At 52.8% G+C, this 69,914-nt stretch overlaps 1 protein-coding gene across 4 annotated transcripts; it reads left to right on the top strand.

Moving 5' to 3' along the window:
- Positions 1–29,689: 29,689 nt before the first annotated feature.
- FLT4 (fms related receptor tyrosine kinase 4) lies at positions 29,690–68,990 on the top strand. 4 transcript variants are annotated; one of them, XM_036013807.1, is made up of 30 exons: positions 29,690–29,798; positions 43,340–43,436; positions 44,005–44,258; positions 44,456–44,568; positions 44,690–44,852; positions 45,034–45,173; positions 45,459–45,627; positions 45,934–46,051; positions 48,341–48,495; positions 48,584–48,746; positions 50,047–50,170; positions 51,177–51,285; positions 52,181–52,543; positions 52,741–52,887; positions 52,991–53,122; positions 53,274–53,380; positions 53,626–53,761; positions 54,209–54,313; positions 54,661–54,774; positions 54,945–55,033; positions 55,157–55,307; positions 55,767–55,861; positions 56,244–56,366; positions 56,537–56,648; positions 57,650–57,749; positions 58,031–58,136; positions 58,620–58,774; positions 59,750–59,870; positions 62,755–62,840; positions 67,589–68,990. In XM_036013807.1, the coding sequence occupies exons 1-30, from the start codon at positions 29,732–29,734 to the stop codon at positions 67,782–67,784; spliced, it is 4,110 nt and encodes a 1,369-aa protein (XP_035869700.1). In that variant the 5' UTR covers positions 29,690–29,731; the 3' UTR covers positions 67,785–68,990. The 4 variants fall into 4 exon arrangements, with proteins under 4 accessions (XP_035869700.1, XP_035869699.1, XP_035869698.1 ...); XM_036013806.1 differs by having other exon boundaries at positions 50,044–50,170; positions 67,592–68,990; XM_036013805.1 differs by having other exon boundaries at positions 50,044–50,170.
- The last annotated feature ends 924 nt before the right edge of the window (positions 68,991–69,914 follow it).

The raw sequence follows: 69,914 nt of genomic DNA, 5'->3' as shown, positions 1-69,914 counted from the left end.
GAGAGAGAGAGAGAGAGAGAGAGAGAGGGAGAGAGAGAGATCATCCTCGTCACTTAATAATTCCTTTAATTGTCTCTCTCTACTCACACCCAGAACCATGCCTTCAAAAGTTAACCACTTATAAACTTTACTTTCCACAAAACATGGAAACACAGTTTGGTCGAGTTCTTGGCCACTTTATAACAAGGCCCGCCTTTCCTCCAGTTTCCAATAACGTGTTCCTCATGTGTCTCTGAGACTTCCCCAGACACGCCTTTAAACTTCATCTTTCTACCAACACTCTGTTCGTGCCAATTAAATATCTCTGTGTGTGTTGCAATAAAAACTTTCTCCACAGCTTTCTTTTCTTTCTGAGCCTTCACAAGAGTCACCTTTAATGTCCATGTTTAGTCTCTTCAAGGAGAGTCTCTCCAAGCTTTTCTAACATGAACCTCAAGACTCTTCGAGCCTCTACCCATCACTCAGTTCCAAAGCCACTTACACACACTTAGGTATTTGTTACACCGCTTCCCAGTATCAAAATCTTTTTGGCAAGGGCTTCCATAACAAAGGGCCACTGATTGGGGGTTTAACCCATAGAAATTTCTTGTCACACAATTCTGAAAGCTGGATGTGTGAGGTCAAGGTGTCAGCAGGGTTGATTTCTACTGAGGTCTTTCTTCTTTGCTTGGAGATAGCTTTCTTTTCCCTGTGTCTTCAGGTGGTCTTTAATTTTTAAAAAAGATTTTATTTATTTATTTTTAGAGAGAGGGGAAGGAAAGGAGAAAGAGAGGAAGAGAAACATTAACGTGTGGTTGCCTCCTGTGCACCCCCTCCTGGGGACCTGGCCCACAACCCAGGCATGGGTTGCTATTGTGAACAATACTGCTATGAGCATTCATGTACAAGTCTTTCCAGGGACACATTTTTTGGAAGGTACTGTAAAGTAGTATAGTAAATCTACGTTTAACATTTCAAAAAAACAACTGTTGTCTCAAAGTGGTAGCTGCATTTTAAATCCCCATGGGCAGTGCATGAGCACCTCCATTTCTTCCAGTCTCCCCCACAGCTCACTGTCTGCCTCTGTGTACAGCCCTGTTGGTGGGTGAGAAGTGGCATTTCATTGTGGTTTTAATTTGCATTTCCCTGATGAGTAAGGACGTTGAGTATATTTTCATGACATGACTGGCCATTAAAATTTCTTCTTTGAAATGTCAATTCTATTATTTTGTCCATTTTTAAAGCTTATTTTATTAATTATGCTATTACAGTTGTCCCATTCTTTTTCTCTCCCCTTTGCCCCCCTCCACACAGTACCCCCATTCCCTCCAGCATTCCCCCCTTAGTTCATGTCCATGAGACATTCAAATAAGTTCTTTAGCTTCTCTATTTCCTATATCATTCTTAACATCCCTGTCTATTTTGTATCTACCTATTATGCTTCTTAATCCCTGAAAATTTCCCCCCATTGTCTCCCCTCCCCCTCCCCACTGATAACCCTCCATGTGTTCTCCATTTCTGTGATTCTGTTCCTGTTCTAGTTGTTTGTGTAGTTTGCCTTTGTTTTGTTTTTAGGCTTGGTTGTTAATAGTTGTGAGTTTATTGTCATCTTACATTTCACAGTTATGATCTTCTTTTTCTTAGATAAGTCCCTTTAACATTTCATATAATAAGGGCTTTGTGATGATGAACTCCTTTAACTTGACCTTATCTGGAAAGCACTTTATCCACCCTTCCATTCTAAATGGTAGCTTTACTGGATAGAGTAATCTTGGATGTAGGTCCCTGCCTTTCATGACTTTGAACACTTCTTTCCAGCCCCTTCTTGCCTGCAAGATCTCTTGAGAAATCAGCTGACAGTCCTATGGGACCTCCTTTGTAGGTAACTGTCCCCTTTTCTTTTACTGCTTTTAAGATTCTCTCCTTATCTTTAATCTTGAGTGATGTAATTATGATGCACCTTGTGTGCTTCCTTGGGTCCAACTTCTTTGGAACTCTCTGAGCTTCCTGGACTTCCTGGAAGTCTATTTCTTTTGCCAGATTGGGGAAATTCTTCATTATGTTTTCAAATAAGTCTTCAATTTCTTGGTCTTCCTCTTCACCTTCTGGCACCCCTATGATTTGGATGTTGAAATGTTTAAAGATTTCCTGGAAGTTCCTAAGCCTCTCCTCATTTTTTTTTTTAATTCTTGTTTCTTCATTCTGTTCTGTTTGAATGTTTCTTTCTTCCTTCTGCTCCAAATCATTGATTTGAGTCCAGGTTTCTTTCCTGTCACTGTTGGTTCCCTGCACATTTTCCTTTATTTCACTTAGCATAGCCTTCATTTTTTCCCTCTATCTTGAGACAATATTCAACAAATTCTGTGAGCTTCCTAATTACTGGTGTTTTGAACTGTGCATCTGATAGGCTGACTATCTCTTCATCGCTTAGTTGTATTTTTTCTGGACCTTTGATCTGTTCTTTCATTTGGGCCATATATTTTTTTTTGTATCACCATGCCTGTTATGTAGTAAGAGGTGGAGCCTTAGGTGTTCACCAGGGTGAGACAACCCATGTCACTGTGTTGTGGTGTTGTCAGTAAGGGAGGGGTCCAAGAGGGAACAGTGTTGCTTGCTCAGCTCTCCGCTGGCTTTCGGTCACTACCCCCACTACCCACAAGCACATTGGGCCCTTGTGGTGCTGATTCTCCAGTGGGTGGGTTTGAGTACATTCTAGGACCCTGTGGGTCTCTCCAAAGAACTCTCCTGTGAGGCTGGGAATTTCTTCCACCCTTGCAACCCCACAGGTGTTTTCAGTTAGAGGTTTTGAGGCTTTATTTACCTGTGCTGGAACCCTGGATTGTGCGGCCTGTCACGCTCCCCAGTTGTTCCTCCCAGTTTATCTACATGCAAATGTAGGACCGCCCACTCTGCCAGCCGCCACCTGGCCTGCCCTGGTCCTCCTTCAACTGCCACCTTGCTGGGAGTTCTCTCCACTCTGGCTGCCCATCTCCGCCCCTCCTACTGGTCTGGATGAATGTTTGTTCTTTAACTCCTTGGTTGTTGGACTTCCATACAGTTTGATTTTCTGTGATTTCTAGTTGTTTTTCATTTTTAAGTTTGTTGTTGTCCTTTTTGTTGTGCAAGGAGGCACAGTGTGTCTACCTATGCCTCCATCTTGGCCAGAAGTCTCAACATTTTAAAATACTATTGATATTTATTTCTTACAGGTAGACTTAGATTTTTCATTTCTTTTGGAATTAGTTTTGGTAATTTGTATCTTTCTAGGAATTTTCCATTTCATCTTAGGAGTCTAATTTGTTGACATAAAGTTGTTGATAGTACTCTCTTAAAATCCTTTTAATTTTTGTGAAGTTGGTAATGATATCCCCCCTTTCATTTCTGATTTTATTAATTTGTGGATTCTTGGTTTTCTTGGTTAAGTCAGCTAAATATTTGTCAATTTTTTAAATGGTTCAAATAACTAACTTTTAGTTTTATTAATTTTCTCTACTTTCTGTTTCCTATTTAATTTAGTCACTCTATAAACCTTATCATTCTCTTCCTTCTGCTTACATTGAATTTAGTTTCCCTTTTTTTTTCTTTAGGATTTCAGTTTAGGTTAGAGATTTGAGATCTTCTTTTCTAATATATGTGTTTCAAGCTATAAGTTTCCATCTAAACATGTTTTATCTGCATTCTATAAATTTGGTTGGTTGTGTTTTTTATTTAGTTCAGCTCAACATCTTAATTTCTAATTTCCTTTGTGATATCTTCTCTTACTCATTGGTTATCTGAAACTGTTATTTAACTTTCACACAACCATAGATTTCCCAAGTTTCCTTTTTTGTTGATTCTATACATTTAATTAATTATTTTTAACTCATGATAATTGTTTTACAGTATGACATATTTTCTATCATGGAGATTGTTCCTTGTACACGTGAGAAGAATGCGCATTCTGGTGTTATCGGGTAGAATGTTTGATAGATGTCATTTAGGTGTAGATTGTAGTTTTGTTCAAATCTTCTACATTCTTGCTGATTTTCTGTCTAGTTGTCCTGTCCATTATTGGGAGTAGAGCACTGAAGGTTCCAACTGTCATTGTTGCATTGTCTCCCTTCGATGTGCTCTGTTTTGCTTCTGTTACATTACGGTTCTATTGTTAGGTTTATATATATTTATAATTGTTGTATCTCTTGATTAGCTGTGACTTTAACCATTATAAATTCTCCTTGTCTCCAGGCCACACTTGCTGCACACATGTTGTTGGAAACAGGTCCAAGACCTCTCTTCATCCTTCCAGTTACATGCACGATGCAGGGCCCTCCCTCAGAGATGCCTTGAGCTTGTCACTCTGGCATTTCCCTTGGCTCTTGCTTGTCTATTCTCCATGGGCCAAGCAGCTCAGCAGAGTGGTGGACACCGGCTTCTCTGCAGTACCCTAGTGACTCCTGGGCAACCCCCAAGCAAATAAGACACTAAGAACCTCTTCTTCAACCAAGGCCCAATACTGGAGATACCAAATCCCCACAAGGGCCTGGCCCCACTGCACTTCTACTCAGATCCCTTTTCTTCTTCCTATCTGTGACACACAAGTTGTTTCCAGGGGAAAGGGGTCTTACACCATAGCTACTTCCCTAATGTGTGGCTAAATTTTATAAACTCAGTGGTCTGAGTCCTCCACACTTAGGGTTTTCTGAAGTTCAACCCAAAATCTCTTCCTGGCACTTGCAAATCAAAAGCCCTCTAGTTTCTGGCTATTTTCTCCACTCTGTGCTTTAAAACATTTCATCTGAAAGTCAAAACAGAGTCATTACTTGCTGATCCCTCTGTTTCCTGTCTTTCAGCGAACTGCTCTGGGCATGTACATGCAGTGATCGCAGGTTCTGAGAGCACAAATGACAAGGTCTTCACACTGTCACTTGTACAAAATTGTCTTGGCTGAAGGAAGACATGACACCATCTTATAAGGAAGGGAAGAAGAAATCAACTTCAGTTCTTAACAGGATAAGTGGCACAGTCACATTATAAATGTGGGTGAACATGGGGCAATAGTTGCCATTTTACAGTCTACCACATTCATAGACTAGGAAAAATGTAATAATAAAAAACACTGAACCCAACTTGACCTAAGGATTCAATGCAACCCAAATCAAATTTTCAGCAAGTTATTTTGTGGGTATGGACAAACTGATTCTAAAGTTTAGGTGGAAAGGCAAAAAACCCAGAATCACCCAACTGAATATTGAAGGAGAACAACAAAGTCAGTGGTCTGACAACAGCTGACTTCAGGATTTTCTAGCCCTGGTTGGGTGGTTCAGTTGGTTGGAGCATCATCCCATTCACCAAAAGGTCGTAGGTTTGATGCCCAGTCAAGACACATACCTAGGTTGTGGGTTTGACCCCTGGTTGGGGTGCATACAAGAGGCAACTAGTTGATGTTTCCCTCTCACATCTCTCTCTCTCTTTCTCTCTCTCTCTCTCTCTTCCTCTCTCTGAAAAATCAATAAACATATCCTCAGGTTAGGATTAAAAAATGACTTTCTGTAAAGCTACAGTAATCAAGACAGGGTGGTATTGGCAAAATAAGAGACAAATATGATCAATGGAACTGTATAGAGAGCCCAGGAATAGACCCACATAAATATAGTCAACTGATCTTTGACAGAGGTGTTCAGGCAATACAATGGAAAATGTCTTTCCATCAAATGGTGCTGGAATAACTGGACCTCCACATGCAAAAATAAAAATAAACCTAGACACAGAACTTACACCCTTCACAAAAGTTAACTCAAAATGGATTGTACCTGGCTGGCATAGCTCAGTGGATTGAGCTCGGGCTGGGAACCAAAGTGTCCCAGGTTTGATTCCCAGCCAGGGTACATGCCTGGGTTGCAAGGCCATAACCCCCAGCAACCGCACATTGGTGTTTCTCTCTCTCTCTCTCTCTATCTCCCTCCCTTCCCTCTCTAAAAATAAATAAATAAAAAATCTTTAAAAAAAATGGATTGTAGATCTAAATATATAATGCAAAACTATAAAGAAAGTAAAATAGGAGAAAACTTAGATGATCCTGAGTATGGAAATGACTTCTTAGATACAGCACCAAAGGCACAATTCATAAAACAAATAATTAGCCTTAATTCAAATTAAAAACTTGTGCTCTGTGAAAAACAATGTCAAAAGAACAATAAGACAAGTCACAGATTGACAGAAAATATTTGCAAAAGTCATATCATAAATGACTGTTGACCAAAATACACAAAGAACACTTTAAACTCAAACATAAGAAAGCAACAATTTCTAAAAGGGCAAAGGACCTGAACAGATAACTGACAAAAAAAGACATGCACATAGTAAATAAGCATAGGAAAAGGTACTCTTAATCATATTTCATCAGGGAAATGCAAACTGAAACAATAAGGAACAACTATACACCAATTAATTGGCCAAAATCTGTAATGCTGACAACAGCAAATAGTGGAGCGGATGTGGAGCAATAGGGAGTCTCATTCCTGCTGGTGGGAATAAAAAGTCATACAGCCATTCTGGAAGTCAGTTTGGTGGTTTCTTATAAAGTAAGCACACATTTACCATAGGATCCAACAAAGCTGAAAACTTATGTCTTCACAAAAACCTACACACAGATGCTTATAACAACTTGTCATAATTATAACACTATTTGAAGTTGCCCCAAACTGGAAGTAACCAAGATGCCCTTCACTACGGGAATGGGTACATAAACTGTGGTCTAGCCAGACAGTTGAATATTCTTCAGCACTAAAAAGAAATGAGCTATCAAGTTATGAAAAGACACAAAGGAACCTAGAATGCATATTACTAAGTGGAAGAAGCCAAGAAGAAAAGACTAAATACTGCAGAATTCTAGCTATTTCCAGACTGTGGAAAAGGCAAAACTGTGGAGACAGTGGAAAGACCCATGGTTGCCAGGGGCTCAGGGGGAGGAAAGAAGGAATAAAGCCATGGAGCACAGAGGGTTTTCAGGGCAGTGAAGACACTCTGTATGACTCTATAGCAATGGGCACATGTCATTACACATTTGTCTGGACTTGTAGAAGGTGCAACTCCAAGAGTGAACCCTGGTGTAAACCAGGGACTCTGGGCGACCACAACGCGTCAGTTCGTCTTCAATGAACACACGCACCGTCTGCCGAGGGAAGCTGCCAGCGGAGGAAGCTGTGCACGGGTGGCAGCAGGCATCGAGGAGAAGCCTCTGCGTCTTCTGCTCAGTTTTGCTGTGAGCCTAAAACCACTCAATAAAATCTATGAAGAAAAAAAGACTAACTCATGAAAAGTAATAAAGAAGAAACAAATTAACAACAAAAAGAGGAGAAAACAGCAATATGGTAGCCAGAACCCCAAATATCTTCCTAATTACATTAAATGTAAAATGGACTAAATCAAAGATTGTCAGTTTGGTTTCTTATGCTGTTTACTAGAGACATTTTAAATATAAGGGAAGAGCTATGTGGTCAGTTGTGCTATATATAATGCTTGTTTTGAATATTTGGATTTTATCCAACACAATTAACATATTAGAGAAAAATTTCAGTATAACATGGATTTTGCATTTGCTGATGGTGACTTCATTTGCAAGAGGCACCAGTCTGTACAGAAAATTGTGCCCAGTTCCAGATGATTAGTTGTGTAGCAGTGTACCACAAGCACCAATGCACACCCCCAACACCCGCCAGCTCCCTTATTGTCCCATGGGTGTGTGTGTGATGGACCACACCCATCCATTTCTGGTATTTTCTGTCCCATCCAGTTTCACATCATCTCCCTTCTGCCGCTTAACCATGAATCAGAAGCTGCAGTTTTTCCAGCAATCACTTCCACAATCGACCTTTATGCCATATTTATTGTAGTTCTTATGTATTTCTTAACCATTTAACACGTGCAAAGCTATGCCACTAATTCATATGCCACACAATTCATCTACTTGAAGTGTACAGTTTAATGGTTCTTGTGTATTCAGACAGTTGTTCAGTCAACACCACAATCAATTCCAGAACGTTTCATCACTTTGAAAAGAAACCTCATGCTCTTTAGCTCTTCCTGCCCTGTGCTCTCAGGGTCCCCAGCTCCGAGCAACCGCTGATGCACTTTCTGTTGCTGTATGTTTGCTGCTACTGACCACCTCATGTAAATGGAGCCAAATGATAATATTCTTTTGTGACTGGCTTCTTTTACTTAACATGTTTCAAATACATCATGTGTAGCATATGTTAGAACTTCATTTCCTTTCTCAGCAGAATAATGTTCCATTGAAGGATAAAGCACATTTTACTTACATACATTCACCAGTTGGTGTCAATTTTGGTTGTTTCCACCTTTGAACTATTCTGAATAATGTTGCCATGAACATTTGTATACACATTTTTCCCCATTTCTCTTGGAGATATATATATGTATATATGAATTGCTGGGTAAAAGAGTAAAAAGTTAACCATAGGCTAAGTGATATTGCTTTTTTTTTTTTTTTTTGAGGAATTGTCAGACTGTTTCCAGAGAAGCTGCCCCACCTAGCATTCCCACCAGCAGTGTATGATGATTCCAGTTTTTCCATTTCCTCACCAGTTCTCGTTATTTCCTATTGTTTTCATAATGGACATCCTAGTATGCATGATCGCAATTTTGATTTGCATTACCATAATGGCTAGTGACATTGATTTTATAAAATTCTGACCCAACGATATGTTTATTGATTTCAGAGAGAGAGAGGAAAGGAGAGAGAGAGGTGAGCACTGATGTGAGAGAAAAACATCAATTGGTTGCCTCCCTTGTGCGCCCCAAACAGGGATTGAATCTGCAGCCTTGGTCTGTGCCCTGACCTAGGGTTGAACCCACAACTTTTTGGTGTGCAGAACAATGCTCCAAACAACCAAACCACCCATCCAGGGCAATGCTGATGTTCTTAATAGCCATTTGCAGCTTTTCTTTGGAGAAGTGTCTGTTTAGATCCTTTGCCCATACTTAATCGCACTATTTGTCTTTTTATTTTTGAGTTTTTAATACATTCTAAATATCAGTACCTTATCAGATATATGATTTGCAAATATTTTCTCACATTTTGTGTGCTCTTTTCACTTTCTTGACAGCAACTTCTGATGCATGAAACATCTCGATTTCGACACAGTCTAGTTTATCCAGGTTCTTCTGTTGCTTGTGTTGTTGGTGTCATATCTGAGAATCCACTGCTGAATCCAAAGTTACAAAGATTTACCCTTTTGTTTTTTTAAATCCTCACCTGAAGATCTGTTCTTTGGTTTTAGAGAGAGAGGAAGGGAGGGGAAGAAAGAGAGACAGAGAGAGAGAGAGAGAGAGAAACATTGATATGAGAGAGAAATATTGATCAGTTGCCTCCCACAAGCACCCTGACTGGGACCAAACCTGCAACCCTTTGGTGCACAGGACAACACTCCAACCCACTGAGCCACCCAGCCAGGGCTGCTCTTGTGTTTTATTCTAAGAGTTTTATAGTTTTGAGTCTTTCATTTAGATCTTGATACATTTTGAGTTAAATTCTGTATATAGTGTAAAGTGTCCAACTTCATTTTCCAGCATGTGGCTATCTGAGTACCATTTGGTGAGAAACTATTTCTTCACCCACAAGGGCTGAGTGCCCTTATAAAAACAATCAACCAGGGAAGAGATCAAGATAGCAACATAGTAGGTGAACCTTGCTCACAACTCCTCCCAAAACCACATTGGAAATTAAATTACAACTGCAACATGGAAAAATCACCCTGAATTACCAACTAAAGACTATCTGAAGAGACTTTTAACCAAGGACTGGTGGAGGAGGCCATCTCGAGGCCAGGAGGGAGGGCAGAGACTCGAAAGGGGCTGGCGTCGCTCCCCCTGGCACCAGACCCAGACAGAGCTTACAGATGGACATCTCAGCTGTGGGAGGCTCCCCTGAGAGGTGTGAAGCATGGACCCCACACCAAGCTCCAGGCCTGTGGTGCCAGAGCTGAACAAGGGAGCCCACATAGCAACCAGCTATAATAGCCAGTGGGATTTCTGTCTGCTAAGGAGAGGGTGGCTTTGTCTCCAGAGGGTCCTTTTAAAGGACCAGTACACAAAATTTTTACTGATGCCCTGGCTGGCATAGCTCAGTGGACTGAGCATGGGCTGGAAACCAAAGTGTCCCAGGTTCGATTCCCAGCCAGGGTACATGCCTCAGTTGCAGGCCATAACCCCCAGTAACCGCACATTGATGTTTCTCTCTCTTTCTCTCTCTCTTTCTCTCTCTCTCTCTCTCTCTGTCTCTCTCTCTGTCTCTCCCCCCCTTCCCTCTCTAAAAATAAATAAATAAAATCTTTTAAAAAAATTTTACTGACAGTCACGGACCCTGGGTTTCTGCGGAGGGAGGGTGCTGTGGACTGGGGTTGTCTGAAGAGATTCAGAGATGAATAACTTTGGGGAGAAACATGGGGGATCAGCCACCAGAATCCATGTACTGAGTCACCCTCCCATACTGCAGAAGCCATTTTTCTTGGGAGAAGCAATACCCTCCAAGTGGCATTAGCCTTAGGGAAAAGCAATTACTCCCTCAGGAATCTCACTCACCCCACCCTCTGCAATCCCACTCACCTCACCGTGCACTTTAAACATAGAAGCCTCAGCAACCTCAGGGAGGGCTAGATACTTGGCTCTCAGGCGGCTGTCCTCTCCCCACCTTTTCTGTGAACCTGCCTGGTGCTTCCCCCTCACAAGAGATCCAATGGAAACACTCTCCTGGCCTCCAGCACACCCAACCTCTGGGCTCCAGAGGCCCACCTGCCTGACTATTAGGGGCCCAGCCCTGATAACGTCAAGGAAAAAGTCCAGGACAGACTCACTCAAGTAAATCTAGGGCAGGGGAACACACCCACCATCTTCCCTGAGGTCTGAATGTCCCCTCCCCATCACGGGAGACCAAATAACCCCACCCAACCTCCCCCGCCCCTGCCCTGATTCCACCAGAGGCCCTTCATGAGGGAGCCTTTTCAGTGACTAAGCCTGACAGCCCGCCAGCAGGTGGGGGCAGGAAGAGGCAGATCCTGGAATGCCTTGGGACTTCTGCTGACCTGCCCTTAGGCCCTGGAATGCAGCCTTGGCCTTCCCCTGGACAGCCAAGCACAGCAGAGGCAGCCACAAAATGTGGATCACATGAAGCATCAAACAGGTTGCCAACAGCCTGGACAGCATCTGACATTGGCTTACACCCATGAAACTCCCCAGAGGCCTGGACCCAACACGCCAGGTGGGCAGCTCCAAACAACATCAGAGCGGGATCCACCAAGCTTCACCAGCAGCACATCCAAAGGGAGGTCACAGCAGGCACTAAACTCTGCTCAGGCAAACTCCACTTCTTCCTTTTCCTTTTTGTTCTTTTCTACTTTCCCTGTTTCTTTTGTATATCTTCTCTTTCCTTGCCTTCTAGTTGTTTCTTTTATTATTCTTTTCCCCCAGTTTTCTTTTCCTATTCTTTGTGTTTTTCCTTTGTTTCTTTCATATTCTTTTATTCTCTTCTTTTTTCTTCTCATATTTCTTTTTCTTTTATTATCCTTTTCTTATTTTTTTATTTTCTTATTCTTTTCGTTGTTGGTGGTGGTGTTGTGGTTTGTGTATGTCTTCTTTTGTTCTGTCTGGTCTGGTTTGGTCAGCCCCTGTACAATGGCTTACATGACGTAGCTGCAGTTTAGCCTCAGAGTCGGACAGCCTAAGGGTCAGTCCTATGCACAAATGGGCCACAGCAATCAAGACCTAGTTACAGCACGAAGATCCAAGGTACCCACACAAGGGACATTCTTGGAGCATCCAGTTCAGGAGGTCAAGGTGACTGGACTGCACCCCTGGGCCAACCCATGCAGACTGAGAGTCATAGCAGTTCTATCTAATACACAGAAACAACTACAAAGAGGCAGCTAAAATGGGGAGACAAAAAATAAGCCCCAAATGAAAGAATGAATCTCCAGAAAAAGGACTAATTGAAATGGAGGCAAGCAATTTATCAGATATAGAGTTCAAACTAATGGTCATAAGAGTTCTAAAGGAACTTAGTAAGAACTACAAGGAAGTTAGTGGGAACTACAACAGCATAAAAAGGACATAAAGCTATAAATAAGAACCAGTCAGAAATGAAGAATACCATGTCTGACATCAAGAACACATGGGAAGGAATGAAAAGTAGGTTGGATGAAGCAGGGAATAAAATCAGCAACTTGGGATACAGGGGAGAAAAACACACCCAGTCAAAGCAGCAAAAAGAAAAAGGAGTTTAAAAGAATGAAGTCAGTATACGGCAAGTTTGGGACAACATGAAACATAACAGCATTCACATCATAGAGGTACCAGAAAGAGAAGAAAAAGAGGAAGGGAAAGACAACCCGTTTGAAGAAATAATGACAAAACAAATTCCCTAACCTGGTAGAAGAAAAAGTCACACAAATTCAGGAAGCACAAACAGTCCCAGTCGAGATGAAACCAAAGGGAGAACCTTTAAGGCAGCAAGAGAGAGACAGTTACAGACAAGAGAGTTCCCATAAGGCTGTCATCCGATTTCTCAACAGAAACACTTCAGGACAGAAGAGATTGGTATGAAGTCTTCCAAGTAATGAAAAACAAGGACCTCAAACCAAGACTACTTGATCCAACAAGGCTGTCTTTTAAAATTGAAGACAAAATAAAGAACTTCCTAAACACACCCCCCACAAAAAAAAGGTTAAAGGAGTTCATTACAACCAAACCAACATTGCAAGAAATGTTAAAGGGACTGCTTTAAAAAGAAGAGAGAGGGAGGGAGGGAGGGGACATTAGTATAAAGAAAAATGGCAATAAATAAGGACATATTAATAATAACCTTAAATGTAAATAGGTTAAATGTGCCAATCAAAAGACATAGGGTAGCTGAATTGATAAGAAAACATGACCCATGTATAAGCTGCCTCCAGGAGCTAAAGGTTCACACAAGCAGAAAGTGAAAAGATGGAAAAAAATATTCCAGGCAAATGGAAATAAACAACAAAAAATCTGAGGTAGCAATACTTATATTGGACAAAATAGACTTCACACAAAGGCCATAGCAAAACAAAAAAGATTACTACATAATACTAAAGGGATTAATACAAGAGAATAAAACCCTGGTAAATATCTGCGCACCCAACATAGAAGCACCTAAATATACAACCCTTGGTGGAGCCATGGCTAGTGTGGCTCAGTGGATTGAGCACCAGCCTGTGAACCAAAGGGTCATGGGTTTGATTCCCAGTCAGGGCACATGCCTGCGCTGCAGGTCAGGTACCCAGTAGGGGGCACTCAAAGGGCAAACACACATTGAAGTTTCTCTACCTGCCTTTCTCCCTTCCCTCCCCTCTGTCTAAAAATAAATCCTTTTTAAAAGGATAAATAAAATCCTTTTAAAAACTTTAAGGAAGAGATCAATAGCAATACAGTCATAGCAGAGGACTTTAACACCATACTGTCATCACTGAATAGAATTACAGACAAAAAATCAACAAGGCAATAGCCACCTCAAATGATACACTAGAGTATATGAATTTAATTTGATATTTACAGAACATTTCATCTCAAAGCAGCAGAATATACATTCTTCTCAAGTGCATATGAAACATTCTCAAAGACAGACCACATGCTAGGACACAAAACAAGTCTTAATAAATTCAAGATTGAAATCATATCAAGCATCTTCTCTGACTACAATGATTTAAAATTAGAAATGAACTACAATAAAAAACTGAAAAATATTCAAACACAGAGAAGCTAAATAACATGTTATTAAGCAATGAATGGATTAACAGTGAGATCAAGGAAGAAATAAAAAAAGTACCTGAAAACAAATAAAAATGAACACACAACAACCCAAAGTCTATGGGACACAGTGAAAGCAGTCCTGAGGGGGAAGTCCATACCATTACGGTCCTGCCTCAAGAAGCAAGAAAAACCTCAACTAAACAATCTAACTCTACACCTAAAAGAACTAGAACAACCAACAACAAACAAAGCTCAGAGTTAGTAGAAGGAAGGAAATAATAAAGATCAGAGTGGAAATAAATGACATAGAGACAAAAAAATACGAAAGGTCAATGAGATCAAGAGCTAGTACTTTGAAAAGATAAACAAGGTTGATAAACTGTTAACCAGATTCATCAAGGAAAAAAAAGAGAGTACTCAAATAAATAAAATCGGAAATGAAGGAGAAGTAACAACTGACACCACAGAAATACAAAGGATTGTAAGAAAATATTCTGAACAAATATATGCCAACAAATTGGACAACCTGGGTGAAACGGACAAATTTTCAGAAACATACAATCTTCAGAAACTGAATCAGGAAGAATAAGAAAACCTGGATAGACCAATAACAACTAATGAAATTGAAGCAGTAAAAAAAACAAACAAAAAAAACCCCCCAAAACTCCCAGCAGACAATAGTCCTGGACCAGATGGCTTCACAGGAAAATTTTACCAAACACTCAGAGAAGAACTAACACCAATTCTTCTCCAAATACTCTAAAAATTTTAAGAGGCTGGAAGACTTGCAGGCTCTTTTTATGAGGCCAGCATTATCTTAATTCAAAAACCAGATAACACTACAAAGAAATAAAATTATAGGCCAATATTCCTGATGAACTTATATGCTAAAACCCTCAGCAAAATATTAGCAAAAAGGATCCAGAAACATATTTAAAAGATCATACACTATGACTAAGTGGGATTTATTCCAGGGATGCAAGGTTGGTACAATATCTGTAAATCAATGAATGTGATACATTACATAAATGAATTGAAATATAAAAATCTCACAACCATATCAATAGATGCAGAAAAAGCACTTGATAAAATCCAGTGGTGTCATTTATGATAAAAAGTCTCAGAAATGTGGGAATAGAGGAATCATACCTCAACATAATAAAGTTCATATGTGGAAAAACCTACAGCCAACATCATACTCATTGGTCAGAAACAAAAAGTGTTTCCCTTAAGATCAGGAAAAAGACAGGGATGTCTGCTTTTACTGCTTTATTCACCATATACTGGAAGTCCTAACCACAGCAATCAGACAAGAAGAAGAAATAAAAGGCATCCAAATTGGAAAGGAGAAAGTAAAACTATCATTATTCACAGATGATATAATATTGTACATAGAAAACCCTAAAGACTCCACAAAAACAATTACTAGATCTAAAAAATGAATTCAGCAAAGTGGCAAAATACAAAACTAATATACAGAAATTGGTGATGCTTTTATACAGCAACATTAAACTGTCAGAAAAAGAAACCAGAAAAACCATCTCATGCACTATTGAAGAAAAAAAAAAGGTACCTGGGAATAAATTTAACCAAAGAGGAAAAATATCTGTACTTGGAAATCTATAGGACATTGAAGAAAGAAATAAAGGAAAACATCAACAAGTGGAAGCATATACCATGTTCATGGATTGGAAGAATTAACATCGTTAAAATGTCCATACTACCCAAAGCAATCTGTAGATTCAATGCAGTTCCTACTACCATACCAATGGCATATTTCACAGATATAGAATAAATGTTCTAAAAATTTATATGGAACCAAAATGACCCTGAATAGCCTCAGCAGTCTTGAGACAGAACAAAGTTGGAGGAATTATATACCAGATATCAAACTAAACTATAATGCCATTGTAATCAAAACAGCCTGGCACAAGAACAGGCATAGATCAATGGAACAGAACACAGAGCTAGAGATCAACCCACACCTTTATGGTCAATTAATATTTGACAAAGGAGGCAAGAACATACATGGAATAAAAACAGTCTCTTCAATAACTGATGTTGGGAGAACTGGACTGGTACTTGCAGAAAAATGAAAACAGACTACCAACTTATACCATACACAAGAATAAACTCAAAATGGATAACAGACTTAAATGTAGGTTGCACAACCATACAATCCTGGAAGAAAACATAGGTAGTAAAATCTCAGACACCTCTCAGAGCAATATTTTTGCAGCTTTATCTCCTGGGACAAAGGAGACAAAGGAAAAAAATTAAACAAATGGAACAACATCAAACTAAAAAGCACAGCAAAAGAAACCATCAATAAAGTGAAAAGGGAATCCACTGCATGGGAGAACATATTTGCCATCTGAAAACAGGCTAATTTCCAAAATATATAAAGAATTTAGATGTTTAACTCAACACCAGGAAGACAATCAAATTAAAATATGGACAAAGGACAGGAATAGATGCTTCTCCAACATAGGCATACAGATGGCTCATAGACATGAAAAAATGCCCAACGTCACTAATCATCAGAGAGATGAAAATCAAAACTACCTCACACCCATCAGAATGGCTATCAACAATAAATCAACAAACAAGTGCTGGCGAGGATGTGGAGGTAAGGGAACTCTAGTGCACTACTGGTGAGAACAGAGACTGATGCAGCCACTGTGAAAAACAGCTTGGATTTTCTTCAAAAAAATGAAAAATGGAACTTCTGTATGACCCAGCAATCCCATTGTTGGGAATATACCCTAAGAAACCTAAAACACCAATTCAAAAAAAAACCTATGCACCTCTATGTTCATAGCAGCTTTATTTACAATAACCAAGATCTGGAAACAGCCCAAATACCCATAAGTAGATGAGTGGATAAAAAAGCTGTGATACATTTACACAATGGAATACTATGTGGCTGTAAAAAGTAGGAGATCTTAGCTATTGTGACAGTATGGGTAAACCTGGAGATTATTATGTTAAACAAAATCAGCCAGTCAGAGAAAGGCAAGTACCATATGATCTCACTTATATGTGGAATCTAATGAGCTAAATAAAGTGAACAAAATAAAATGAAGTGTTATAGTTTGGTCATAATGTATAGTTAATTTTATACATTGGTAGATATGGTATGCTAGTATTTTGTGGATGGTTTTTGAATCTATATTAATAAAAGACATTGGACATAGTTTTTCTTTCCTTATGATAATTTTGTCTGGTTTTGGTATCAGGGTAAAAATGAATTCCTAGGGTGAGTTGAGGAATATTTCCTCATCTCCTTTATTTCAGAACAGTTTGTAAATGATCAGTATTAATTCTTCTTTAAACATTTAAATGAATTTAGTAGAGAAGCCATCTGGACCTGGGTTTTTTCTTCGTGCGTAGTTTTCTTATTCTTAATTCTATAGCTTTACTTATTGTAAGTCTATTCAAATTAACCTATTCTTACTTGAGTCAGCTTTTGTAGTTTGTGTCTTTCTGAGAATTTATCCATTTCATCTCAGTTATCTAATTTAATGGGATACAATTGTTTATAGCATCATTTACAGTTCTTTTAAATAATATTTTATTGGCTATGCTATTACAGTTGTCCCATATTTTTCTCCCCTTTATTCCCGTCCGCCCTGCAACCACCCATCCCACCAGCATTCCCCCACCTTAGTTCATGTTCCTGGGTCGTACATCTAAGTTCTTTGGTTTCTCCATTTCCCATACTATTCTTAACCTCCCCTTGTCTGTTTTGTACCTACAATTTATGCTTCTTATGCCCTGAACCTTTCCCCCCATTCTCCTCCCTCCTCCTCCCCACTGATAACCCTCCATGTGATCTCCATTTCTGTGATTCTGTTCCTGTTCTAGTTGTTTGCTTAGTTTGTTTTTGTTTTTGTCTTTTTAGGTTCAGTTGTTGATAGCTGTGAGTTTGTTGTCATTTTACTGTTCATATTTTTGATCATCTTCTTTTTCTTAGATAAGTCCCTTTAACATTTCATATAATAAGGGCTTGGTGATGACAAACTCCTGTAACTTGACCTTATCTGGGAAGCACATTGTCTGCCCTTCCATTCTAAAGGATAGCTTTGCTGGATAGAGTAATCTTGGCTGGAGGTCCTTGCCTTTCATGGCTTTGAATACTTCTTTCCTGCAAAGTTACTTTTGAGAAGTCAGCTGATAATCTTATGGTCACTCCTTTGTAGGTAACTGTCTCCTTTTTCTCTTGCTGCTTTTAAGACTCTCCTTATCTTTAATCTTGGGCAATGTAATTATGATGTATCTTGGTGTGTGCCTCCTTGGGTCCAACTTCTTCAGGACTCTCTGAGCTTCCTGGACTTCCTAGAAATCTATTTCCTTTGCCAAATTGAGGAAATTCTCCTTCATTATTTTTTCAAATAAGTTTTTAATTTCTTGCTTTTCCTCCTCTCCTTATGGCACCCCTATGTTTCAGATGTTGGAACATTTAAAGTTGTCCCAGAGGTTCCTAAGTCTCTCCCCATTTTTTAAAAAATTCTTGTTTTTTCATTTTGTTCTGGTTGAATGTTTATTTTTTCCTTCTGGTTCAAATGTTGATTTGAGTCCTGGTTTCCTTCCCTTCACTGTTGGTTCCCTGTACATTTTCCTTTATTTCACTTTTCATGGCCTTCACTTCTTCCTCTATTTTGCAACCATACTCAGCCATTTCTGTGAGCATCCTGACTACCAGTGTTTTGAACTCTGCATCTGATAGGTTGGCTATCTCTTCATCACTTAGTTCTGTTTTTGGAGCTTCATTCTGTTCTTTTACTTGGGTTGTATTTTTGTGTGTGTGTGTGTCCATGCCTTTTACATTGTAAGGTGCAGAGCCTTAGGTATTCACCAGGGCAGGGCAACCCATGTTGCTGCGTTGTGGTGCTGTATGTGGGGAAGGGGTCTGCTAGGGAACAATGCAGCTTGTTCCTCTCTCAGCTAACTTTCAGTCACTTCCCCTGCTACCCACAAGCAAATAGGGCCTTTCTGGTGCTGATTCCCAGGATGGCTCTGTGTACATTGTAGGGGGTAGGACCCTGTGGGTCTCTCCAATGAACTCTCCTGTGAGGCTGGGAGTTTCTCCTGCCACCACAATTCCCACAGGTGCTTACAGTCAGAGGTTTTGAGGCTTGATTTCCCTCTGCTGGAACCCTGGGTTGCATGGTCTGTCTCACTCCCCAGTTGTACCTCCTGGTTTATCTGCATGCAAATATGGGACCACCTGGTCTACCAGCCACTGCCTTGCCACCTTCACTCCACGCCAGGAGGTGCTCCTCTCCAACCCTCCTGCCACTCTGGATAAATGTTGCCTCTTTAGCTCCTTGGTTGCCAGACTTCCATGCAGTTCGATTTTCTGTCAGTTCTGGTTATTTTTTTGTTTTTAAATTTGTTGTTGTCTTTCTTTCAGCTATACAAGGAGGAGGAGTGTGTCTACCTATGCTTCCATCTTAGCCAGAAGTCCCTTTATAGTTCTTTTTATTCTTGTAAGGTTAGTGGTAATGTCCCTTTTTTTATTTCTAATGCTTCTAATTTGCATTCTCTCTCTCTTTTTTTTTTCTTAGTGAATCTAGCTAAAGATTTGCAATACTGTTGATCTTTTTAAAGGATCAACTTTTTTTCATTAATTTTCCTATTGTTTTTCTCCTCTCAATTTTAGTAATTTCCATCTTAAATTTAATTTTTTTTTCATCTTCTTTTTGTAGGCTTAGTGTGCTCTTCTTTTTCCAGTGTCCTAGGGGAAATGTTGGGTTACTGATGAGATCTTTTTTATTTTCTAATGCAGGCTATAAACTCCCCTCTAAGCATTACCTTAGCTGTATCCATTAAGTTTTGGTATATTGTGCCTTCGCTGCATTCATCTCAAAGTATTTTCTAATTTTCCTTTGATTTCTTCTTTGACCCATTGGGTATTTATGAATGTGTTTTATTTCATTTTTGTGAGTTTCCCAAATTTATTTTTGTGATTGATTTTTAACTTATTTATATTGTGATCAGAGAAAATACTTTCTATACTTTCAAGCCTTAAAGTTAGAGAGGCTGCATTTGTTTTGCCATCCAGTATATGGTCTCTTCTAGAGAATGTTACATGTGCACTCAATAAAAATGTGTGTTTTTGTTGTTGGGTGGAGCGTTCTATAGGTTCTATGGGTTGGGTTGGTTTATAGTGTTGTTCAGGTCTTCTACCTCCTTGCTGACCCTGTACCTAGTTGTATCATCTGTTGTTGAAAGTAGGGTATTCAAGTCTTCAACTTTATAGTTAACAGCCTACTTCCCCCTTTGTTGCTGTATGTTTTTAATTACGTATTTAATGTTCTGTTGTTAGGTGCATATGTGTCTATAATTGTTATACCTTCCTGATGGATTGATCCTTATATCATTATAAATTGTCCCTCTTTATCTCTGGTGACATCATTTGTTTTAAAGGCTATTTTGTCTAATATTAGCATAGCCATTCCAACTTTCCTGGGTTGCTGTTTGCATGCTACATTTTTTCTATCTTTTTACTTTCAGTCTATTTGTACTTTTTAATCTAAAATGTGTCTTCTGTAGTAGATCATATAGTAGATCCTGTTTTTACACAATCTGACAGTCTCTACCTTTTGATGGGATTATTTAATCCATTTAAATATACTGTTATTATTGATATAAGTGGATTTACATCTGCTACCTTGTGTTTTTATTTTCTATATAGTTTCTATTGGTTCTTTATTTTCTTTTCAGTCAGTATTTTCTTTTGTAACTATTTAATTTCTTTAATTATTTTTGAATTATTTTTTTGTTATTTCTTGAGCTTACACATACATCTTAACCAATCTGAATCTACCCATATTTATATTAACTTAATTCCAGTAAATATAGAAGCATTACTACTCTATAGCTCTATTCCATTTTCCCCTTTCTGTGGTATTATTTTATACACTTTTCATTTATGTTACAAAACAATACATTGTTATAACTTTACACAATTTTATATATTTTAAAGAAGCTTAGCGCAGAAAGAAGAATGAGTATATAGTTACAGTTTATGTCACATTAGCCTTCTCAGTTATCATTTCTGGTTCTCTTCATTTGTTCCTGTGGCTTCAAGATACCATCTGGAGTCATTTCCTTAGCCCAAAGCAGCTTTGATCTCATCCTCTCTTTTGTTCTATTATTGCAAAAATATCGCATTTCTATGGTAAAGCCCCAATAACACAATGATATACATATTGTTTTATACTATTCTCTTTTATATCTGCTAGAAGTAGAAAGGAAAAGAAATATGCATTTATACCTTTACTAGTGTTCTTTGTTTTTTCAAGTGGAATTGAATTATTGTCTGGGATCACTTGCTTCCAGCCTGAAGAACTTCCTTTAGCATTTTTTGTGAAGTGCGTTTTCTAGCAACAAATTCTGTTTGGGGGAATGTCTGTTATGCCTATATTTTTTAAAGAAAGTTTTGTTGAATATAAGATTCTTAGTCAACAATATTTTTCTTTGAACACATTGACTATGTCATTCAAGTACATCCATTGTTTCTGTTGAGAAAATAGCTTTTAATTTAATGAGGTTACCTTGTAGGTGATGATTCACTTTTCTCCAGCTGCTTTAAAGATTTTGTCTTTGTCTTTCAGGATTTAAAAATATTTTTTATGTATTTATTTTTAGAAAGAGGAGAAGGGAGGGAGAAAGAAAGGGAGGGAAATATTTACATGTGAGAGAAACATTGATTAGTTGCCTCTTGAATGCACCCCCACAAGGGACTGAACTCACAACCGAGGCACATGTGCAGACGGGAATTCCACTGGTGACTTTCTGCTTTGTGGCACAACACCAACCCTCTGAACCACACTGGTCAGGGCTATCCTTCAGCATTTTTTCTAGGATATGTCTGCCAACCTCTTTGTGTTTTTTCCTGCTTGCAGTTATTCAGCTTCTCAAATGTGTAGATTAAAGTTTTTCTCTCTTCTTCATATTATATCTTTATTGGTCGATCTTCAAGTTCACTAATTCTTTTCTGTGCTAGTTCAAATATACTGTTAAGCCTACCATAGTGAACATTTAATTTTAGTTATTATACTTTTCTGCTCTAGAATTTCCATTTGATTCTTTTTTAACCTTTTTCCATTTTATTTATGTTTTTATTGTTGTTCAGTTACAGTTGTCCCCATTTTTCCCACCTTACCCTCCCCTGCCTTCTCTACCCCCTACCTCCCACATTCAATCCTCCCCTCCCACCTTTGTCTTTGTCTATGGGTCCTTTCTGCATGTTCCATTAGATTCTTTTTAACCAGTTATATTTCTCATTGATATTCTCTATTTAATTAAACATAGTCATCTACCACCTTTAAGTACGAGTTAGTTCAGTTCTGTGAAGATATTTGCAACTACTCTGAATCAGACACCTGCTATTGCTCACAGGAACTTTCTGCTGCCTAATTTTTTCCCCCTCCATGTACGGGTCAAACTTTCCTGTTTGTTTGTTTGTGTTTTCATACCTTGTGATTTTTTTTTTGGAAATTAGACATTTTAAGTAGCATATTGTAGCGACTCTGGGCACTCGTCTCCACCCTTCAGACTGTTGTTGTGAGTTGTTGTTTATCTGTGATGACGGTTGTTTTAGTGATGCCAAGTTCTCCCCTCTGAAGCCCATGCGGCTGTCTGCTCGGTGGGCACACTCTGGGGCACTTGTGGTGGGTCACCCTGGGGTGACACTTCTTCCACCATCTCTTTCCCTGCCCACACCCAGATGTTAAGCTCTGTTAATTGCTGACTGATTGCTCTATTGTTTCTAACAATACCCTGGGGCTTAAATTGCTGCACAGATTGATTAAATTAAATTTGGGCTCCTTTACAGGGGTGGATTTTGAAGTCAGTGTTTGAGATCTGTTCTGGCCCAGGGAGGCCTCGTAGCTGTTTCATTTCCTGGTTCTCTCTGGTAAACTAGGGACCCTGTGGTTTAGCTTCTATTTCTAATAAATCTACCAGTATCTCCTTTTATTATTTTGTATCACGACATCCATTGTTTATTCAACATACCCTTAGGCTTGAACATTCTTCCTTTCTGTTGAAAATACACTCAGTTCTTTTTGGGAGATCTTCAAAGTAACCTCCGTCTCCCTCTGGGGAAAAGTCTCGGCCTCGCCTCCAGAGCAGAGAAGCAAGAGTGGCATGCGTGCCTTGGGGAGAAACACCTGCTTCGGGATCTCTGAGCTCCGGGAATCAGGGCAGAGCCTGCAGTCCCTGTTCTTCCTCGCTTGCATCTCCGGGCATGGGGCCGCAGCTTCACAAAGCGGCTGGGCGAGGGTACTCAGGACCCCTGCGTTCTCAGCGCACCACCCCCACAGCAGAGCCTCTGCCCAGTGAGGAGGGCTGGACGGAAGACAGTAGCCATTTCCTGGCCACACCCACCCGGGACTTAGCCTCTGAAGTGAGCACCAAGGCGAGGACAGAAATGCTGATGCCCTGCACCTGCTGGGAAGGTGCGGTGAGCGACCTGCTGAGGGCTGTGGCGAGAGCGCCTGCACTCTCGGCTACATGGTCTGGAGTGGAGTTTCCACAACATCACTGAGCTGGAGGAGCGGAGGAAGGAAGCAGGTTGTGGTTCAATTGCCACAGACTCTTGCTGTTCCTACTGAGTTTTAGTAGGTTTTTCTGAATAAATGTTTCTTCATCTTCTGTATGCCCTTTGGCCCATTTCCGGAAGCTTTAAATGGTTGTTTCAAAGTAATTTTTCACCAGTGTCCATATCGCCCCTTGTGTCGTCGTGACAGAAATGGACTCTGCGCTAGCACTTTTACTGAGTTCCGGTCCCTTTTTCAATGTGTTGCTGATGAAGGTTTGAGTGCTGAACCCCTGGTCTCATTTCCTCCACAAGTTCTGTGTTTTCTCTTGGGAGATTTTCAGTGGTATAGTAATTTTTAGAAATGCAAATATTGAACCAGTGCAGAATTGACTATGGTTTGCAAGTAAAAGGATGGTAAGAGATGGACCACACTACAGAAAGCTTCTGTGTCTAGAATAATGCCTGACCAAGTAGGCTTTAGGCTACAATGTATCACAAGAGATAAAAGTTACAAATATCACATATAACTAAAAGGGCCAATTCAACAGGAAGATGCATCGATCTTAAATAGGCATGCCAGTAGTAATATTTGATTAAAACATATAAAATTGGTGACAGGAACTTCCAAGTCACAGACAGAAGTAAAGGAAGGTGATTATCTTTGCAATCTACTACATAAATAGAAGAAAAATGTATAACAACAAAAAATATTTGATTGATCTGTTGGACAAAAAGCACTTTGTTAACCCATTGAAAGCAAATACACAAACACATAATATTATATCCTCAAATTACACGAAGCAAAAATTTAAAAAAAACTAAAAAAGAAAACTGATGAAACCAAATTATAGTTAGAATTCTAACACACCTCCCTCAGGATAGGACAAAACAAGAAAACAAACGAACAAAAGTTAAAGACGTAGGACAAGTGGACAACGTGGTTCACCAGCTCGAGCCAGGGGCCACGCATAGCACTACACTACTCTCAGCAACCTTTTCAAGTATATTATTTCCAAGTAACACCAGATATTTACCAAGATAGACCATATGCTGAGCCTAAAATCAATTTCAGTGAATTTCATAGAAGTGAACTCAGTGAGAATATCTTCTCTAATCACAGGCAAATTAAACCAGGAATCAAAGATAACTAAAAAAAATCCCCAAGTATTTGTAAATTAAACAACATATTTCTAAATAATCCATAGTTCAAAAAAGAAATTATACTTAAAATTAGAAAATGCTATGATCTGAATTATAATAAAATATAGCAAATCAGAACTACAAAACATGTCCTGGCTGGGTGGTTCAGTTGGTTGGAGCATCATCCCATACACCAAAATGTTGTGGGTTCGATCCCAGGTTGGGGCATGTACAAGAGGCAACTGATCCATGTTTCTCTCTCACATCAATGCTTCTCTCCTTCTTTATCTCTCTCTCTCTCTCTATCTCTCTATCTGTATCTGTATCTCTTTCCCCCCTCCTCTGTGTCTAAAATCAATAAACTTATCCTTGGGTCAGGACCTCAAAAAAACTACAAAACATTATATAGAGAAATGAAAGTAAACTAGATAAATGAATGACATAGCATGTTTATGATTAAAAAATTGCTAAGATGGTAATTTCACCAAATACATTCAATGTAATTCCAATCAAAGTTCTAGCAGATTTTTCATTTCTGAAAATTACCAAGCTTATTCTAAAATTAATATAAAATGCAAAGGGCCAATAAAAAGTAAGATACTCTGGGAAATCTTGCATGAATTTCAAAGACTAACATTCCCAAACATCAAAGGTTATTATAAAACCATTGTAGTTACACCTGTGTGGTACTGAGACAAGAGTAGGCAGGTAGACAAATGAGACATAACAGTCCAGAAACAGACCCACCCATCTGTGGTGACAAGGTTTATGACAAATGTACCTCAATGATGCAATGAGGGAAAGGCTGGTAATTTCAATAAATTATACTAAGTCAATTAAATAGCATGATGAACAACTGAATATTGATACATATCTTACATCATACACAGAAATCAATTCTAGATAAATTGTCGATCCAACTGTGCAAATGGAAAACTAACAGACTGAGGAAAGAGTGTAGGAAGACAACATTAGGACTTTGGAGGAGGCAGAAACATTTCAGAACAGAACACAAAAAGGTTATCCACAAACAGAAGAGATTATAAAATGGACTACAGTAACTAAAAATAATAATTTCCATTTATCAAAGGTAGCATCAAAATAATACAAAGACAAGACACTGAGCCAACGGTTTTTGCAACAAGTGTGCTGTCAAAGTGTTTGCACACAGAACATGTGAAGAGTTCCACAGACTGACCACACAAAGACACAACCAATCAGAAAATAGGCCAAATAGCTAATGTGCATATAAATGCAAGTTTGATCAAAATGACAACTCTTCGTCACAACAAATTCTCCTTCCTTCCATAAACAACTAGAAAATTAGACAAATCATATGAAACTATGCTTTTCAGATATTGAACAACAAGCCAGGTGATTCCTACATATATTTCCGCTTTCTGGATGGGTGTGTCCTACACAGTTTTCAACTTTCCAGATCAAACGAAGCATGGTAGACCTGTGAAGTTGAGATCACAGATCTTAGAACTAGGAAGGCCAAAGCAGCTGGACTTTTTGTTACAGGTTCGACTTATGCAGAAAACGCCTTTCAAGACCAGAAAAGGAGTCACCTGATCTTCTGTAGCACGAAGCTGTGTTTGCCTCTGTGTGCGTGAGGCAAATCCCAGGAGGATGGGCAATGGTCTACAGACTGAGCAATCCCAACAATTCCGAAAGGGCTGGAAACCACAGTCAAAACAGAGAGGCCTTGCTGCATTCCTGCACATTCAGCAGAAACCCAAAAATAATGAAGCCTTAGAAGGTGGGTACCACCTTTCCACAAAAAAGTTTTAAAATAAATGGCAAAAGAAACAAGCTGCTGTACAAGTAAGTTAACTCTCGGCCAAAACAAATGTTAGTGCCCTTTGAAGGAACATAACAAACCCAGACACTCACCCATGTGATATTAAAAATGTCCAATGTCCCACAAAAATTACTGAATATACGAAGAAGCAGGAAGATTTGACACAAAACCAAGAGAAAAACCAGTCGACATAAACAAACCCATGAACAAGAGAGATGATGGAATTAGCAGACAACTACTTTAAAATACTTATAAATATGTCGAAGAATTCAAAAAGAAGACAAATTAATGAAATAAACATAGAAATGGAAGATATTTTAAAATATCAAATGGGATCCTGGAGCTAAAATTACAATATCAGAAGTGAAAATTTCATTAGAAAGGCTTAATAACAGCAAAAGAAAACCTACTGATCAATGTCTCTCCTTTTCTCTTCCTTTCTCTCACCCTAAAGTCAATGAACATATCCCCTGATGAGGATTTTAAAAAAATATGTAGATTTTTATAAAGCTAAAGCAATTAAGACATGATATCAGCATAAAAATAGACAACTACACAGAACCCAGAAAATGACTGAACCAATGTAGGTTTCTGACTGTAATTTATGACCAGCGTGGAGCAAGAGAACAGTATGGAAAGGTCTCTTCATACATAGTCCTGGGATGATTCGATGTCCTTCCAGGGAAGAGAAGAAACTTGCCTTGCTTCTTCATGGGACACAGAAAGCAATTCCAGGTGCCTGAGGATCTAAATGTCAGACAAAACAGCTAAAAACTGTGAATGATAAAAAAAAATCTTCACTACATCAAGATATAGATTTCTTTGAAAGGATGCAAATAGCCCCATCCACAAGGAAAATAACTCATAAGAGTTCTGAATTAAAATTAAGATTTCTTCGCCCCCCCCCCCCAAAAAAAAACAACAGGATGCCATTAAGAGAATGGAAAGTAAGTCTCTGAATGGGACAGGGCTCCTGTAGCATGTGGTGCGGCCCAGTGAGTTTCCCCAAGACAGCCTCACACGCTCTCTGCAGGTGACCTGGCCTCTCCCCTTCCAAGAATTGGACAGCACGTCCCTGGGCAGGCTGTGACGACTTTGAAATCGTAGTCTGCATGAAGCTTGCCCTGAGGAAGACTGCCAGTGCTGGAAAAGCCGTGAATGGGTTGGCCAGCTGACAGCCCAGACCAGCTCCAGGCGGATCTGCATCAGCCGCCAGCCACCCATCATCCCGCCAAGCCCGCAGTCGGCTGGCAACAACTGCAGGAGAGACCCTTGAAGAGAAGTGCCCAGCCTCGAACTCTTCCCGAATTCCCGACTCTCGAAAGTGTGAGCGAAAACAACGCTGCTGTTTTCCACCACCACACTTTGGAGTAATTTGTTACACAGCAGTAATAATCAGAACTGGCAAGGACTCATATCCAGAATATGTAAAAGAACTCCTGCCCATCAATATGAAAAATACAATGAGCAGTAACACATAGCAAAAGACCCGACATCCAAATGGGCAATTACAAAGCGTGCTCAACCCCAAGGGTAATTTAAGAAAAGCTACTGAAAACCATAATGAGATAGATAACTGCTACAAACCAACAAGAATAGCTAAATTTTAAAAATCAAAATGGACAGCACTGTGTTGGTGAGGATGTGGGGCCCAGGGCACTGGTCCCCCTGGAGTGCAAAATGGTGCAGACAATGGGAACAGAGTTGTCACTGTCTACCACGCCGAAGCGCACATTCTGTCACCCACCAATGGCACTCCCAGACACACCCTAGAGCACTGGGCACACACACAGCAAGAAACCTGTGCAGGAGTGTTGCTAACAGGGGAAGTCGGGAGCTGGTCCCAGCCCAAACTTCCGCCCCTCACAGAGCACAGACCCGTGGGAAGTTGCGACGAGGAGCGTGAGTGAAGCGCGGCGGGAGGGCACAACGGTCCTCGGGAATCTCACAGACGAGCCCAAGCGGAAGACTAGATGGGCAAAGGGGAGGAGAAGTGGAACAACTGTAATAGCATAATCCATAAAATATGTTAAAAATGAAATAAATAAGGTTTAAAAAACAAACAAAATATGTATTTTGGGTAATCTAATGGCAAAGAAAAGCAGGGGGATGATAGAGCCAAGATTTGGGGCCTGGGGAGGGGTTCATGATGAGAAAGGGGGGCCTCTGAGGTCCGAGTGCCGATGGAGCTGTACCCCTTGGTCCCGGGGCGAACATACGGGGGTTTGCTTTACATTTTACATTTGTAACACATTCATATATATGTTCTGTATGTGTTACATCGCACGAGATTTTTTTTAATTTTAAAACTAAAATACATTGGAAGAAAATCAATATATGAGTAGGAAAGAATCTATTTGGTTTCCTAGTTTCCCCCATTTATTTACTTTGTATTTAGAGAGAGGGGAAGGGAGGGGGAAAGAGGGAGAGAAACACGATGCGTGAGAGAAACATCCATTGGTTCCCTCCCGCACATCCCCACCCGCGACCCGGGACCTGACCCGGGACCTGACCCGGGATCTACCCTGTGACCTTTTGGTTCGCAGGCCGGCGCTCAGTCCACTGAGCCACACCAACCAGGGCAGCCACCACTTTATTCAGTCATCAAAACTGTCCCCACTGATTAGTGATTCCAACTTAATAACATACTCAATTCCTACTTGCAGTTGAGGGCTGGTCGTGGTCGTTAGCTACAGCCTCGTCCTGGTTTTTGGCCAGGACCAGCGGATGGACAGGAGAGCGTGGGCGAAGTGTGAATGAAGTGGAATAAAAGCGAGGGCAGGAGGTGGCCATCGTCGTGGGATTTATTGTAAATAGGAAAAATCTAGAGCTGAAAAGAGAAAGGAAGTCTGCGGGAGGGTTGCCAAGTCAGAGAGTAAAGTGCCACCTGATAAAAGGACTTATGAATGAGCTCAGCGAAAAAGTATTCCAGGGCGATCTGGAGAGGAGCCTGCCTGCAGGGCGCAGGTGGGGTGCACGGGGCCCCTCGACCTCCGTCCACACCACGTCGGGGGCAAGATAAAGTCTGCGGAATGTTCTCAAAGATTTGACATATAGCTATTTTTGTCATAGTTATTGCCTTTTCCCCCCCTGACTTTAAATGTGGTATTCACTGATTGAAGAAATTGCAGAAAAGCAAGCGGGGCCACCTTGTGTTCAACCTGGCCCGCCGGACACCGTCGGTCCGGGTCGAAGCGCACTGCGAGCGACTGTGCATCACCTGCGCGCTCCGCGCCGAGCAGCCCTGGGGTCTCGGAGCGACGCTCCCCGAGAGCGAGCGCTCACCAGCCCCCCGCCGGGGGGCGACGCAGGCATCTCCGACCCAGGAGGGGCGCCCCCTCGGCCCGGGCGGAGCTGAGAGGTGCGAGGGGCGGGCCGAGGCTCCGGGCCCGCCTCCGGTCCCTGCCCCGCCCCGGCCCCTCAAGGCACTGCTCACACTCAGATCCCGCCGGCGAGGCCGCGCAGGTCGACCCGCGCCGCAGCGGCCGGAGATGCAGCGGGGTGCCGCGCTGTGCCTGCGCCTGTGGCTCTGCCTCGAACTGCTCCACAGCGAGCGCGGTGAGCTCTCCGTCCGCCCGAGCGCGCCGCTAGGCGCGCGGGGTTCTCTCTCCCGGGGAGACTGGCGGGACCGCGCCGACGGGATGCGGGCGGGGACAGGGCGCCTGCAAGCCTGGGGCACCCGGGAGACGGGGTCGGGGACCGGGGGTGGGGACACCGCACGGAGCACGATGGGCCGGGCCGGGGCGGCCGGGATGAGGAAAGGGCGGGCGGGGATTGCAGCCGGGTCAGGGACGGGGCTCCGGCTGTACCGCGCAGCAGTAGCGCCCGGGTTCTCGCTGCACCCGCCGTGCACCAGCCACCTCCGCGCCCGCCCAGCCGCGCTGCATTCTCACTCTAGGTCCTTCGCTTCCCCACTCGCTCCCCCGCGGAGTCCGGGCCCTTGGAGTGCCTCGGAGCGCCCACGATCACCCTAGGGCGACGGGGCGGCAATCCCCACCCGGCCGCAGACCTGGGTGCGCACTTCCCGACACCTCCCGCCAGCGCTCGAGGTCGGCCCCCCAGAGGCCGCTGCGGGGCCGGCGCCTACCTTGCCCAGGCCAGGGGCCGTGAGGGGCAGCGGTTCGGGGACCGCAGCATACAAGCGCGCCCTCGGGAGGGTTGGGCGCAGGTACGTGTTGGAATGTGAAGCGAATCTTGAGTCGGCAACTTGTGAGCGATCAGCAGGACAGAAGAGGCAGGAGGCCGACCCTCCCTGTGTCTGGGGGTACAGGGGTCTTTAAGGCTGAGCTAAGGGTCCTGGCCACAAGGCAGGGGCCACCAAGAAGGCTGCTAAGCACAGGGGAGGCTGGGTCCAGTTTGCGACAGGGGTTGGAGAGAGTGGGGTGAGAAAGGGCAGAGATAAAGCATCAGCATCGGGGGAGGCATGAGCTGGGGCTCTACCCAAGGCCTGGGGATCCTGGAAACCAGACGGTGAGAGGGGTGGTCATGGGCTTCCAGGGTTGGGGGAGAAGTGCTGGGAGGTCTGAAGGGAAAGGTGGGGTCTCAGCCTTTCAGAAAACCGTGGGCCTTAAATACTGGCTTCACACGCTTCATCTCCTTTAAGCCTCACAAGGGAGTGTTAGACCCGTTTTTTTAGATGGGGACGCGTGGACCCAGGCATTACATAAACATCTCCAGGGTGTCCAGGAGGCCAGAGTAAAGGAGTGGTGAGCCCAGGTCTTTGTGCTAACAACCTTCAGAGCCGAGGGGACAGGCGGGAGAACCTCCAGGGAGGTGGGAGGAGGACATCTGTCTGGACCTCAGGTTGGACCAGTCTGAGCTGATTCTGCCACCCCTGGGTCCTTCCCACGGCCCTGCACCCAGCCCAGGCCCAGGCTCTTACAGGTGGTGGGTGTGTTTGTTGAGTGACTGAATGAGTGTGGGTGGGCAAGCGAATGGGTCCCTGGCTGGACTGCGGGGGGCCCTGCCATGATGAGACATCTGGCAGGCAGCTGAGTGCAGTATTTGAGAGAGAGGTTGGGCTGGGGTGATGAGAGGGAGTCGAAAGGGTCCGGGATGGGGCACCCTCTCACAGAGGGGCCAGAGGGGGAGATGGGGACACTGCAGAGGCCGCTGTCCTGGTGCTCGGGAGCTGGGGGGCACTGAGGCCAGTCTTGCTGTGAAGACAGGTGATTCTTGCCGAAGTCGGTCAGTGCCCCTGGAGGGGTGGCCCAGGCTGGACCAGAGTTCCCCTGGTGGGAAGATGCTCTTGGAGAGAGGAGGAGGCCACTGCTGCCCTCCCTGAGCCCTGCACTTGCCCCACCCACTGCTGGGCAAGGAGGACTCAGCCTGATGGGGGGTGAGGGGCAGAGGCAGACGTGCTTCAGTCGAGTGCCAGCCCAGCCAGCGAGGGAGGGGAGGCGCTGGCAGGAGAGGAGCCTGGGTCTCTGAAGCCAGCCCCTCAAAGGTGTGCTGTTGGTCCTAGAACCAGACCGTTGTCCCAGCTCTCCCCCTAAGCGTTTGCTGTCTGGCCCGGGCCCCTCTCTGCCTCTCTCTGCACCTCAGTTTTCTCAGGGGTAGCAGTGAGACAGGCTGGCAAGCACCGAGGGGCTGCGCTTGGGCTGGACTTCATGGCCTGGCGTCTCAGTCCACCTTCAAAAACCTCACTCTGGCAGTGTCCCTGCAGATAGGGCAGGTGGCAGAGGTCAGCCCCAAGGGGCTTTGTCTCTTGGGCTTAGAGAGGCTGTTTGCACTGCTGGACAATGGGCAGTCGGCTCAGGGACATGCAAGGGAGGCAAGTGACTGCCGGGCACCTAGCTGCACTAGCCTGAGGACAATGGCCCCTGCCACAAGCTGAGTGGCCATGCTCTACACTGTCCCAGCTCCCCAGCCCTGAGCCAGACCCAGGTGTGTGGGACAGGGTGGGGCTGGGGCGGGGAGGCCAGTTGGCACAGGTGGAATGCAGGGCCTGGGCCCACATTACTTGGTGCCTGTGGACCACTGGCCCCAGCTCAGGGCTCCGGGGAAGCCAGTGCAGGTGCCAGTCACACACCCACTAGACCTCTGGGGTCAGTGTGGCTGAGGGGCTCTGCCTCCCCAGAGCACAGCGGTCTCCAGGTGTCACAGGGGACTGTCTGGCCAGCTCCTGGCTGTGCCTTCCCCACCCTGCCCCCAAACAGCAGCCCCCCAACCCAGAGAAGGCAACTGCAGTTCTGTGCAAGTCACAGGCCACAGTGCTCAGGGTGGTCCGGGGGCTGTAGACCTGGGTCCATCCTGCGGGGATTTCCTGAGTGTCAGACTAGCAGGGACACAGATGTGGCACTGGATGTCTAGCACAGGGACACAAGTGCTCAGTGACCCCAGTGGCCCAGCTGGTGGCTGTGGCTGCACAGGAAGGCAGCAGCACTTCCAGCTGGGGCTTCCTGGAGGGACCGTCAGACTCCAGGGCAGTGAATTCTAGGCAGAGCCAAGAAACCCTCAAAGACCCAGAGACAGGAAACTCTAGATGGTGTATGGGGATCTGTGGGCGGCCAGATGCAGCTAGAGTCTGGGGTGAGGGAGGAGGGACAAAGCAGGTGGAGGCGGCAGGAGCCAGCAGCACATCTGGAAAGGGGAGGCGCTGAGCAAGGGGCCACCTGGCCAGGGTCGATGAAGACACGGCCAGACACACAGACCAGCTGCGAGCTGGTAGCAAGGAGACTGTGAATGGACCAGGAGACGCACCAGGGGGGCAGGCAGCAGCGATGTCAGGCAGAGTGGGACAAGGGCCCATCTCTGGCTTAAGCAACGGAAGGGGCCATGAGGTTGTTTACCAGATGGGGACCCCGGGAGCAGGATCCAGTGTGGGGAAAGTCAAGGTGCTCCCTGGGGGAGGCAGGTCCTCTGGGCGGAGGCCTCCAGCAGGACTTCCCGGGAGACCCCGGCTGGTGCAGTTCGGCCAGATAAGGAAAGAAGAAGGTTGGGAGCACTTGAATAGTATGGGGCTGAGGTGAATCAAGGAACCCAGGGAAATTAAGTGGGGTCTTAGCCATGAAGGGAAGTTCTTCTCTAGGTCTGCCTTACACCCCTCCTGCTGTCATCTGGGTGTTATCCTCCCGGTGGCGGACTGCCTTCCACCCAGGCCTGGTGTGAGCCCTGCAGCCCTCTGGGGTGCCGCTGGGAGAGGAGAGCAGGCGGGGAGAAGGGTTCAGGGAGCCGTTCGCACTCTCTGCATTGACCCCTGAGCAAGACCCTGCCGACATGTCTAGCAGCAGCCAGGGATTCCTGAGTTTCAATCCTTTTCAGACACTGGCTTCCTCTGGGATCTTGGTTTTCCGGTCACACCGAAGACACAAGTCTGGGGGAGGAAGGTGCTGGTCTGCATCGCGGGGTGGCTGAGACCGGGCGGTCAGACACCAGGCACTCCCTGCCGCAGGCCAGGCTGGGTGTGGGTGGCCCCTCTGACAGGCGGACGGGCTCAGGCCAGGGTGGTGAGTGGGGGAGCCCCGCCACGTGGCCAGCGAGGTCAGCAGGGGTTCATGGGAAAGGACTTGTCGGCCACAGAAGAGGACATCCTGCCTGTATTTCCCTCTTCCTGCAGCAGGAGCCCACGGCCCCGATTTAGCAGCTCGAGGGGGCCACCTCTGAGCCAGCTGGGCTGTCTGATAACACCGCCCGTCCTGACCCCGGGCAGGCGGGGCAACTGCCCGGCACTACTGGCTGCACTCCGCTGTGTTGCATGGGGAACTGAGCATCTGCTAGGGTTCCCTCCTCCCTCCCTCCCCGTCCTTCCCCGGGTACTCAGGCAGTCCCCGCTGTCACGCAGCCTCAACACTGCTCCCTACTTCCCACAGCTGCCTGGGTCCTGCCCCAGGGCAAGCTCTCTGAAGCAAAGACCTGAGCCTTCAGCTGCCCCTCAGTGATCAGCACCAGCTTCCTGGACAGGTGCTGGAGGTCCTCATGCTGGAGTCCCCAGAGCATCCTTAGCCCCATGTCCACCTAGCCTGCACCGGCCACACACCCCAGCCCCAGCACACTCCAGATCTGCGCTGCCCTTTACCCTGCCTTCCCAAGGCTGTGGAGAGCTCCAGGCAGGGGCGCTGCGGCTGCCCTAAGCGGCAGGGGCCTACTGGGGACAGGAGAGGAGGTGGGGAGCTTCATTCCCACTGCTGTGCTCCCCAAGAGCCTGGATTCCAGGCATTCAGGTGGGCTTGGGGGAAGCTCTTGTCTTCACTCAATCAGAAGCACTCTGCTCTGAGCTACCCTAAACTTCACCCAAGGGAGATTCGTTTGCTTTGGGTGGTGTAGGCGGTAGGTGCTCAGGCTCAGGCACGCTCCCACACACTGTCAGGGATCTAGCCGCCCCTGTTCACAGTGGTTCATCAGGTTGCTTTACACTACGGTGTGTGAAGGTTTCGACCTCACAGCACAGGCTCCTTGTGCCCATCTGGAGAGTGAGAAGTTACGGCCAGAGGGCTGAAGTGGCTCACTCGATGCTAGCGTGGCTTTGAGGGACAGAACTTGTGACTGGTCCCAGGTGGCATGGGGGCCAAGGGCGTGGGAAGGGGCAGGCATGCCAGCAACGGTCCACATTCCCTGGGGAAACTCCAGAGAGGTGGACATGTGGGATCCTAAATTCCTGACAACCTAGGGGACATTTTCACCTTGATGTCCCAGAGGTCTTTCCCAAGGTCATGCCCCACAGGTTCATCACCTTCTCCCAGGTCTACCCCTGGCTGACCCCGGACACCCACACCTCCATCCCTCACCTCCACACCTTCCCACATGCTGTGCGCCGTCTCTGTGCCCCAGATCCTTAGAGCCCGTCGGGGGCAGTCTCGGGGGAGCCCTGCGCTGGGCCCACACCACAAGGGGACCTCCCAGTCTTTGAGTTAAAGATCTGCCGAGTGCAGTGAGCCAGTCCCTGCCTGGAGCTGTGGGCTGTGGGGACGTGCAGGGGGCCCTCAGGAGAGGGCCTCAGCTTGCCGTTCCAGGGCTGGAACAGGCATCAAGCAGGTGGCAGGTAATAAAGCTGGCTAGAGGGTCAGGGGAGAAGCTCAGAATCCGCCCCTAAAAGTCGGGGAACCAGGGAATGGTTTTCAGCAGGAGAAGGACTTGAGTTTTAGAACGATCCTCTGACCACTGGATAAGGTGTCAACCAGTGGGGAGACACTGGTGTGTTGAGTCAGAAAAAGGGTGTCAAGGCTGGCCTGACAGTGGGGAGGAGCAGAGGGGACTGCGGAGGGCTGGCTGCGGTGTCCAGAGTGGCCGGAGGGCGTCTGCGGCAGGGCGTCCGAGCGCTGGGAGTGCAGAGCGCTTGGCCAGAGTGGCAGGCAGAGGAGAGGGTGGGCCTGGCACTCCGGACACCCTTCTCTTTGGTGCTGGACCTGAGAGTGGACGTGACTTGGTGACCAGCTGGCTATGAGAGATGAGTGGAGTCGGGGCACCTGGCGTGTGTCTGCCACTAGGACTGCGAATGTCACAGGTGGGAAAGTAGCGTTTCCAGGCGTGTGGAAGACAGATGCATCCTGGGTTTAAGGCGTTTACACCCGTAAACTGCAGAAACGCAGCTGATGCGGACCTGTGTGGAGCACGTGGTAGCTTTCCAGAATCCCGCCCCCAATGGTCATCTCTGACTAGGAGGCTGACCTCCGTATCTCAGTGTTCTCATCTGCAGAATGACAAGAATGGAGTGCCCTCGGGGCGGTGGGGCGGTGAGGGAGGGCGTTACAGGCTCCAGGGGCGCCGCTGAAAGTGCTAAACACGCGTTCACTGTCGCTGCTGCAACAGGATGCGTCGGAGTGAACAGAATTGGGGTCAAAGTGTACCAGCATTTTTTTTTAATTCCTGTGAGGCCTGTTTGCCCACATTCTCTCCAACACTGGGGATTCTCCATCCTTTTCACACTGCTCATCCAGGCCCCGGGCACATGGCTGTGTGTGTCCTGTGGTGCTGGCTGTCTTCTCCAGGGGTGGGATCTGGTCTGGACAAGGTCCGAGGCTTGGGGGGGGCACCCAACAGGAGACATCTGGGGCGCAGGGCCTCCCAGGAGTAGAGCTCAGCAGAGCTGCCAGGGACAGTGGGGACTTCAGAGGTGGCCTTGAAGCCCTGGGGGCTGGGCCACTTCTAGGAGGAGGAAGCCCATGGGTGGGCAGAGCCAAGTCCAGAATGCAAGGAGCTAGCCAAGGGCCTGAGGCTGGGCTGCAGGTGGGGGCCCTCCTCTGTGGCCTCAGGGCCCCCCACCGTGCTCCACCTGTTCCAGCTGCCTTACAGCAGAAGGTCTCCTGCGCTCTGGCCTCGCACAGTCCCTCTGTCCTGTGTTCCCTCCTCCTGGGCCAGCAAACTCCTACTCAATCTCCGAAGCCCGTGTATGCTCAGATGAGTATCCCTCCCACTAGGAAGGCTTTCTGTGACCCACCCCCCTCCATACTGTGACCACAGCACAGGGTCACAGTGAGATGCAGCAGCTGTGACAGGCAAGACAGGCCGCAGGCAGCAACAAAGGAGGGCCCAGTGTGCGCAGCTGCTGACAGTGTGTTCTCTCAGTGGTTCCTGGTGCGGTGCTATGGTGTCTGTGGTCTGTGGTTCCCAGCAATTCAACACTTTGACGGACAATTCACCTTTCACAAGTGGGAAGGTGGGGGCTGGGAGGAAGCGACTCGCCCAAGCCCACGCAGCCAGAGAGTAGCACTGTGGTCCAGCAGCCAGGTTCGGGGCCCCTCCCCGCAGCCATCTCCATCCTGGGGATGCCGGGCACCGGTGGCCTCTCAACCCTCACCCTTTGTCGCTGCAGGCATGGAGGTGGCCAGCCAGGTGGGGGGTCTCCAGGACAGAGCAGCCCTGTACCACCCCCAGGTCTGTACACAGACCGGACCTGAGAGTGGAAGGCGAGGGCTCAGGAGTGGGGTGCCCCCACCTTGCCCCACCCTGAGCCGACGCATGGGTACCTCAAGCCTGGCCCCACATGGCCAGCTGTCCCCCAGTGCTGCTGCCTCAGCTCTCTCCCTGCAGTCCCTGTCTGACCCTGGCAGCCTCTGTCCTCCTGGGCACAGATGCTCAGGAGAGGGTGGGCCAGACTGGCAGGGCTGCCACACAGCCCCGTTCCCCATGGGTGACACTGCTACCACCGCCCTCTGCCAGGGCAAGGAGGGGGCCCTCTGAGGTCACAGACCATCCTGATGTCATTGCTGGGCAGTCCTCCTGTGGACAGAGACATAGGTCATTGACATCCTGACCCCCAGGAGCAGCCCAGTGACACGCACAGCCCTGCCCTGGGGGGTGGGTGAAGGCTTCAGCCAGGGTGGGGGGTACAATGCTCACAGCCTCGGGTCCCGGGCACACTGCACAGGCCCTGGAACAGGAGTAGCAGTTCTCAGGGCGCGGGGGGCAGGGAAGGGCAGGGGACACAGCATGAGTCTGGCCGGGAGGTAGGGCCAGGGCCTGGTGGGCTCCACAGATGGACGGTGGGTGTGGTTGGTGAGTTGGGAGGTGAAGCTGTCCAGGAGGGCAGGCGCTCTGGGGATGGACTACACTCCGGAGGCCAGGCCAAGGTCATGTACAGCTCCAGAGGGCCAGGAAGAGCCAGAGAAGGCAGCTGAGGGTCGCCCCTCTGGGCTAAGGGATAGATTGGAGGCGGGGAAGGAGGCTGTTTGGGGCCAGGGAGGCAGGCTGGCCCTCAGGGCAGCTGTGGGAGAGAAAGGGACAGAGAGGCGGCCGAGGACAGGGAAAGGCCTGGGCTCAGCAGGCACGGGCTCCTGCGCTGCTGCTGGCCATCACCACCGTGGGGCTCAGAGCTCCGGTTTCCTTGCTGTTGCCCGAACCCCATGCCCCCTCCCAGGCTGAGTGAGGACCACATGAGGCAGTGCCTAACCCACAAGCCTTCCTGCCCCTCCTGCCCACCCCTCACCCAGGATCCCAGTGGCTGCTCCCACGGTCAGCCAGCTGCTTGTGGCTGACGCCAGGGTCCCCGCTGCCTGAGGCTGCTGACAGCACAGAGAAGAGGTATGCACTCTGGCCTCTCTGACCTCGGCTCAGCCCCAACTGCTCTGCTGCAGGCTAGGGGGCCAGGGCCGCTGGCCAGGGGAAGGAAGGAGCCAGTTCCTGGGCCAGGAAGAGGAAGGCAGGGGGAGCGCGGCAGAGGCCAGGATGACAGTGCTTCCTGCTGCGGGAAGGGAAGGACTGCCGGGACGGGACAGATGACAGCCAGGCAGGAAGGATGCGCCTTCTCGGGGCTGTGGGTGGGGGCTGGGCAACAGGGAGCCTGTGGGTGCCGCAGCCCTCAGGCCCAAGTCTGCCCCAGCTGCGGGGCAACCTGGGCACACAGGTTGCCAGGGGTCCTGACCTTAAACCTGGAACATCTTTTCCAAAGGAACAGTGGGGTCTGACACGGTTGCAACCCAGAGAAAGACCCGCGAAGTTTCTTTAGCCAGCCCGTCAGCCATCCAGCTGTCCCTTCGCCCACTCATCCTGGGCATCAGTCTGCCCATCCTTCTATCCATCTGTCCGTCCATGTGTCCTTCCATCTAGCCACCCTTCCTTCAGCCTTCCCGTCCATCTCTCCACCCATCCATCCATCCTTCTATCCATCTGCCCATTCATCCGTCCACCCACCCATTTACTCATTAAACAGGTGTGGACAAGGCTCATTTATGGAGCTTTAACTGCACCAGGTGCCGTGCTAGGCCCCAGGGTGGTGGAGGAAAGGGGGCTGTCTTTGTCCTGACCCTGTTGAAACTTACTGTCCAGTGGAGGAAGTGGAAAGACATAAGTGAAACAAATAAGTAAATGAGGTCGCTACTAATTATGACAAGAAGGATGAAGAGAGTTAACCGGGAGGCTGAGATGGGTGCTTGAAGGGGCGCCGAGGTTTGGGAGGAGGCGAGGAAGTCCTGTCTCAGCAGAAGGCGAGAAGCAGCCCTGTGTGTGGGCGAGGGCGGGCGAGGAGGTGGCTGGGGAGGAGAGGTGCCTGCCGAGGGCGGGCTGTGAAGGAGCTCAGCAGGCAGGCGGGTGGGCAGGTCGTGGAAGAGCCTGCAGGCTGCGGTGGCTGGGGGGTGTGAACACAGGTGAGGGTGGACTTGGAGGGTATGGAGAGGGGTAGGGCCAGCCCAAGGTCAGGGGTTTGGATTTTCCTGGCAGTTCAGCGGGAAGCCACGGGTAGGAAAGCACAGCACGCTTTTAAACTCCCGCCGACAGTTACATGAGGAGCGGACCAGGAGCCATGTTGGGGACAAGCGTGGGGGGGGGGGGGCAGGCCCCGTCCCCCAGGAAGCCAGCGGTCTGGCTCTGAGATGCTTTGGGAACGGGCAGGAGGGCTGGGGTGGGAGAGGCGGGCCTCCTGTCCCATCTGGGGAGACCGCAGCTATCAAAGAGGAGCCTTTGGCAGGGATGGTGAGGGTGTGAGTCTGGAGTTTAGCATCAGAAATGTGGGACTCCGGTGCTTACAGGGTGGCCAAGCGCAGCGGCAGCTGGATTCTGTGCACTGCCATAGAGAACAGGGGCCTGGGAGGGAGATGGATACTTTGGAGGTGCCCGGACACTCGGGAGAGAGCATAGGGACTAGAAAGTGGGGGGCACGGAGTTTGGGGCTGGGCAGGGGGGGTGGGGGAGGCGAGGGCAGGGTGGCTCACAGCCCCCCGCCCCCCCCCCCCCCCCCCCCCCCCCCCCCCCCCGTCCACCAGTGCCCCTTGTCCTGGAGCCTGGGGGTCGCCTTGGGGGGCGGTGCGCTGCCTCCCAGTGGGGGGGGAGCAAAAGTGAGAGGGGAGGAATGGGGAGCAGAGCGTTTGCTTCGAACCGAACGGGGATGGGGGCCGTGACGGGAAGGGAACGCTGGGCTGGGTGTTGCAGTTCTGTAAGACAGGAGGTGATCCCATCGGGAAATGCTGGTGGTCAGAACGGGGGAAGTTATCTGTGGGAGTCAGGCCCAGGGGCTGGGGTCAGTGGCCTGATGGGAGGCCGGGCCTTCCTTGGGGCAGGGAGGATCAGGGGGTCTGGGGTTGGCGGGAAGGGGGGGGGGGTGTTGCATGTGGGAAGGTGAGATAGCTCCATACGATGGTTTCCCTCATCAGTGCTGGGAGGCCAGGGTGAGAGGGCGGGAGACCCCCCCCATCTCCCAAACTACAGCCCCAGGGCCTGGTTGGGTCTGCTGACAGGCAAAGAAAGGGGGGGCTGCGCTGCGGGGCTCCGGCTTTGTCTGCGGTGCTGAGCGGCTGAAGGGAACAGTGGCATCACGGGGTTGTGGTGGAGGGCCAGGGGCAGTAAGGGACCCTGGGCCATGCTGTGCCAAGAAAAGGGTGATGCCAGGAGGGGGTGGCGATGGGGGGGTCCCTGGCCTGGGAGTTTGGGGGCTGCTGGAGGACTCCCCAGTGGAGGCTGGAGCAGTGCTCAGGAAGATGAGTACTCAGTGACAGCAGCGTGGAGAGGGCCAGGTTCGGGGTGTGCCCCAGAAGCAAGGGGCCCGGGGAGTGAGGGGAGGACAGTGGAGATGGGGACCTAAAAGGCCAGGGCGCTGGCGAGTCATCTGGCGAGTCATCGTGTGGCTGTTGAAGTCAAGCTGAGGCAGAGAGGCTGGGGGCCGGGAGCACAGGATGAAGGGAAGTGACCAAGACAACAGCCGATGACAGCTTTAGTGGGGCGGGGCGGTGCCCTCGGAGAGGGGGGTGGCCACCAGTTCTCCGGTGTCAGGCCTGCCGTGGAGAGCAGTAACCCTCAGGGGCAGTGGTGTCCTCAGAAAGCCCAGTCTCAGTTAAGGGAGGGGGGACGCAGGGAGACAGTGACGCCAACAGCCAGGTATGCCGCTCACGCAGGTTCCAGGGGAAGAGAGTGAAGACACGGGCACTGGGCAGGTCAGGGCACCTGGCAGCAAGGGGGAGAGACTCAAGGGACGGTGAGAGGCTGGCAGCAGGGTGGGTGGTTCTCCTGCAGTGCAGCCTCAGCGCAGGCGGTGCTGCCCTGGTGCGCAGGGGCCTCTAGGGAGGGAGCTCCCGCAGGCCCCACTCCCCTACCCGTCCACTCACCCACTTACCCACCCCGCCACCCAGCAGGGGCCCGAGGAGGCGCACCATCTGAGTAACGGTGACCCGCTCTGGTAAGGCAGAGAGGCACGGGGTAGACAGGGACGAGACAGCTTCTCAAGGGGAAGGAGCCCGAGTGTCCTGGGCGGAAGACCCCCAGATGTGGAAAGCCAGGCCCTTTGCGATGACGCCTCTCGGAGCCGTGCCAGGAGATGAAGCTGGGGAGGAGGGGGTGGGTGGACAGGAGGGGCCTGACTGGCCCACTTCACCTTGGAAGCAAAGAGGAGCCTACAACACCTGTGCCCTCTGCCACAGCTTCAGAGCTGGGGTACTGGGTGTGTGCCTGGATGTGCACCCCAAAGGGGAGACCTTCACCCCCTCCAGGGTCTCAGGGCAACACCGTCAGTGTCGCTGCAGGGAACGCACAGTCCCTGGGCTGGGCAGGTGGGCACTGGCTGCCGAGGCTGTCCTCCGGGGGCCACATGCCGGCCATTGGGAGGGCCAGCTTCTCTACCCTCACAGGTTCTACCCCAAGCCCATCGTGTCCCCCTCTGCACAGCTCAGAGGCCAGCTGTTTGCCCAGTGTGCCTTTAATCCCTGTCCACTGCTCCAGGCTTCCCTCCCCAGCCCCTCACAACCCCAGGAGGGCCTCCCCACTGCAGGGTGCCCCCACTCCGATGACACAGGGGGTGCATGGTGGGGGGCTGGTGTGTGTGGAAGGCCAGGTGCCCACCTGGTGATGTGTGGGTCTGGCCACAGAACCCACATGGAGGGGTCACCTGGGAGCAGAGCCCAGGGCCGCTTTCCCACTGTGGGGCCCCAGGGAGTGCCATGCTCCTGGCCTGGATGCCAGGAGGGGCCCTGCATTCAGGCTTTGTGGCAGGTACAGTGCCAGCCCAGTGAGGGGCTGCCTTCTGAGGGTGGTGGTGCCTCAGTTTCTGTCTGCACAGTGGGACCAGATGCTTAATGAGGACCTCCCAGCCCTGGCACTGCCTGTGGGGTGCTGAAATGAGACCTGGTATATGAGGGTGCCACCCAGGTGCCTCTTCTAGGGCAGTTTGGGGTGTGGGGTTAGAGTGGGTTAGGGGAGCGCAGAGGAGCTGCACCAGTGGGGGGACAAAAGGGGCTGGGGCGAGAGAGTGGGCACTGCCCCCCAGGAGGACAGGGACTTGCAGGGAGGGACAGGACAGAGCCCAGGGCCTCTAGCCACCCAGTCCTGTCTTCCTGTTGTCTCAGGATGGCCCTGGCAGGATGCACCTGCCAGGGTTCCAGACCCAGACCTCCCCAGCGTGCCAGGACCTCTCTCTCTCTCTCTCTCTCTCTCTCTCTCACACACACACACACACACACACACGTCAGAGACATGTCAGAGACATGTCACATCTATACCAACCCCACAGACACACAGATTCATGCCTGCAGATGGAGACACACACACAGGCGTGCATACTTACACATGCACACACGCCATCATGCTGGCAGGAAGGTGGTAGGTGAGGAGGCCAGAGTCCTGGAGGGCTGTGGGAGGGTTTTCAACTAGGTGAGTGGGGTCATTTGTGTGTTTGGGGACAAGCTTGTAGGAGGAATGGGGGCCAAGGCAGGTGGAGGTGGAAAGAGCTGGGGCAGCCAGCAGGGGCCTGGAGGGCGGACAGCAGTTGGAGGAACCAAGGAAAGACAAAGTGGACTCTGAGGCCAGGCAGAGCATGAGGTAGGCAGCACTGAGGGGAGAGATGTTGGCGAGGCCGTCAGTTCTGGGCATGTTTGGGGAAAGCCTGCACCGTGCGAGAACACCTCACAAGCAGGGGCTGTGTGTCTGCAGTTCAGAAGGGAGGGGGATACACGGGGGTCACGAGGCCCAGGTGACAGTCTGCGGGCCTCCCCAGTGTAAAGCGGGGTTTGAACTGCCCTCTGTCAGCATCGTGCTGGCAGCTTGGCTCACGTAGGACCGCAGGTGTGGGCCCAGGCCAGGCCTCCACCAGGGCTCACTGGGTGGGTCCCGCCAGTCGGTGGCCCGGGGCTGGCCCAGCCTTGTGGAGTCGCTCAGGGCCCTGCCCTGGGGAGGGGCCTGCGCCTGACTGGCATGGTCCTGTGAACTTATGACGCATCGCCGCCCCAACCCATCTCCCACCCTAGGCCTGGTGCGTGGCTACTCCATGACCCCCCCAACTCTGAACATCACAGAGGAGACACACATCATTGACTCCGGGGACAACCTGTCCATCTCCTGCAGGTACTCAGCCCTCCCCCTGCCAGAGGAGCAGAGGGCCTGGGTCCCTCCTGTCATCAGGCCAAGGAGGCCGCAAACCTGAGGCAGTCGGTGGTGGTGGGAGCCCTGAAGGCAGCCCCTCGCCGGGACAGACAGGCCTGGACACCTGGGTCTCCAGCTCCTGGGTCTCCCGGGAGCCTGGGTGTGGGAGCTGCAGCCCCTGCAGCCCCAGGCACCCAGCACCCACCCCTGGGTCACCCCACACTGAGCCCCAGCCACCCCCTGCCCACCCACCACCAGGTCACTCTGCACCCATTTCAGCAGCCACCGTCAGCCCAGGCCAAGTACCTGATGGCCCAGTCCCCCTGCAGCCCAGCTCTGACCAGGGCCCAGGCTGCTCTGCAAGCCAGCCTGCCACACGGAGGCCCAGGTGGCGGGCAGGGACTTGGGGTGTCCAGTGCCCACCGGGCACTGGGCTGGTGCTGGGTGCCCCAGCACTGGGCTGTCTTGCCCTCTGGGTGAGACACATTGTGGGCAAGCCTGGGCCCCAGGACTGCAGAGGGGCCCCCTTCACCTCCATATCCTCTGCCAGGGGGCAGCACCCCCTCCAGTGGGCCTGGCCAGCCACGGGAAAAGGGGCTGAGGAAGTGCCAGCCACGGGGAAGGACAGCGAAGACACAGGGTTAGTTCAAGACTGCGAGGGCACAGATGCCAAGCCCTACTGTAAGGTGCTGCTGCTTCCTGAAGCCCATGCCAACGACACCGGCAGCTACAGCTGCTACTACAAGTACATCAAGGCCCGCATCGAGGGCACCACAGCGGCCAGCACCTACGTGTTCGTGAGAGGTGAGGGGCCCAGCCCGTGCGCTCCTGCGGCCAGCGAGGCGGCGGGCAAAGTCCTAAGGCCCAGACAGCAGCTGGCACCCCCACCCCCACCCTGTGGACCTCGTGGGACTGCCCTGCTGCTCCCCCCACCTGGTCCAAGGGTTCAGAGGCCCCTTGAGCCCCGCCTGCCCTTCCCACAAACTGCTCTCTCTCTGCAGACTTGAAGCAGCCATTCATCAATAAACCGGCCACACTCCTGGTCAACAGGAAGGACTCCGTGTGGGTGCCCTGCCTGGTGTCCACCCCCGGCCTCAACGTCACGCTGCGTTCGGTACAGCCCCGTGCCCACCCACCCTGATACCCAGCACTCCAGCCCTGCCCCCTGGGAAACGCAGCCATCCACCCGGCCAGGAGGAAGGGGCAGCCGGGGGCTGATGGCTGTGTCTCCGCAGCAAAGCTCGGTGCTGCAGCCTGACGGGCGGGACGTGGTATGGGACGACCGCCTGGGCATGCGGGTGCCCACCCCGCTGCTGCGTGAGGCCCTGTATGTGCACTGCAAGACCACCTGGGGCGGCCAGACCTTCTACTCCAACCCATTCATCGTGCACATCACAGGTGGGGGTCACCCAGGGCCACAGGGTCATGGCCAAGTGACTGCTCCCATGTCCTGGGAGGGGGACCCCCACCCCCAGTGATGGGTGATGGGGCTGTGGGTGCCACAGCTGGTCTCATCGAGTGCCTTGCACTCTGCGCCGCCCTGCAAGGGGCTTGGGGGTCACTCTTTATGTGTTGCCAGGCAACGAGCTCTATGACATCCAGCTGTTCCCCAAAAAGTCGACGGAGCTGCTAGTGGGGGAGAAGCTGGTCCTGAACTGCACCGTGTGGGCTGAGTTCAACTCTGGCGTCACCTTCGACTGGGACTACCCAGGGAAGCAGGTGAGGCCGGCAGCTCCACCAGGGGCTGTGCCTGAGCCACCCCCAGGAGTCCCCATCACTGCCCACACCACCCTGGCTTGGCACACGCCGGCCTTTGCAGAGAGAAGGTGTAGACTGAGCTCTGCCCTGGGCGCCCTGGTCTGAGGGGGAAATTTTTCTGCCCTGAGGACAACTCTGGGCCTGGGTCCCAGGCTCCCAGAGCCAGTGCTGGCTGGGCTGGTGTGTGCCTTCAGCGGCCAGCTTTGCCAGAGCCTGCCTGTTCTGACCCTGGACCTCCCTGGGCAGGCCGAGCGAGGGAAGTGGGTGCCAGAGCGGCGCACCCAGCAGACTCACACAGAGCTCTCCAGCATCCTGACCATCCACAACGTCAGCCAGCAGGACCTGGGCACCTACACGTGCAAGGCCAACAATGGCATCCACCTGTTCCAGGACAGCACCGAGGTCATCGTGCACGGTACATCCTGGCTGGGCTCTCGTGCCCCGTAGGGCCTGGATGGACTGGGAGTCAGTCCTCAAGCCTGGGGAGCAAGGGTCCTTGTGCAGCTTGGGCCCAAGGTCAGAAGTCATAGTGCACCAAGCAATGTGGAGTCCAGCCCCAGGGAAGGGGCGCTGAGTGCACAGCCTGCCGGGTCTCCACACCTGGTGGGCAGAAGGAGCCCCCGGACCCCCAAGTGTCTGTCCTCTGGGTGTGGGGCCACACGGGGAGTCCCCGGGCAGTGGTGGGGGCCCTGGATTCACACCGATGCCTCCTGTCCTGCAGAAAAGCCCTTCATCAGCGTCGAGTGGCTCAAAGGTCCCATCTTGGAAGCCACTGCCGGAGACACACTGGTGAAGCTGCCTGTGAAGCTGGCAGCGTACCCCCCACCGGAGTTCCAATGGTACAGTCCTGGCTCCTGCCCCTCACCACCCGCCAGGCCTAGCTCGAGAGCTGACCTTGGGGTGAGAAGGGCAGCGCCCTGAGAGCCCATGGGGACCGCTGTGCAGACACGCAAAGGAACGTGCTGACAGTGTGATCATTCAGCCAGAGGGAAGGCTGGCCCTGGAGGCTGCCGAACTGAGAGTGCTTGTCGGTGCTGCACCCCCAACCCCGTTCCATGCGGGGGTGGTGGGCCAACATGGGGCTCTACCTAACTGCTTCCTGCAACTGCTCCGTGCCTCTGAGGGCCCTGCTACCCAGAGCAATGGCTCCAGGCCTCCTCGGCCTCACTCTGAACCAGCTGCCGCACCAGGGCCCTCCTGTCTAGAAATTCGGAGATGCCACGGGGGTTCCACAGACTACCGTGGCGCCAGGCCCCAGCACGGGGATGGGGAGGGCCATGAGGAGGCCCACAGGCTTCAGTCTGTGGCCTGAGAGTGAGGGGATGCCGAGCGCTAGCGAGAGCCCCTCAGGGGAGCTCCCCCAGGCCTTGGGAAGGCATAGCACCCCCTGTACCCTCCAGTTACCTGAATGGTCCCCCCTGGGACATCAGGTCTCCCCAACCCCATCATACAGAGGAGGAAGCAGAGGCCAGGAAAGGGGGAACCATTGCTGCCTGAGCTCAGAGCCTGCTGGGAAGCCCTGCCCAGCCTGGAACCTTGCCTTTCCCAGCCTGGGGCACCCCCTTCAGGCAGAACAGTCTCTTCAGGCAGCCTGGATCTGGGAGAGCAGAGGTTTCAGGTGCTCTCAGCCGGCAGCCCAGTCCGCTGGCCGGAGGCTGAACACAGCTTCTCCTGGGAGGGCATGGGGCTGGGTGCGACCCGGCCTCTGAGGCCACAGACTTCGGGGTCTATTGGGGACCCCTGGTATATGAACTCCCTCACAGGTGTAGCCTCCTGGAGACCCCTGGGGCCCTCTCCCCTGCCCTCCGAGGCCATCGGGTTGACCCACTCGGGGGGCTGGCTCTGCTGCACCCAGGGCTGCCCAGGCCTGGTCTGCAGACAGCTGGCTGCACACCACTGTTCCTGCCACGTCTGGCCTTTCTCTTCTCACTTGGCCGACATCTTCCTCCCAGAAGAGCTCAGCGAGCCCTGCGGCTCACAAACATTGCCAGGGCACCAGTGGTCACTGCAGCCCAGCAGCAGTCCCCTCTTCTGGGTGTGTGATGGTCATGAGGGAGCGGATGGATGGAAACCTAGTGGACAGACAGGCCCCAAAGTGCCCCCAGGGTGCGCTGACCCCAAGTGCGGGAGGCTGACGCTAAGTGCCTGACTTCAGGCACGCCCCCTGCTGGAAGGTGCACTTCCATCCTCTGTTTTCAGATGAGGCAGTGAGGGGCTTTGCCAAGGTCAAGGGTGCAGTGGGGGGCGGGGGTTGGCAAACTCAGGACTCTGCACCAGAGCCCTTGGGCCGAGTGGCTTTGGTGCTGCCCTGCCCTGTGACCCTAGGGAGTCACAACCCTCTCAGTTGAGAGCAGGGCCCCTGCGTCCCCCTTGCTGTTGGTCTCTGCCTGAAGCCTGTGCCTCTCCGGTGTCCCTCTGGCCTCGCACACCCAGGACGGTGCTGCCTGAGTGGGGACCGCTCCATGGGGGAGACAGACAGGCAGTATGGAAACCTGAGTGCAGTGAACAGGCAGCAGAGACAAGGCCCCGCTGGTCCCCAGGACAGGCCTGTCTGCTGAGTGGGTACTTGACCACATGTAGGAGGGAGGGGGGCACAGAGCCAGGGGAGGGTGAACCAGGGCCCCCACGAGGTAAGGGTCCAGGCTGTGCTCCTCGGGGAGTGTACCTCCCCTCCTTCACTGCATGCACCACTGAAGCCTGTGAGAAAGAGACAGAGCCCATTTGGAAGGCGGGCAGGACCCTCCTGGCCTGGGCCTCGGAGCCCGGCTGCCAGAGGCTGGCCCTGGCCACAGGCAGGCCCCAGAGAAGGCAGCTGCACTGAGCGGTGACTCACCCCCCGTGGAAGCCCTGCAGGGCTGTTGGGAGAGAGCCTGCCGTCGCAGACCTTGTGTTCCTGAGCCTGCTGTGGTCGTACTGGTACCTGGAGACACCCCCAAAGTCTTTAGGCCATCTGCGCCCCAGAGCAGAGTCAGTGCCCTGCCCTGCACCCCACAGCCTCCCAGGCTAGCCTGGGGGGCTGCCTCCCCACAGCACCTCCCGGTTGTGGGGGCCGGGGCATGGCAGGGAGCCAGTACCCGGGGGTGGGGCTGGGCGGGTTGCTCAGCACCTGAACTCCCTTCCCTGGCCAGGTACAAGGACAGGAAGGCTGTGCCGGGGCGCCATAGTCCGCATGCCCTGGTGCTCAAGGAGGTGACCGAGGCCAGCGCCGGCATCTACACCCTTGCCCTGCGGAACTCTGTGGCCGGCCTGAAGTGCAACATCAGTCTGGAACTGGTGGTGAATGGTAGGGGCGGGTGGGACAGGCAGGTGGGCCAGTGGGCATGTGGGCGTGGTCAGGTGGACGGCTGACCGCTGCCTGCCTGTGCTCCTAGTGCCCCCCAGCATCCACGAGAAGGAGGCCTCTTCCCCGAGCATCTATTCCCACCGCAGCCGCCAGGCCCTCACCTGCACTGCCCACGGGGTGCCCCCTCCTCTCAGCGTGCAGTGGCACTGGAGGCCATGGACACCCTGCAAGACCTTCGCCCAGCGCAGCCTGTGAGTGGGGCTGCAGCCCATTCACCCTGCCTCCCAGCCCTGTCTGCAGCCACAGCCATGACCCACGGCTCGCACCTCTCCTGGAGCCCCGCTCTAAACTCAAACCCTGTCTCCACTGCACTGGAACCAGCCCCTGATGCCATCCATCCCAGCAAGGCTCAGAGCCTCCCCACATCCGTCAGACCAGCCCCCCCACATAGATGGCACTTACTGGTGTCGTCAGAGAGAACCCGGGGCGATGCCACTGGTCCAGGAGGGCACCTCCTGCCGGGCAGGCGGAACTGGCCACGGTCCAGAGACTTGGACTGAGCACTCTCATGAGCTCCTCTGCATAGTGCTTACCCCCAGCCCTTACAGAGGAGGACACTGAGGGTCCAAGAAGGGGTGTGACTTCCCCAAGGTCACTGCTTTCAGCAGCAGAGCCTGCCCACCTGCTGGGCCATGCTCCCTTAGACTGAAGGGGGCGCCAACAGAACAGGCTGGGGGCAGCAGGGCACAGGAGAGGAGGGTGCAGAGGTGGGCCGTGGCTGGGAAGGTCCTAGGGAGCCAGGGAATGGTGCTGAGCGGGAGTGTCAGAGCCTGTTTGCCATTTAGCAAGAGATTATCACGAGGAGGTTGGAGGGTCACGGGTGGGGAGGGGTGTTAGCTGGGACCCAAGGGAGGAGATGGGGCAGTGGCACCAGGGAGGGGCCGTGGTCCCGAAGTGGTCAGTGAGGGAGGCTCAGCAGGGGTGGCCGTGGGTCTGAGCCAGCCCCCAATGTCCAAGGCTCACAAGAGATTCTTCCGGATCACAAGGCTATGAGTCACAGCTGGTGCCTACAAGTTTGCTTCCTTCTGATGTCTGGCACCAACCGACAGTTGCCCTGGCCACTGTGCTGTGCTTGGGACAGAGGAGAGCCTCCTTTGGGGGCCCAGACCCTAGCAGGAGACCCTTTGTCTGTGGGGGGGAGGAAGGGACAGGGTTTCGTGGGGCAGGGGTGTTAACTGCTGCCCCCGGGGGTCTAGGCAGACCTTGCAGGAGGGGCACACGCGAGGAGGGTGCCACAGAGCCGCCCCCAGTGCCACATGTCCTGCCCTGGCCCCCTCTGGAAGGCAGTGTCTGGAAGCCCCTGCAGGACAGTCATAGGGCCCTGAGCGCATGGAGTGAGAGTGTTCCGGGAGCCAGTGGCTCTGCGCCCCTGCTCCCCCCAGCCGAAGGCAGACCTACCCACCACAGAGTAGGAGGGGACCCTGAGCGTGACAACACGCCCCCTCCCTGCCACGACGCTGACAGGCCCTTGTGCACCCTGGTCTCCAGCAGCCGGCGGCAGCAGCGGGACCGCATGCTGCAGTGCCGGGACTGGAGGGAGGTGACCACACAGGACGCTGTGAACCCCATCGAGAGCCTGGACTCCTGGACCGAGTTTGTGGAGGGGAAGAACAAGGTAGGGACCAGCCGCGCCACCACCTGGCAGGAGAGGAGGGGGGTCGGGGTAAGGGGAGTCCAGTCCTGGCCTCCGTGGCTCCCACCAGGCCAGCAGGGCTCTGCAGGGAGCATCTGAGTCACAAACTTTCCGCAGCATCTCCGGGCCTCAGCTCCCGGCCTGAGTGTTTGGGGAGGGCCGGCTGCTTCCCAAACAAGGAAGATAGGGTTCAAGGCTGCCTGGCCAGGCCATGGCCTCCAGCTGCCCACGGGATCCAGGCTGGGGGTTGGCCTGGTCCCTACCAAAAGCTGCCGAGCCCCTGGCCCAGCCTTGGGGGCAATGCTTAGAAGACGCCAGGCGGGGGAGGGGACCGAACAAAGGCACCCACTTCCTACAGTCACGTCCTGTTTTCCTGCACACCTCCAGAGCCTCTTCCTGTTCCAGGCCTGGCCAGGAAGTGCCAAGCTTCGAGTGGGCTGGGGGAGTGGCGTGCATCTTGGGGTGGTAGGCAGGGCTTAGGGCCCTCTCTCCTCCCGTTTCCAAGCTTCCTACTGCCCCAGGCCAGAGTCCTTCTAGAAGTCTAGGGCCCAGCCTCCCCCTGCCTCTGCCCAGGGCTCCGGGACCACAGGTGGTGGGGGCAGCCCGGGGGCCGGCATGCACACATCACACAGGCCCCCAGTAGGGGCCTGCCGCTCATCTTAGGCCATAGACCGGCTGCTGACCCTGGCTGGGACTGACCCGACACCGCCAGGCCCCTGTCCCCTCCTCAACCTGATGGCCACAACCTGAGCCCATCCACAGCCAGAATTCTCTCTGGCCCTGCCTGTGGCCATCCTCTGACCCCATCCACTGCGATGCCAGCTGTCACAGCACTGTCGCCTGGCCTTTCCGAGGAGCACTGCCCTCCCTGCCCCACCCCTGGCCTCTGCTGCCCAAAGTTTCCCCCATGCCTGGTGGGCACAGCCATCTCCTTGCAGAAGGGGAGGGTAGGGGCAGGAGACGGACTCTCGGCCTGTGCTCTGCCCAGACGGTGAGCAAGCTGGTGATCCAGTACGCCAACATGTCTGCCATGTACAAGTGCGTGGTCTTCAACAAGGTGGGCCAGGACGAGCGGCTCATCTACTTCTACGTGACCAGTGAGTGCCCCGGGGTGGGGGGGGGCTGGTGGGGGTCAGGGAGCAGGTGGGCGCTAGAGGAGAGCAGGCCTGGAAGAGGAGGAGACCAGGATGGGCCCACTTAAGTCTGGTGACCATGGGGCACCCAGGAGAGAGATCTGGGTGAGAGGGACAGACTTGCCGACCATGGCATACGGACTGGGTGCCGGTCCCCTGGGGGGCAGTAGCACCCTCTCTGCCTTCAGCCCTGGAGAGGCCTCCCCCCGGGTGCTGTCCTGCTTCTCCCCACCCCCTCCCAAGCCCTGGGTCTGAAGAAGGTGGCGCATCAGTGCGCTTTGCCCTGGGAGAAGGTCCCTAGTTTCCTCAGATTTTCTAACATGTTAGCGATCTCAGGAAGCTAAGAACTTGACAAAAGGGAGGTCACTGGGCCTAGAAGTGTGGCGGGGGGACCCAGAAGACAGATGGGGCCAGAGAGGACACTCTGGGGGTGGCGATGAGAGGTGCCCACAGGAGCCTGACAAGGAGTGGCCAGAGGAAATCAGAGTGCAAAAGCTTCAGGGAAAGCTGAGACAGTGAGAATGTTTCAAGAACAGGGCAGTGGTGGGTGTGGTCACCAGCGAGGCAGGATGAAGACGAGGCTCCCTCTAAGCCCGGGGAGGAGGAGCCCACTGGGAGAAGTGGGGCAGCAGCTGGGGTGGGTGGGGCATGTCCAGGAGGGGTGATGGGGGGAGGTGGGTGGGAGGACAGCTGGTGGGGCTGACTTCTGTGACCGCCGGTGGTCAGTGAGGGGAGGTGGTGTCCCTTGGTTGAGAGCTGAGTGAGCCCAAAGGCCAATGGGAAACGACGAGCAAGCACCTGGCAGGTGAGCCACCATATCGCTGGTGCAGAGTCACCGTGGTTCTTCCTGCCCCTCCAGCCATCCCCGACGGCTTCAGCATCCAATCGGAGCCATCGGAAGAGCCCCTGGAGGGCCAGGCGGTGCGCCTCAGCTGCCAGGCAGACAACTACACTTACGAGCATCTGCGCTGGTACCGCCTCAACCTGTCCACGCTGCACGACGCACACGGGAACCCCCTGATGCTCGACTGCAAGAACGTGCACCTGTTTGCCACACCACTGGCCGCCAGCCTGGAGGAGGCAGCGCCCGGGGCGCGCCACACCACGCTCAGTCTGATCATCCCCCGTGTGGCGCCCGAACACGAGGGCGACTACGTGTGCGAGGTGCAGGACCGGCACAGCCAGGACAAGCACTGCCACAAGAAGTACCTGTCGGTGCAGGGTGAGGCGAGCAGGGCTGGCGGGGGAAACGGCAGTGCTTCCCACATAGCCTTCTCCCCCAGCCCAGCAAGCGCCGGGCGGCCACCCACGTGCACCAGCCTCGCCTCCCCACCCAGCTCTCTGCTCTCTGGAGGCCCCTTCCTTGGGCCCTCCGGCTTTCCATACTCCACTTAGTTCCCTCTTGACTCCCACCCCCAGCCCTGGAAGCCCCGAAGCTTGCACAGAACTTGACTGACCTCCTGGTGAACGTGAGCGACTCCTTGGAGATGCGGTGCCGGGTGGCTGGGACACACGTGCCCAGCATCTTGTGGTACAAAGATGAGAGACTGCTGGAGGAAGAGTCCGGTAGGGGGCGGAGCCTACCAAAGGCGGGTGGGGTGGGGCAGAGGCTCTGGAGGTCAGAGTCCCAGACCCATCTGAACCTGAACACATAACCCGCCTCCTGCAGGAATCGATTTGGCGGACTCGAACCAGAAGCTGAGCATCCAGCGCGTGCGTGAGGAGGACGCGGGCCGCTACCTGTGCAGCGTGTGTAACGCCAAGGGTTGCGTCAACTCTTCTGCCAGCGTGGCCGTGGAAGGTCCGGGCTGCCCTCGCGCGCCTCCGCCCACCTCCCGCCCTCGCTTGGTGCCTTCTTGCGGCCATCCCCCTGAAGTTGTGCCCGCCAGAAGGGGGCGCTCGCGCGGAGGGGCTGTCGCCCCCTCTACACACGGTCACGTCTGCTCACTCAGGCTCCGACGATAAAGGCAGCATGGAGATAGTGATCCTCGTTGGCACCGGGGTCATCGCCGTCTTCTTCTGGGTCCTCCTCCTCGTCATTTTCTGTAACATGAGGAGGGTAGGCACTCCTTTCCCCAGCTCCTCACAGGGCCTCTCTCCACCTGGGCCAGCCCGTGAGACACCCTGCACCCTCACCTCCCTGGAAATTGCCCTGACCCCTCCTTGTTGGGCTCTTATGGGACCAGAGCTGGTTTGTCCCACTGTCTTCTCCCTGACTGAGAGTCCCATCTGCCCTGGGCTGAGTTGTACCCAAGCCACGGAGGTATGGCCCAACCAATGAGCTGTCCCCACCCCGACCCCCAGCCAGCCCACGCTGACATCAAGACCGGCTACCTGTCCATCATCATGGACCCCGGGGAGGTGCCCCTGGAGGAGCAGTGCGAATACCTGTCCTACGATGCAAGCCAGTGGGAGTTTCCCCGGGACCGGCTGCACCTCGGTGAGTCCAGCACCCAGCGCGCCCCACCCGCCCTGTCCTACCTGGCGGAGGCAGCAGGCGGAGCCCTGAAATACACCCGTTCTCAGAACTCATGCCAGGAAGTCCCGCCTGGCCCCCATCTGTCCTGACCTATCCATCTGGGAGTGCACCCCCAGAACCACAGCCAGGGCTCCCAGTTCCCAGGCCCCCCGGGGTCATGTCCTGCTGCTCTGAGCAGGGTGGGCCCACCACACCTGCTGGGAGAGGATGCAGGGCTTCCTGCCTGCCTGTCCTCACCCTCTGCCTGCTCTGCTCCCCAGGCTCTTCCTGTTTGGCGGAGGGGCTCCTGCCCTTCCTCCCCCTTCTGGGCCTTCCTTCCCTGCTCCCACACCGGTTGCCCCGGCTGCCTGTCCCTCTGCACCCTCACCTCCATGCAGCTCACCTGGACTCGGCTCCCTGTCCCCACAGGGAGAGTGCTGGGCCACGGGGCCTTCGGGAAGGTGGTGGAAGCCTCCGCTTTCGGAATCAACAAAGGCAGCAGCTGTGACACTGTGGCCGTGAAAATGCTGAAAGGTGTGGGTTCGGCCAGTGGAGGGAGGGGCCGCTGAGCAGGGGAGGAGCAGCAGCTCCGGGTGTGCTGGTAGCGATGTGGTGCAGGAAGAGAAACTGAGGCTCAGAGCCAGGGTCTCACACAAGGCTCTACAGGGGAGTCCCTGGGAGTCCGACCAGGGCCTGGGGCTCAGGGCTGAGTCATCCTTCCCAACCCCACCTGAACCTCCTCCCTCACGGGGGCGGCTGGGCAGTGCTGGGCACCCTGCGCCCCCCATCCCGCAAGAGCGCTGAAGGTGCCTTAGCTAAGCCCTGGGACTGGAACGAGGCGGGCGACCCGGCACCACGCGTAGCCCCTGTGTCTCCTCCAGAGGGCGCCACCGCTAGCGAGCACCGCGCGCTGATGTCTGAGCTAAAGATCCTAATCCACATTGGCAACCACCTCAACGTGGTCAACCTCTTAGGGGCGTGCACCAAGCCTAACGGTACGGGGTTCGAGCGCCCTGCATGGGAGGCAAGGCCCTCGGAGCACTGCGTCTGTGGGTGCTTGGGGTGGAGGAGGGCTGGCGGGCAGGGATGTTGCTGCGGTGCTAGCCCTTCCCGGCGCCCTGGCTTCCCAAACACTCAGCTCCTGCCCTGCCCCGCCCCGCCCCAGGGCCCCTCATGGTGATCGTGGAGTTCTGCAAATACGGCAACCTCTCCAACTTTTTACGCGCCAAGAGGGAGGCCTTCAGCCCCTATGCGGTAAGTGGGCACCCTCCAAGGGCTAGAGCTCTGCCGTGAGACAACGGGGTGCCAAGGTGGGCTGGGGTGATGCCTTTGCTGTAGGTGGCAGGCCCCCCTTCGAACCCACTTTGTGTATCGCAGGAGAAATCCTCCGAGCAGCGAAGGCGCTTCCGTGCCATGGTGGCAGGCGCTCGAGCTGACAGGCGGCAACCCAGGAGCAGTGAAAGGGCACTTTTTACGAGGCTGCTGACGGGCAAGGGCAGGGCGGAGCGGGACCCTCCGGCCCCAGAAGGTAAAAGCCTGGCTTCCTCTTGCCCAAGATGTGGCAGGCACCACGATACCTTATGGTTAGGGGACAGTGGCATAAGCTGGCCTGGGGCCCTCCTGGCAGGACTTGCATGTAAGAGGGGTAATGGGTTCGCAGTAGGAAAACAGGACCACTGGGGGGCGGTTTCCATAGAAGCTTTTAAGGTTTGCTTTGGGCCTCACTGGATGAGCAGGAGTTTGCCCTGCAGACAGGGAGATGGAGCAGATACAGCAGGTGCAAGGGTCCAGTGGTGCAACAGTGCTCGCTGACCTGGAAGTAGTGGGGGTGGCAGAGTGCAGGCTGAGGCAGGGAGAGGGCCCACAGCTCTTTAGCCAGTGCCAGAAGAGATGCAGCGGGGGCTGGGTGAACAGCCTTTGGGGTGGTAAATGGAATTTGGGGATCATGGAAGAGATCCCCCTGAGCCTGCCTTGCTCCTTTATACAGCCGAGGACCTATGGCTGAGCCCGCTGACCATGGAAGACCTTGTCTGCTACAGTTTCCAGGTGGCTCGAGGCATGGAGTTCCTGGCCTCCCGCAAGGTGACTGCCCCCGCAGGCCCTTCAGAGGGGAGAAGGGGACCCACCGGCACGCCATGACGTGAGCGGTCCTAGCTCCCTCCACAATGACCCTGAGGTCGAGGTGCGTTTCTCCCACTTGGTGGAGAAAACCGAGCCCACGTGGTGGGGAAATGACTCCCTGGGATTTCCGGCCGGTCAGCAGCAGAGCCGGATGTGAAATCAGAGTCTGTCCTACCTCACAGCCTCCTCCGCTGTCCCAAAACCTCCACGAGCCCCCCGCAGGGCGAGTCCTGGGGGTGCTCAGAGATCCAGGGTGGAAGGAGCAGGGCCTCAGCATGGCTGTGGCCATGACCCTGCCCCAGGGGCCTTTGCTGACCACCCTTCCACGGGCTCGTGCCCCTAGTGTATCCACAGAGACCTGGCTGCTCGGAACATCTTGCTGTCAGAGAGCGACGTGGTCAAGATCTGCGACTTCGGCCTGGCCCGGGACATCTACAAGGACCCCGACTATGTGCGCAAAGGCAGCGTGAGTGTGGGCCACAGGCCTCTGGACAGTGGGGGTGGGGGGGCATGCCCTGCTGTCTACAGGGAAGCTCCGAGGGCCTGCAGGGAACCAAGTGACCCTCGGAGCGTCTGAGGCAGGGGGCTGGGGACAGAACCGAGGATCAGGAGCCACACTTCCTCTGCTGCCTGCAGGCCCGGCTGCCCCTGAAGTGGATGGCTCCCGAGAGCATCTTCGACAAGGTGTACACCACACAGAGCGATGTGTGGTCCTTTGGGGTGCTGCTCTGGGAGATTTTCTCCCTGGGTGAGTGCAGAGCAGGGCTCGGGGAGGGGACCGGCGGGATCTCAGGCTCCAAGCCCCACCAGCCCTGTGGTGCAGGGGCCTGGGCAGCCTGGGGCACTCCACCCTGGTCATTCTGAGAGCCTCTGCGACCCCCCCCAGGTGGGTCACCCTAGCTCCTTTGGAGGGCGCCAGGCGAGGCCCAACAGGTCCTCCACAGTCTCTCTCCACCACGGAGCCCTTCCTCACCTGCTGTGGGGATGTGGTTGCTGCTTCCAGGGCCAGGAAGGAACTTCAGGTGTCCGGGGCTCACTCTGAGGGTTTGCCTGCTTATGCAAGCCCCATGTGGGAGCCTGGGCCCCCCAGGCACCAGGATGAAGAGGCCCCTACACTGGGGGTAGAGGGAGCAAGCAGTGAACTAGTGAGATGAGCGCTCTTACTGAAGGGAGAGCACGGAGCTCCCAGGGAGGACCGGTGCTGTGAGCCAGGGGCCTGGGAGGCTGGGCTGGTGAAGGGGTGCAGCAAGGCAGGTGGGCCCGGGAGGACAGCGGCCAGGGCCATGGTCCCTGAGTGTAGGAGGCGAGCAGGGCCAGGGTCAATAGATGCAGTGAGAGGGAGGAAAGGTGGCCCTGGTAGCTCCTTTGGGCCGTTCCGGGCTGGGCGAGGACCTGGAGTTTCCGTCTAAGGGGAGCTGTGCGAGGCTTCACACAAAAGTGGGAGCAGCCTGACTTGCACTGCTGCATGGCCTGCTGTGGGCAGGCAGAAGGAGACCAAGAGGCCCGAGGCCCCTGGTGATCCAGGAGCCCTGTTGTTGCTGATACGGCTGGAAAGCACCAGTGCTCACTGTAAGCCTCGTGGGCAGGGCAATGCCACACTGTCCTGGGGCTGGGGAGAGCCTTGCCCAGGCCCCTCAGGAGCTGCAGGATGAGCACCCACCATGGTGGCCAGGGCAGAGCGATTTGGGAAGCTGGGCGGAGCAGCAGCTACCTGTTTCCCACCCACGCACCCCCTATTCCTGCTGCCAGGAGCCTCCCCATACCCTGGGGTGCAGATCAACGAGGAGTTTTGCCAGCAGCTGAAAGAGGGCACCCGGATGAAGGCCCCAGAACTGGCCTCTCCTGCCATGTGAGTCCCTGCTGGCCAAGCAGGCTTTGGGCATCAGGAGAGGTGGGGCGGAAGGGGGCATGCAGGCAGGGGGCAGGAGTAGGGAGTTGGTGCAGGTGGGCATGGGAATGGAGGCTGGCAGGCAGTCTCTCATTCTCCTCCTCTCTTCCCCCAAGTCAGGAGGGACAGTGGGTGCTTGAGCCCTGGGGGCAGGTGCAGTGGGTGTGAAGCTGGGGAGGCGGCTGGGTCTGCCGGTGCAGGGTGCAGTCCCTCATACCCAGTCCAGCCACGCTTTCCCACAGACGCCGCATCATGCTGAGCTGCTGGTCTGGAGACCCCAGAGAGCGGCCTGCGTTCTCCGAGCTGGTGGAGATGCTGGGGGACCTGCTTCTGAGCGGAGGCCCACAGGTGAGCCCCTCTCAGCCACATCCTGCTGCAGCAGTCTCTGGCCGGCATTTGGGGGCGGGGGGGGGGTGTGGTCAGAGCTCATCCTGGCCCTCAAGGAGTTCCTTGCTCTGAGTGAAGTGATGGGTTCCTTCCCCCACTCCCCAACAGCCCCACCTCCTGTTCCTTTGCACCTGCCCTCGCCTCATGTGTCCCTCCCCTGGGGCACATGGGGCCTTGGCGCTCTGGGGCCTGGAGCAGGGCCCAGAGACCTCCTGCCCCAGGGCACTTAGTGCTCAGTTGTGCCTCAAGAAGAGGGTGGGAGGTGCTGGTGCTGGTCCCTGGGCGGCAGAGCTGGGCACCCTGGAGAAGGCGCTCCGGCCGAGCCCCCTCTGAGCCCTCAGAGCCCAGCCCTTCTCTGGCCAGGATGCCGGCAGTCCCGAGGGCCTGGGTGGCTGGGGGCCACGGTGGCCCTGCCCCTGCCACCACTCTGGTTCCTGCCCCTAGGAGGAGGAAGAGGAGGTCCACGAGGCGCCCTGCAGCTTGAGCCTAGAGGAAGGCAGCTTCTGGCAGGCGTCCACCACTGCCCTGCACACTGTGAAGGCTGAGGCTGCTGAGGAGGCCAGCTGGCCGACCCCACTCCAGCACAGCGTAGCCGCCAGGTCAGCCACCCTCCCCAGGGCCAGGGGCTCCCCCGGTAGGAAGAGGACAGTGTGGACATGGAATCCCTTATCCGCATTAGTCGTCAGGGAAAAAGCAAACTTCAAGGACTGGAGAGACCACTCTCTGCCAAGCCCAACTGCAGAGTGGTTTTGGTGGCAGAGCGCTCTGTCCCCAGTCAGCCTCAGGGCCCTGCAGGCCCACGACCTCCACTTCGCCCCCAGCTGCGGCCCCTCGGCCCCTCTGTCCACCCTCTGTCTTCCCTGCACTCCCAGCCTCTGCCCCCAATCTCCAGTTCAGAGGACTGTCCTTCTGGGGCGCGGTGGCCAGCCCAGCTCCACTTCGCCTGAGGAGAAAAGGGAGGGGAGATGAGTCCCCAGGGCCACTGACAGAGACCCTGGGAGCAGGGCGGGCCCCCACTAACCGGAGCCCGCGACTGAGACATAGTCTGGGGTCCCAGAGGTCCCTCTCGGCGGCTGTTTGTGCTCCCCGTTCCTGCTGGCCCTGCTGAGGAGGGTCCTGAGACTCCTGCCCATCTGCCCCTGTGTGGAACAGGGCCAGGCCTGGGGACAGGAAAGGCCCACTGGTTCTTGCCAGGCTCCTTCCACCAATGGCTTAGTGCACGCAAATGTGCGTATGCAAATTCACACATGCAAATGCTCACACACGTGTGCACGTGCTGACCAGGTGGGGGCTTGCAGCCCTCGGACTGCCTGCTGTGCACAGGGCGGCCATCCTGGGGTGGAGGCCTCCCCATTCACCCGGCTGGCGGCTCCGCTCCCCTCTGCACCCTCCCCACAGTGGCCTCAGGTTTCATCCTCTGTGGAGAGGTGGGAGGGTGCTGGGGAGGAGCCAGGGCAGTGCTCCAGCCCCAGGCCTGGGTGCTGCCCAGCAGGAGACCGGGTGGGAGAGGTGGCCCGACCTTCTGGAGGGCCCCGGGGTGAGTCTCTTCAGCACTTTCTGTTTGCTCCCCACAGATACTACAATTGTGTGGCTTTTCCCGGGAGCCTGGCCAGAGGGGCGCAGACCCAGGGCGCCTCCAGGATGAAGACATTTGAAGAATTTCCCATGACCCCAACAACCTACAAGGCCTCCGCGGTAAATGCAGGGGGGCGTGCACCCCAGCTCAGGGACACCTGGGGCCTAGGTGCTCCTGCAGGGCCCACACCCTCCCCCCTCGCACAGCCCCAGCCCTCTGCCAGAGTGACCGGTGCCAGCACTGCTCAGCCCCTGGCTTCAGGACTCCAAGAGACCACGGGCTGAGACAATCTCCTCACACCCCAGACATGTGGGGCTGTGAGAGGCAGAGGACAGGCCCAGGCAGCCAGAACATCCTGGCGCAGTCTACTGAAAGGAAGGCTCTGGGTGGCCCAGCTGCCCCTCTGCCTCTCGGGTCCGGCCCATGCTCGGCAGCATGGTGTTCTGTCCCTAAACCTCCATGGCTGCCTTTGCTGCAACAAAGCACGGAGCTGCCCCCTGTGCTTCCTGGCAGGGCCGGTGCCTGGTCAGCCTGTTCCTCTGCCAGTCAGCAGACTCCCACAGCCATGGGGGCCTGTGCCCAGGCTGAGTGGGGGCTATTTCCCAATGGGGGACACAGCTTAGAAGCACTTTGTCCTGCTTGTGGATGCAGAGAGGAGTCACCCCCACCCACCTCAGCTCTGGAGGGGAGAGGGCGTGCTAATGGGAGGCTGCTCAGAGCAGAAGCTGAGGTCTGAGGCATCTTCTGGACCTGAGGGGGCTCTGGCACCAGTGAGTACGTAGCTGTGCAACCGCCCAGTGTCAGTGGCCTCAAAACCATGCTGCAGGTGAAGGGACAGGGACCCCATAATTCACTTGGTCAGATCACTTGAAAATCTTACCTAAAGCAACTCAGTTTCCTTCCTGTATTTTTCCATCTTCCTCCCACACCACATGACTGGGAAGTCTGCCCTTTTGCCCTGCGTACTTGGTACACAGACGTGGCTGGTTTTGCCCGCTTCGTTCTGCAAGCCCAGTAAAGCTGATTCAAACTGCAGTTTTAAGCCACAGCAGACTTTTCTCTTTTTCCGGCACCAATACAATCAGGTCGTCTCAGTTCCATTTTGTTTTCCCTACGCCTAGAAAGTTTGGCCTCTATCACCACACCTTTGGTAAAATTTCTGGAGCCACACCTGCTAATACAACACCTCCTTACACCAATGAGACTCTCTGAAGAGATGTGGCATGCCATTTTCTTCCTTACCCTTCAGAGGAAGAGAAGCAATGGGCGTCTCATGCGAAGAGTTCATAGATAAACCAGTAGTTCTTCTCATGTAACCCGAGCACATGACTTTACACCAGTAGCCAGAGACTGGCCCCCGTGTCCCACAGCCAAGCATTTGCCGCTCCGTCCTGCAGGTCCCAGGTCACCTCCCCTGGAAACCAGGAGGCTCCTCTGTGCCGGTGGCACAGCCCATCTGATGGGGGCCTTTCTGCGTTCTGGAACTGCGGGGGCGCCATCCCCATTTCCCATCACAAGTTCCGCCCTGGCATGGTGGCTCCAGACAGTGCCCTGCCTTGGCGGAAGCAGGCCGGGGAAAGGGTGTAGGGGAGAGGGTGCAGGGGAGGGGGTGCAGGGGAGGGCCTTACCTGTGGGCAATAAAGGCTGAAACCCAAGAAAGCTGTACCTAGAAAGCAGTGCCTCCCAAATGCTCAGCAGACTCCCAGCATGGAGCAGTTCCCACCACTGACCCGTTTGTTACATTTCTTCATTTATGTCCGTGCTTAATTTCATTAAGTCCAATTAACAGAGCTCTTTCAGCCCAATTCTGAAGAACAAATGCACCCAGGGGCTGCCCTTGGGGGTTGGGTTTGAGTCTCCTGTAGCCAGCACGGGGACATGTAAGCCAGACAAGGCACAGAGAACACAGCCCAACTCCTGCAGGACAGACACCGGACTGGAGATGGTCCCCCAGGGATGTCCTGGACTGCCCAGCAGGCGACCCTCAGCCTTCCACAGTTAGACCGAGGTCCGCCCGGAGTCCTGCCTCCCACAGACAGTTCCTGCCTGACCAACCAGAAACCAAGCCCTCACCAGAACTAAAATTGCCTTTCTGACTACCCTGCACCCAAAACGGGAATGGAAATACTAATTAAAGTGACCCAGGGGCTGTCCTGCCAACTCCCTTCTGAAGCAGGAAGCAGGTTCAGGTGCCCCTTTGCTTCTCGAGAGGTGGCCAGGCAGCTGTCCTGGTGGTCAGCACTGAACAGGAGTCCCTTAGAGCAGGTCCTCGTCCTGCAGAGACGTAAACAGGTGGGCCCCGGACAGCTGCCACTCGCTGCCCACTGCCCCACCAGGCTGAGAGGGTGTCCTTTTAGGAGGACTCCATCTGAGTCACCAGATTTGCTCCGGAACTCACCGGTTCGCTGCTTGAGGTGCTCTGTTCAAGAAACTGCACGTGGTAGTCACAGGTAGTTTATTTGGCAACAAGTAAAGGAGGTGGTTGGCAAATCCAAATCCTCCCTGAAGGGAGGCTTGGCCCCTGCTTTTATACACTATTTGGTCAATTGCACCTTGATTTCTTCTTTGTATTAGTTACATTTATCCCTTTGAGTTCCTCTCAAGCTCACCCTATTTACAGCACTCTGCAAAAATACTGTGCTACATTGTAACAGTTAGCAAGAGCAGCATTTAATAAGGGCTGTTCAGACCCTGAAGCCCCTGTCCTAACACCCTGATACATGCATGGCTGCCTTGTAGGTCCCCACATGTGGGGCATTCTAGCTTTTGCTGCCTCCTGAGTGCGGGCAGGAGTGGCTCCCAGGCCTCAGCTTCTCTCTGTGTGCAGAGGTGATTGATGACCAACCCCGTGTGCTCAGAGGAAGGAATGGATGTCTGTCCCCTGCTCACAAGAGGTGTGAGGCAGGCAGTGGTGCGGCGCCTGTGGCCCCGTCCCACCCAGGGCGGGCGCCTGCAGCCAGGCCTCGGTGGGGCCCAGAGCCTTGGCTTGTTCTCCCCACATAGGACAACCAGACAGACAGCGGCATGGTGTTGGCTTCTGAGGAGCTTGAGCAGCTGGAGAGCAGGCACACAGAAGCAGCCGGGCTCAGGTAGGGCTTCCTGTGCCCCCTCCCCTGCAAGGGGTCCAGGGGCTGGGCCGGGCCTGCGTGTACCTGTCACTTTCTTACCCCAAACTTTTCGTGGCTCCCTATTGCCTTTTTGTGTGTTCAAAGCAATGCACCCTGGGACACCAGGCCTTTGGCCCACCAGCCCTTCCGCAGGAGCATCCTCCCCCTCCCCGTCCGGACCCAGCACACCTGGGCCTGGTCCCACACCTCTCTTCCATTTGGCAGGTGCTCGGACACCACCTCTTTGTAAAACCAAGTGTGATCCTCCATGCCCAGTGTGCGCACACAGCCCTCCCCAGCCAGGGTAGGCCCCCGCCGCCCCGGGGCCCCCGGAACGTCGCCTGGTGGCCTCTGGAGCCCCGCAGATGGTGTAACCTGGACATGGCTGGCATTCTGTTTTGATAAGAATACAGTGACAGAGAAATCCCGTACTGAGGGTGCCCTGCTTAGAAGGTGATCACCACTTGCCCAACAAGATACCCCCCAAATACTGAATATTTAAACTTTTAATGCTGCAGATAAAATAGTTGAGTGTCTGCTGGTTCACTTCATCAGTGCGTGCCCGTGGCTGTGTCTGCAACGCAGCTCAGAACAGGGCTCTCTCCCGCTCCGCTCGGCTCACACCGCTCTGGGCTCCCTCCCATACAGCTGCCCAAAGCCATCTCACCTTCCACCTACGCTGTTCCTGAATCAACCTATATGTTGTCACCCCAAGAATTTATTTGTGCTATCGGCATAGTTGATGTCCTTTTCCACCTTTCTGGTCAGTGATTTATGACCTCTACAGCCTAACCAAGGTCTAGCGATGGTCGTTGGTACCAATTTGGTGCCCACAGGAACCCCTAACTTGGGGTACAATGAATGAGAAAACTGTGTTTGGTGCGAACAGCTCAATTACCAAACAGCACGGCAGTGAGAAAGCTCAATGATGTTACGGCTCAGCTGTGCGGCAGCCCATCCCACGTGGAGCAGCAGGGCTGTGAGGAGGCCCTGGGCACAAGGCCCCTTTCTGGCTGGACAGCTCCACTCTGTCCCGCTCTGCTCTGCTCTGCGTGGCTCGGCTCTGGTCCCAGGAGCTGGCCTCGGTGTTTCGGCTCCAGCAGGGGAAGCAGCTGCCTGCATGTTTCAGAACAGAGCAGGGGGGCGGGGCTGAATGATATAAAAGACCCCCCCTTTTTCTCCGGGGGTTCCTCCCCACCTACTGGGTTCGTTTTGCCCACCACCTGAGGAAAGATGTCTATTAATACCAGAGATCAGTGAAAAGGAAAGAAATTTATTACTTATTTGAAATAACACAAACTAAAGTTCCCCACAAATGCACACAGTCCTCCTGGCACCCTCCACATGGCAAAAGGGAGCAATTTCAAAGCCGCGTGGTCCTAAACAGACACGTGGTCCCAAAAAGTAAGAGATGCCCAATGGCTGTTGTGCCTCCAATTAAATCCCAGCACCAATCTTCCTCTGCAGCCCCATTTCCAGTTCCTCTCACAACTGGCCACAGCTGCCAGCCTTCTGGGCAGGTGTGGCCCTGTGGTGTGGAGCCAATTATCTCCAAGCTCTTCTGGACCTTGTTACAAATCCCTATTTGGGGCTCCCCTCTTGGCTGCACCCTGTTACATGCAGCCTTCTGGGGAAAGGCAAAGTGCTCTGTGCACCAGAGGGGAGCTGACTTGTCTAGAGAGAACTCCCCGCCCTGGTCCCTGATTGGTCTGTCCTCATGCAAATGAGGATTTTTAAATCCTCACAGTTTAATTGGTCCAAAAAACACAGTCCTATTTGGATGGATGGTCCGTGAAGGTGCTGATGGGGGTGTAGCTACACAGCTCTGGTTAAACAAGCAAAGCCTCAGTCAGCCCTGCTGGTTAAAACACACTCCCAGGAACTCCTGTATAAGAGCTGGCTCAGCAGGCGGGGGGCACAGCGCAGGTGGGCGGTCCAGTGCCGGCTTCTCCCTGGGGTGCCCTTTGCGTGAGAAGCCCCGAGCAGCAGCAGCTGCTCGGCTCTGTCTGTAAACCGGAGCCCAGGGAGCCCCCAGGAGCCCTTCTCAACAGGTGCATTCGTTCCTGGGGTCCGCACCTACTATTGGTTATTGTCCCTGGCAGCCTGCAAAGGGAGAGTCTGTGGGACTGTGGACACTGGCATTTGTGGGGTCAAACACCCGTGAATAATGCAGCTGAAATGGGGTGTGTTGGCCTGCTCTTATTTTTATTGATTCTATTGAGCGACCCCTATTCGTGACCCTGTTTGAGGAAATTATTGCCAATTGCATAGATAGAAATAGTTTCTACCTAATGCTTCTTTACCAAACAGTATTTTGTCTCTCAAAAAAAGTAATTCAGTGAGAGGGTCCAGGGAGGGTAGCTACTTAAATTCAAATGCTCACACATGGAATAAGGCCCTCCGAGCCTGTGACTGAACCGAGGAGACAGACTCTGGCCACAGCCAGCACTTTGCGGCCAGGCCACTGCGGAGGAGACGGAACCCGGGCGGCGGCCCCAGGCCGGGGAGATGAGGAGGGGCTGCGTGCACCAGGAGGGGCGGCTCTCGTGGGCAGGCGCCGCTTCTGAAGGGCAGTGAGCTTCCCGGGGAGGGTGCGCCTCCGACGCTTGCTGGTAAAGGAAGAAGAAAACACAAACGACGAGAGTCCTGTAGAAGCAAAATCGTATCAAGAATCCAGAAGACAGACACACACCCGAGGGAGCCACTCATTGCAGAAGCTTCCTTTCCTGGTTGCAGGGACACGCTGCGTGCCGGTGCCCTTTGGCAACGTCATAGGAGCCCCAGAGCAGGGCGGCAGGTCTTTGCCAGGGGCGGGCACTTGGCCCGCGGAGGGTGCAAAAGGGCACGCCGAGAATGAACCTCAGAGAGCCTGGGGGCGGGGGAGAGGAGGGCGTTTATCTCCAGGCCTTTCCCGTTTTCCGCTCACCACTGCTCAGCACTCACCCTTGGGGAGGTAGCTCATCCTCATTTCCAGCTTCCTCTGGCCACTCAGGATGCCGGCCCCCGTGCCCACAGAGGGGCCCGTCACCCGAGTCTGTGGGCAACAGGAAGGGCCGGAAACCCTGGGCTTGGGTTCGGTCAGCACGGCAGCGGCCAGGAAGGCCCCGCACTCCCAGCTAAGCGGACCGCTAGTTAGTCCCCGGTGGCAATATGACAGGGTGCGGGACATGAGTAGAGCCTTTGGAAAGAAGGACACAGTTGAAGGAATTCACGGTGACACCAAAGATGTGGGGCTGATGTGGCATTCCTGAGCGAGGACGCCGAGGAAGCCACCCCGGGGCCCGCCCTCTCAACAGGGCCACGCACTGCAGGGTGCAGGAGCCCCAGCGCGCACAGTCCGCGCAGGGAGAAATAGGCGTTGCCCACCCAGAGGCAGCGCGAGCACTAAAAAGAAAAATGGAATACAAACTTTCCAGTAGATGTAAACACTCAAAAATATGAAGCAGAGGCAAAAAAAACAAAACAAAACAAAAAAAAAAAACCACTGACAAAGGCTCCAGCACGATTGGAACTTGTAGACAGACACGCAGCTGCGCCAGGAATCAGAAGTGCAGACGCGGGCGCATCGGGGAGGCACTGCAGCGAACCCAGCAGAGAGGCTGCTGCGCGGCAACTAGAGCGACCAGGGCACAGCAGATGGGGGGAGACTTCCCATGGAGGACACAGAAATGGACGCGAAAAGAGTCAAGAAAATAAAATGCAAATGTTTAATAAAGAGGTAAAAAGAATAAAAAAGAAAGTGATCTCGAAATTCATAGGAAAAGATCCAGTATGTACACAATTGGAGTCTCTGAAGAAGAAAATGAGAATAGTAGAATGGAATGAAATATTTTAAACTTGTAATTCGAAGTATGCCTTCTAAATGAAAGACCTGAGTCTGCATCTGGGAAGCCAGCCCAGGCAGCAAACTCTGAGGCATGTCCTGGCTGAACTATTGGACTCGAAACGTTCTGGGAAATCGGGCAAAAAGACTGACCCACGAAGAAAGAGGCGGGTTGGCATCTAGTCTTCCAATAGTACCACGCAAAGCAAAGCCAAAAGCAACATTTCCCAAGAATTCAAAGAAAGCAGAGCAGCGGAGGGAGCGTCATAGGGCATCGGGGAGGCAGGAGAGGCCGCAGCACCGTGCAGGCCCCTAAGCCAGAGCAGGAAGCTTGGGTTTCATTCTGTGAGTGACGGGAAGCTCTCGCAGGCTCTGCTGTGAGGGGAAGGAGGTCTTCCGGTGGCAAGGATCTCTGAGGCGTGGACTAGAGGCCGGAGGAGTTGAGAAGGGAGGGTGGGCCGGAGGCTGGCGCACACCACACAGCGATGGGCAGACCTGGAGAGATGGGTGGAGTTGCACTTCGAGTTCAGAGCAGGCAGGGCTGCTGGGTGGCTTGGGTGAGGGTGGCGGGGGAGGGAGGAAGCAAGGGTGCCCGGGTGCCTGAGCCATGGAGCCAGCACTGGTGCTCTTCACAGAGATGGCGGGACAGGGCGAGAAGCAGGTTTGGGGGCTGAGCTTGGGTGTTCTCCGTTGTCCCACCCTGGGGCCCAGGATGGGGAAAGCTCCAGCATTTGCCAACAGTTGCACCAGTCTGGTGGTGACATAAGTGACGCCCAGGTATCTTTCCATAGGCTTCGCACTCACTAAAACTCAGGTGTGTCTCTGTCTCTGGTGATTCCAATTGGATTCGCCCAGGTTCAGTCCCTAATCCCCCCATTCCCTGCTGACGCCATCCTCCCTGTCTCGGCAGCTGTAAAGGAGCCAGCTGGAATGTGACCATGGCACACCCTGACCCCCAGGGGCGGCGGCGGCGGCCCCACCAGGGGGCACTGGGAGGCCAGGTGTTCTGTAACAGCGAGTACGGGGAGCTGGCAGGGCCGCCCCGGGAGGGCGACTGCACCCCATTGGCCCACTCGCCCTTCTCCGCAGACAGCAGCTACTAAGAAGGCTCTGGCGAAGCCCCCGGGGCCCCAGGTGCCCACTGTGCAGGCCCGGCAGGGCGGTGGGGGGCTGGAGGCTGGGGCTGAGCCCACATCTCCTTTGGTTTTGCTGGGAGGCGTCTCCACCTCCCTGGCTACCTCTTCCTAGCTATGCAGAGCAAAACCCAGGCTCCGGGGCTCCCAGAACCCCACCACCACACCTGCCCAAAACTTCTGCATGGACCCTCCAGACCCTTCTCCCCTTCCTATCAGATTCCCTGTAGCTCAACGTCCACGGGGCCCAGTCCCGGGTCAGGCACGCCCAAGAGAGTGGCCCTTTGATTGCCTCGCCCACACTGGGGGCGGTGGCATGATCCCCACTTCTGATGAGGAGGATCCGACAGTCACAGATCATGAGGGCAAAGCTCTGGCCTCCCAGCCCCTCCCCAAGGCCTCAGCCCCAAGCAGCCCTTCCGCCCGTCCCCTGGGGGGGCCCTTCTTCACTTGCCCTCGCAGGGCTGCAGCGAGGATGCCGGGTCCCCTCTCAAAGCACCGGTGAGGAATTGTGTGTATGTCGGGGGGGGGGGGGTCCTCTCCTGAGCCCCCAAGCAGCTCAGTCACAGCGCACCCTCCCGGCGGGCGAGGATGATTCTGCAGATTGTTTTCATTAGAACTTGAGAAACTGAGCTGCTGTGAAGAATTCGCTTTTCAAAACTTCCGTCTGAAGGAAACCCAGGGAAGTTCGTTCCGAATCCGGATGATCCTCAACCCCAAACCCCAGTTGGTGCTGACACAGCAGACGCAGCCGCAGTGCCTCTGGAGAAGGGTCGGCCCCGCCTGCCCACCTGGCCCAGGACCGCAAGCAGCAGCAGACAGATAGATGGGCTAGAGCAGCCCCGTTCGAAAAATCGCTTGGTTCTTCCCTCGGGGTCCTGGGCCCGCCACGGAGCACCTCCCAAGCTGTGAAGGTCCTTCTGAGAGGTGACCACCGAGCAGGCTTCCAGGCTGCCCCAGAGGCCCCCCGGCGCTGCTCCTTGCCACCAGGCAATCAGCAATGTTCATGTGGCCTCCAGGGGACCCTGTCTTCTGCTCCTGGTGTCTGCCTGACATCGGCGCCCCGCCACTCAAACCTCTGTTGTCAGGAAGGAGCAGCCAAAGATCCTCTGGAGGCTGGAGCCATTCTGCTCCACACCCCACCCCAGCTCACACTGCCCAGCCCCCTGCACCCCCAGAAGTAGAAAGACTGGCCTCCCAGTTAGCTCCACAGAGGCTGGCACCGACCCCAACGCACCAGTCGCTTGCAGGACAGGCGCCGTGCAGCAAGCAGGGGCCTGCACACAGACCCTCCCCCATTGTGTATTGTTTCCTAGGATACGCACAGTGTCCCAGGTGTGACTTACCTTCACTTCCCCACTGGGCCTGCTCCTTGATGTCACCTGACTGCGAGACTTGGGTCTCAGGTGGAGGAGCCACACACTGGATGCAGGCACAGGGCATGGCCCACCAGGACCCTCCATGTGCTGCCGCACGCACAGTTGTGCACTGGGGAGAAGACCTCCCATGCCCCTGTGCACCATGGGCTCCGAAAAGCTCTGAAATATTTAACAAAAGATAATAATAAATTTGATGCCAGTCTTTGAGTTACAGTGAATGGGTTCTCAGTTAAGTCCCAGCTCTCTTCAAAGCTTTGATTTCAGCATTCCTCCCCTTGATCGATGTCAGACCCATGAGACCACTGGACAGGCCACCAAAGGAAAGGTCAGCAGAAGCCTCAGAGCCAGGACCCCGTCTCCCCAAAGCTACCAGCAGAGGGCGCCGGCACACCCGGGAGCACCCATCCTGGGTTTGAAGCACAAGAAAGGTGCTCCCCTATCTACTATATGTCTAAAGGGACGTGGCACTTTGCAGGCAATGGGTTTGGGAGCACAGCCCAGGCGGGGTCACTGTGACCAGCTCCCACGTCTCCCCATGGGAGCAGGTGCCTGTGATCACTCCGGATGCCCAAAAGGGTGCCATCCAAGCCTGGGGTCACCTCCCTGGACTCCGAGGCCAGGTCTGAGCAGGGACCCTGGTCTCCATCCCCACCCAGGGAGCCGAGCTCCAGGCAGCAAAGAGTGGCGGGGCTGCCATGTCTGTGCCTCTTCCCCTCACAGT

The sequence above is a fragment of the Phyllostomus discolor genome, chromosome 13 (assembly GCF_004126475.2).
Source record: "Phyllostomus discolor isolate MPI-MPIP mPhyDis1 chromosome 13, mPhyDis1.pri.v3, whole genome shotgun sequence".
Lineage (NCBI taxonomy): Eukaryota > Metazoa > Chordata > Mammalia > Chiroptera > Phyllostomidae > Phyllostomus > Phyllostomus discolor.
Note: the sequence above shows the minus strand (reverse complement) of the source record. Positions and strands in the feature narration are given on the sequence as shown.

Excerpts from the sequence above, each read along its gene's own strand:
- FLT4 (XM_036013805.1), top strand. The coding sequence starts at position 29,732 with ATGCAGCGGGGTGCCGCGCTGTGCCTGCGCCTGTGGCTCTGCCTCGAA. Across the intron at positions 29,799-43,339 it reads ACTGCTCCACAGCGAGCGCG|GCCTGGTGCGTGGCTACTCC; the intron begins GTGAGCTCTCCG and ends CTCCCACCCTAG. Across the intron at positions 52,888-52,990 it reads ACTGCTGGAGGAAGAGTCCG|GAATCGATTTGGCGGACTCG; the intron begins GTAGGGGGCGGA and ends CGCCTCCTGCAG.